The sequence below is a fragment of the Brachypodium distachyon genome, chromosome 5 (genome assembly GCF_000005505.3).
Source record: "Brachypodium distachyon strain Bd21 chromosome 5, Brachypodium_distachyon_v3.0, whole genome shotgun sequence".
NCBI classification, from domain to species: Eukaryota; Viridiplantae; Streptophyta; class Magnoliopsida; order Poales; family Poaceae; genus Brachypodium; species Brachypodium distachyon.
Genome location: NC_016135.3, coordinates 2,827,475 through 2,899,563, shown reverse-complemented (window position 1 = coordinate 2,899,563; position 72,089 = coordinate 2,827,475). Strand labels below are relative to the sequence as shown.

At 47.6% G+C, this 72,089-nt stretch overlaps 1 protein-coding gene, 1 long non-coding RNA gene and 1 pseudogene across 2 annotated transcripts in view; 2 read left to right on the top strand and 1 right to left on the bottom strand.

Moving 5' to 3' along the window:
* The window catches only part of LOC100845867, an 8,425-nt pseudogene extending 1,079 nt beyond the window's left edge, over positions 1 to 7,346 (top strand).
* A 19,148-nt stretch (positions 7,347 to 26,494) lies between these two features.
* On the bottom strand, positions 26,495 to 67,222 carry LOC112269292. The gene is made up of 8 exons (XM_024455726.1): positions 66,593 to 67,222; positions 35,936 to 36,073; positions 35,287 to 35,857; positions 33,509 to 34,425; positions 32,994 to 33,214; positions 32,534 to 32,582; positions 27,327 to 27,441; positions 26,495 to 26,982 (listed from the first exon to the last, which is right to left on the bottom strand). Exons 1-8 carry the CDS (start codon positions 67,220 to 67,222, stop codon positions 26,495 to 26,497), a joined length of 3,129 nt encoding a protein of 1,042 aa, XP_024311494.1.
* Positions 67,223 to 70,305: 3,083 nt separating this feature from the next.
* LOC100844949 overlaps positions 70,306 to 72,089 on the top strand; it is a 3,165-nt gene continuing 1,381 nt past the window's right edge. Inside the window, exons 1-2 of the long non-coding RNA XR_732869.3 lie at positions 70,306 to 70,698; positions 70,895 to 71,058. This is a non-coding gene — a long non-coding RNA (uncharacterized LOC100844949). The remainder of the gene's footprint in view (positions 70,699 to 70,894; positions 71,059 to 72,089) is intronic.

The window sequence follows — 72,089 nt, the reverse complement described above, 5'->3', positions numbered from 1 at the left end:
CTGAAGGTTGAAAGTGCACAAATGGACATTAATTTCACGGCCATGGCCACCAGGGCAGAGCTCGAGGTTTTAATCGATTCTTCCGAGCGAACGTCTATACTTAGATTCGAGTATATATATCCAAGGCATTTGTCGCGCCACACCCGCAGATGCTCGCCGTTGATGTCAGCTGATTAGAGCCTAAGCTCGTGGTCAAGCTCGCCGCAACCAGACGTGGCAACTTTGACGGAGCATTTCATCGAACAGCCCGTGCGTGTCCTGTGCGCCGCCGTGGCCAACCACCTGCCCGCGCCACAAGACCTTTCCAGATAGCTCCGCATCGTCACGCTAAACATACCAGCGGGAGGATCCAACCTGATGTACAAGGATTCCCGGCCGATTAGTGTCATGCTGTCGAACCGAAGCTCGTCGGTGGCGGCCGGAGCACGCGCACGTGGATAGAACACCACAGAGCACCAAATCGAACGAGTAAAAGTGCAGGAGAAAGAGAAGGTCACTTAGAATACAACGGTGTCGGCTATCAGCGTCTAGGAGTCGCGGTTTCCCAGGAATTTGACGACGAAGCACCGGTGACCGAAGTTGATGAATAGGACCAAGAGCTCGATGTGGTCGATCGTTCTCCAATTAATTGCGCCTGGACGACGAGGCGGACGAGGCATAGCTTCCGGCGAAGCGGGGGCCACGGTGCGTTCAGAGAGCAGGGAGAGAGGAAAGGAGAGGGTGGCGCGGGAATGCTGCGGTTGAAGCGCGGGCCAGCACGGCGCGCGGGTCCTGGCATTCCGCGGCGCGTGGGCGAGCGCCTGCGCCAGGATGCGGCAAGGGGCGCGCGCGGGAACGACCACGTGTGCGGCAGCGCAGGAGGAGTAGCGCCAGGTGAGCCAACGGCCAAAGGAGGAAGAAGACGGCAGGCCCCACGTTTCTAAATTAAACATTACGGCCTGATTACGAAGTTTAAAGGTTGCCCACCACCTTTTAGTGATGCACTTACACCCTCTGAAATTTAAAACAACTTTTAGGTCCATAAAGTTGCCGGAGGCCATTGGCAATGGAAAATACGTGGTACACAAACCACTGCATACGAACCAAGATTCCTCAAGCGACTAACCTTTCAAGGTTTGGCCGAGAAGCGATTGGCCCCTTTACTTCGTGACTTTTACCGACGACTTAAGTAGATATGGTTACATCTAATTGATGAAGCAAAAGTCTAAAACATCTGAAAAGTTCAAAGAATTTCAACATGAAGTGAAGAATCATCGTGAGGGAAAGATTAAATTTCTGCGATCAGATCGTGGAGGAGAATATCTAAGTCACAAGTTTAGTAAACATCTTAGTGGACCTAGTACTCCACAGAGAAACAGGGTAAGGTCTATGAGATCCTTAACTGAGCTGCCTTTATTTTTTTGTGGTTATGCACTTGAAACAGTAGCTTTTACACTTAATAGAGCGCCGTCAAAGTCTGTTGAGACAGCACAATATGAGATATGGCATGGGAAGAAACCCAACTCGTCGTTTCTTAAAATTTGGGGTTGTGATGCTTATGTAAAACGTTTACAGCCAAACAAACTAGACCCTAAATCAGACAAATGCTACTTTGTTGGTTATCCCAAAAACACAATTGGGTATTGATAGATCGGTATGGTCGGCTAGAGGGGGGGGGGGTGAATAGGCGACTAACAAATTTTACTTTTTTCTTTCTTTTCTTGAAAGATACAAACAATTAATCCTAGTGTTTACTAGATTCTCTAAAGGTAAAGCAACCCTAGTATGAAGTGCAATAGCCGAAGCAATAAGATAACAAGAATTGATACCACATGAGAGACGAAGATTTTTACCGGAATTCCACCGATTGGGGTAGGTGTACGTCTCTGTTTGGAGGAGTGCTCTACCACAAAGGTAGAGGCGTCACAAAGGCTCACTCTATTCTCTTCTCACCACACCACAAAAGTGATGTGAGCTCCACTAGTGGCTTCCTTGGGGGCGAAGTCCAAACCCTTACAAACTTGACCGGGGCTAGCTGCACAACTCAATTGGAGGCTCCCAATCCAAATCCCGAGCTCCTCACACCAAGGGAGGGCTCAAGGCAACCGCTTCCGTCTAGGGCTCCCAAATTCCCAAGAGAAACGAAATCCACAAACGAAACAAGGTGAATCAACTTTGCCTTGGTGAAACCCTAGATCAAGATCTTCTCCTCCAATCCTCAAAAAATCAAGAGTTGGGAGTGGCTAGGGAGAGAGATCTTGGAGATTTAAGCCTTTTGTGTTCTTGGGGTGAGAGGTGGTGTTCTTGGCTGCTTGCTTGGTCAACTGGCTCGTTGGGGATGAAGGGGTATATAAATGGGGTCCCCAAAGGTCGAGCCATTAGGCACAGATCGGGATAGGCCGAAACTTCGGGGGAACAGCCGGACCTTCCAAGTGATCACAGGAAGTTCCGCATATTCCCTCCAGGGCTAACAGAGAGCACTCGGAGGTTCGGGTAGAAGTTCACCCGGAACTTCCGCCGCCTGGGAACCTGGAATGCCAGAACTGGGAATTTGAACTTGGTTTCTCCTCTCACCTTTTTGGGTAGGCTTTTTGGTGGGTCCAAATTTGTGTAGATGTGTATGTGAAATTGATTCACCTGTTACCTTCCCTTGTGGATTTCCTCTTCATAGTACGGATGTCCTACGACTCAAATCAACGAAAAACGCTGCTAAACACCACTACGTTTCTTTCCTTCTCGAGGGTACACGAATCGTCTTGTGCCAAGTTCTTTATAAAATCTGAAGTGCTTAGCACACGATTAGATAATAAAACACGTTTTCATCACCACCAAAACCACTTAGGAGAGAAATGCCCTTTCAATTTCCCCTTTTTGGTGATTGATAACAACACAAAGATTTGCATAAAGAATAATCAATTAAGCTAGATGCAAGAAATCTAAAATATAGACGCCCCCCCAGGTCTATGCACCAAATAAATTTGCTTGAAATGCAAAGTGCATATACACAAGGATCAACACTCCCCCTAGATTTTATAAACCAATAACTCAATTGCAAAGGATTAAAGATATAACAATAAGCTCTCTAAAGAATATGTAGATTCATTCATTCAATGATTAGAGCATTAGCTCAAATTGGCATACCAAATGTGAATGAACCTACAAGGATTTATCCATAACAAAACAAAGCAATGCTTCCATGAAGCATAAGATTAGATAAATCCCAACTAGTTAATTTACCTTTTGCAATGTGACCTTGTGAGGAGCAATTCTATGAGGGCACAAATGAACACATCTCCACACAAGATTAGTAAGACAAGATATATAAGATATAAGCATTAAAACCATAGCTAGAACAAGTAGTCCAACACACATAGCTAGCTATTACATCACAAATAATTATCAACTCTTACACAAACCACAAATTTAAAGTAGCTCACACATAAAGTTCAACAAAATAGATAAGTAGCACAAGCATATTAAAACTTCATGGATAAAAACGAGCTTGTGACTAAACCATGCAAATCCCCGAGGGCTAACACTAACACTCTCCCTCACAACTACACTCTCCCCCTTTGCCATCAAGACACCAAAAAGGGAAGAATCGTCCCAAGAGAGAAACAAGCAAATCATTCGGAGGCCTCGTCTTCATCATCGTCCTCATCATCAATACAGGAGGTATCCTCATCACTACCCTCAGCAGCGGGCACTTCTTGATCTTCATCTTCAGCTTCTTCATTGCCACACCCCGGAGAAGGGATATGATAACCATTCTTTTCCCAATCTCCATGGGTGCTCCTCCAACCCTCAAAGTTCTCAACATCGGACACAGGAGAGCTAGGCGAGTTCATGGATTGGAAGAGACGCTCTTGACGATGAAGTATGTGATGATTGTCCTTGTCAATCTTGTATATCTTACTCTCATTAGATTGTTGTAACATCCCAAAAATTTGAAACTTTTGCATCCATAAGCATAATGCCACAATTGCATATTTGAATTCAAATTTGAATCTCAAAAGGCTTTGAAAAGATTTTATTTCAATTTAAACCCTACGGTTTACACCCATTTGAGCTTTGGATCTTCAAACCAATAGGGTTTATTTACAAAAGGGGTTTATATTGCATAAATAAGCAATCCCACAATTTTTGGATAATTATTTGGAGTTGAAAAACTATTTTATTTAAATAGTTATATAGCGCTAAAGGCATTTATAGGGCAAATGTATTTTTAGATATTTTATTTTGAGGGGAAATTACTCCCAAAAGTTGAATCATGATAAAACATGATTTTACAAATTTTCTGGAATTTATTTGCGCCAATTTGGAGTTCAAAATAAAAAGATATCAAAGAAATGAGAAAAAGGAAAAAAGAAAAGGTTAAAAGGAAAAAAAAGAGGGAGGAAACCGGACCGGCCCGGCCAAAAGGGCCGAACCAGCCCCGTTCCGACCGCGCCCAAACCGAGCGAGCCGGCCCACCGCGCGCCCGACCGCGCCGAGCCACGGACAGGTGTGGCCCACCTGTCGGGGTCGTCTTCTCCGCGGGGAAAGCCCCGGATCTCCGCCGCGACACGCGCACGCCTTCCTTCTTCGCCGCCGCGCGCTCACCGCCGTGATCTCGTCGTCCCGTGCCTCCCGCGCCTCGCCGACCGCGTCCCTATAAAGGCCACGGACTCCTCTTCTTTTTCCCCCCAAACCCCCACGCGCACACGCCCCCAGGCTGCCGGAATTTGCCGCCGCTGTTTTCGCGTCACGCCGACCTCGCCGGCGAGTCTCTTCGCCCGAGCCTTGAAATTTCTGGACCGCATCGCCCTCGCGCACGTTTTGACGCACGCGGATTTGTTCTTGGTGCACCCTAGCAGCCAGAGTAGCGCCGCCCGACCTCGTCGGAGTCGCGCCCACGCCGACGAGAGTCCCCGCTGTCCTAGGCATCGCCCTCGACCTCTTTTCGTCGCGCGGACTGTGTAACGGCCTTTGCCTCGTCGTGCCGCCCTCGCCGGAGCCTTCCCCCGCGCCGCCAGCTCCACCGGAGACCCCGCCGCCACCCCGCCCGTGCTGCGCCGCCGCCTGAGCCGCTCGCCGGAACCCTAAGGTTCCCGGAGGTGAGCCCGACGCTTCTCGTCCGTTGGATCTTGATCAACGGCCGAGGTTAGATCCCGTATTTTCATTTTAAATGAACCGGTACCGTCCAATAAGATCACGCCACGTGTCACTGCTTAAATAAAAAACGAGAATAAAATTTAATCCCGGAATTGATTTAAATGGCACTTTTGTAGAAAAGCCCCTGTAACTTCAAATGCTTATAACTTTTAAACCCTTTGGCCAAATTTGACAAACTTTAGATTTTTGGAAAGCTCTCAACCTGTAGAAACTTTTTGCACTTTTAAATTTAAATTTGAATATTTAAATCACAGTCGATTTACAGAATAGGGTTTAATGCCATTTAATTCATAACTAATTATTTTGAAATCCTTTTTAGTTGAAACCAGTGCCCAAAAATTTGTTTTATTATCTTATGTCCATTGGGATAGAGAAATAAATATTTGAAATTAAATTATTTGGCTGATGCCAAGAAAATTGTAATTCAGGGTTTTATTTAATTGTTTTTGCCTTTTGTTTCAAACCCTAATGCATTATTTTTAAGTACCAATGCTTAGGATCAATTGATTATCCAAATAAAAAAAAACAATCATGTCACATCCTCGCATCGCATCATAGCATACTTTCTTTTGCCATGATGTGAAATGTGTGTTTATGTATGCATTGTTTGTATTTGAATAGTTTTCTCGGAGTGTGAACCTTGTGATTATGACGAGTGTTTGAACTCCAACTGCTACCAAGGCAAGTTCACTTTGATCATATCCTATTACTGTCTGTTTTTAAAATACTTATGCATTAGAGTTGTTTGTAGAAATGCATTGATAGGACTATTACTCGTACTTATGCTAGCTATGATTGACCTACTAGCTCTAGGGTTATCTTTGCCATGAATCCTCCACCAATAGCCATCGTGATTAGTATTGCTTAGTCATGCTATGTTAGTAAACGTGGGAGGGAATCTCAATCACTGTGAAATGATGATATGGAGTGATTTTGGAACCCTAATGAACCATCCTGGGTGGACTGCTTTGAGATTTTGAGATGTTATGCGACGTCAGGTCCATTTCTATGGGTCGCTCTGAGTCGAGTCTCCGTGGATTAGGAGATGGATCGTCCATGGACGTCTCTTCTATGGATTCGGGGAGCACTTGCGTCGCAAATGTGGAATGCCACCTGGGGTATCTGAGACTGGACTAGTTTCCTGTTTAGTAGCTTCCAGTACAACCACAAGCTAATATGGGCTCTGGCTGGATGGAGTAAGAAATATGAACCCAGATCCGAGGGATTGTACTGAGGTAGTTGTGTAGGTGGGAGCGCGGGTCACTCAGGTGGTTTGGGTGAATATGTTCTGAAAATTCTTGAAGTCGATGCCGTTGCTACTCCACCCGGAGGACGGTAAGGGATTAACACGTCGATTTCTTGTGGGGAATGTGTACAACCTCTCGAGAGTGTCAAACTAAGTACTTAGCCGTGTCCCCGGTTACGGACAATCATGAGCAACTAGATATTGGGGCTGTAAGGAAAGTCTCACTCATTCCAACTTCTTAAATAAAATAAATGGTTTGAACTTGGGTTTAGGAGCATTGATGTTTCTACTCGATGTCCTTAGATTAATAGGAGCATCTGTGTTTCTACTCGGTCTCCAGTAGTTAACAATAATGTAACATTCAATTGTAGTAAGATAAACTATGTTTTGCTACCACGCCATAAAGCCTGAACCCCACTATACCTCAATTGCATATATTTGGTAGCATCAGTTATAACTTCCAGGTGAACTTGCCAATACATTCAATTTATTGACCACGTAGTGGATGCAAATCAATAATGCAGGTGAATCTGACGAAGAGTGAGGTTCGTCGATGTTCTTTGGGTCATGTGCTTACATTCCAACATGCTCTCTCCTCTGGGAGTAGTTGAGGCCCATTTGCTCCACCTTTTCCGCTGCCGTTTGTGAAACTGTTTTTATAATATTTTGGAACTCTATTTGTATTGCTGACCCAAGGAGTTATGCAAGTTTGTAAGTACTATTAAGTTCTGGATGATACGATGTAATAAAGTACTTTTGACCTTTGTATCTTGATATTACATCTTGAAACTGTGTGTGCTAGTGAGTCGATCCAGAGACTAGCACAAATAAGCACAGAGATCGAACCCAATGGCAGGAGGATAAGGCATTGCTACGGAACCACACGTATAAGGCCATGCCAGCAGCCGACGACCAGGAGGTGTCTGAGGTGGCTGCCCAGTTCGAGAGCATGGAGAAGAACACCTAGGATCTGGAGACCTGCCTTGGTGAGGAGATGACCAGGACTGACGATGCTGAGAAGCTAGTCGGTCATCTGCTGGAGGAGAAGACCCAATGGCAGGAGGATAAGGCATTGCTACAGAACACTATCCTCAACATGGGAGACGCCATTGACCAGCTGAAGTACGAGAGAGACCTGGCTCGCTACTACTGCGAGCAGTTCAAGGCCTTCATTGAGGCAGCAGCCGCAGCCGCCGCCGAGCCAGCACCAGCTGCCGCAACGGCACCAGACCAGGCCCCACCTCCACCGCAGGATCAGGAGGCGGTACCTTAGGAGATAGTGCCGACTGAGGAGGAGGAGCGCCAGGTGGTCCATGAGATGGACACCCCTGCCACCAACACCCGCTCCAAGAGGAAGAGGGTGAACGGGGCCACGACGACAGCCACACCTCCCTAGTCTCGATGCCTGCCAGTCTTAGTCAGTTATTTTAGTTATCAGTTTTGTGAGTTAGTCATTGACCGTACAACCTATGTGTATGGCAATGTAGATCGATTGCATTTTCCGTACTCTTTATGGGCAGTGTCCCATCATGAACAAGTGTGTTTGGCCATATCTTTCAAAACCTTTTTATGAATGATTGAGTGTATGAGTGAGTTATGCTTGAGTTAACATCTGGTTTTTGTGGGACTTAGACATCCTTAGCTCTATTCTGTCTATTATTCCTCATCTATGCTACCCTAAACAGATGCCTCCAAGATGCCAGAACCCCGCAAACAACGCCGAGGCTAACAACGCCGAAGCAGAGGGAAACGCTGCAACCATGCAGCAACTGTTGGCCGCCCAGACCCAATTCTTCCAGCTGATCACTCAGCAACTGGCCAACAACAATGGCAATCACCAGCAGAACCCCAACAACAACCAGCAACACCACCCTCCACAAGTGGATATGCTCACCAGGTACTTGCGTTTGTGCCCACCCACCTTCTCTAGCTCACCAGAGCCAATCGTGGCAGACGACTAGCTCCTCTCAGTTAACAAGAACTTGGTGACAATCAATTGCATCGAGGAAGAGAAGGTGAGATTTGCAGCTCACCTATTGGAAGGACCAACTGCATCCTGGTGGGACATGTTCCAAGAAGCTTTCCGCACCACCCATATCTCAGGGGGGTGCTTAATTTGAAGAAGAAAGAGTTTCTGCGGCTCAGACAGGGAAACCGTACCGTGGTCGAGTTCATCGACCAATTCAACAGCCTCACCAGCTATGCGCCGGACGAGGTGAACACGGATGCCAAGCGCCGAGAGAGGTTCTTGGATGCGCTGAACGATGAACTCTCTGTGCAACTGGCTGTTGCTTACACTCCTACCTACCAATCGCTCATTGACAAGGCGATTGTGTTGGAGAATAAGCTCCACCAGATGGAGAACCGCAAGAGGAGACTCCACCAGGGAGGCTCTCACGCGGGGCCACATCAGAAGACGCGCATCACCCAGGATGCCAGTGGCAGTTCGTCTGTGCACACGGCCGGGGGCCACAACGACAGACGCAGTGGAGGGTATGGCCATCAGAACCGCCATACTGGGAACAACAACAGCAGCAGCAGCAAGCACCAGCAGCAGCACGCACCAGCAGCACCAGCAGAATCAGCACCAGCAGCAGCGCCCGAGGATCCACAACGGAAATGGTAACCACAATGGAAGTGGAAACCAAAATGGCAATGGAAAGGGCAACACCAATAGACATGGAGCCGGACAGAACCGCAACCCTGGCAGGGACATGAGCCAGGTGGAGTGCTTCAAGTGCCACAAGATGGGGCACTACTCCAATGACTACCCAGAGAGGATGACAGGGAATGTGGTTAAACCAAACCCATTCTAGAAGGGCAACGTGAACCACATCGACGTGGAAGAGATCACCGAGGAGCAAGGTATAGTCATCGGTAATTTTAGCGTTAATTCATTTAAAGCTCTAGTACTGTTTGATACCGGTGCATCTCATTCATTCATCTCAAGAGGATTTGTGCATCAAAATGGATTACCTGTTAGCACATTAGCAAATTCCTTGAAAGTGAATTCACCAGGGGCAGAATTGATGGCCGCCTATGAGTGCCGTGGGCAAAGTTTGGAAATAGGGAAACACACCTTCCCCACGGACCTAATAATAATAGGGTCCAAGGGTTTGGATGTTATCCTAGGAATGGATTGGCTGGCCAAGTATGAGGGACTCATAGACTGTGTCAGAAGGACCATCATCCTCACCACCCTAGAGAATAAGAGAATCCATTTCAAGTCTACTTTTGAACTTAAGAGACCTAAGGTCAATTCTCTTAAGGGGTTTAGCCTGGACGAGGTTCCAGTAGTGAATGAGTATCAGGATGTTTTCCTAGAAGAGTTGCCAGGTATGCCACCAGACCGTGATGTAGAGTTTCTCATCGAGTTGATGCCTAGAAGTGGACCCATAGCCAAGAGACCTTATAAGATCGCTGTGGATGAACTGAAGGAATTGAAGAAGCAGCTAGCGGAACAGTTAGCGAAAGGTTTCATCCGCCCCAGTTCATCACCATGGGGAGCACCCGTCCTGTTTGTAGAAAAGAAGGACAAGAGCCAACGGATGTGTATCGATTATCGGTCACTAAATGAGGTGACGATAAAGCATAAATACCCCTTACCTATCATACACGATCTTTTCGACCAGTTGGAAGGAGCCTGTGTGTTCTCAAAGATTGATCTGCGATCAGGGTATTTTCAGCTGAAGATCCGAGAGATGGATATACCCAAGACGGCATTCACCACTAGGTATGGACTGTATGAGTATACCGTAATGCCATTTGGTTTGACCAATGCACCAGCATACTTCATGAACATGATGAACAAAGTGTTCATGGAATACTTGGACAAGTTTGTCGTGGTATTTATCGATGACATCTTGATTTGTTCCAAGAGCAAGGAAGAGCATGAGCAGCATCTGCGCATGATTTTGGAAAAGCTGAGAGCGCACAAATTGTACGCCAAGTTCAGCAAGTGCGACTTTTGGTTGTCAAAAGTCAATTTTCTAGGACACATCGTGTCAGGAGCAGGAGTGCTTCAAGTGCCACAAGATGGGAGTCACCCAAGAACATTGGAGATATCTGCAGTTTCCTAGGACTCGCTGGATACTATCGGAGATTCATTGAGAACTTCTCCAAGATTGCCAAACCCATGACGGAACTATTAAAGAAAGAGAAGAAGTTCGCCTGGACGAGAAATGTGAAGAGCGCTTCCAGGAGTTAAAGAAGAGATTGGTGTCCGCACCTATTCTTGTGCTACCAAACCTGCAAGAAGACTTTCAAGTTTATTGTGACGCTTCACATCAAGGTTTAGGAGGAGTGTTAATGCAGGGAGGAAGAGTTGTAGCCTATGCTTCGCGGCAGCTGAAGAGCCACGAAGGCAACTACCCCACGCATGATTTGGAGTTAGAATCAGTAGTGCACACCTTGAAGACTTGGAGACACTATCTGATGGGGAACATGGTGAGTTGTTCACAGATCATAAGAGCCTAAAGTATATATTCACCCTGAAGGAGTTGAATCTGAGACAGCGGAGATGGTTAGAACTGATAAAGGATTATGACCTGAGTTTGCAATACCATTCCGACAAGGCTAATGTCGTAGCCGATGCATTGAGTCGCAAGGGCTATATAAATGGACTGACAATAGGAGAGTTACCGCCAGAGTTGTGCAAACAGTTTAAGGACCTGAGACTGGAGATTGTGCCAGAAGGACATCTGGCAACATTGGAAGTACAACCCACATTGTTGGACAAGATTAAAGAAGCATAGAAGGGCGATTCAGAAATTAATGCGATAAAAGAAAATAAACTTATCGGGAAAGCAGAGGACTTTCGTGAGGATGACCAGGGCACCATTTGGTTCGGTAAACGCATTTGTGTACCGCAGGATCCGGAAATCAGAAAGCTGATTTTGCAAGAAGCCCACGACTCACCGTACTCAATCCACCCTAGAAACATGAAGATGTACATGGACCTCAAGGAGACATTTTGGTGGTCCGGAATGAAGCGAGACATCGCAGAATTCATTGCGTTGTGCGATGTGTGCAGCAAAGTTATAGCCGAACACCAGAAACCAGCAGGATTGCTAAGACCACTGCCAATACTAGACTGGAAGTGGGATAAAGTTGGCATGGATTTTATCACCGGTCTACCAAGGACCAGATCAGGATATGATTTCATTTGGGTAGTGGTTGACCGTTTGACCAAGGTTGCCCACTTTATACCGGTAAAGACTACCTACACCAGTGCACAATTAGCGAAGCGCTACATGTCCAGAATCGTGTCTTTACACGGGGTACCCAAGGAAATAGTTTCAGACAGAGGTACCAAATTTACCTCAAGATTTTGGGGACAACTACATGAGTCTCTGGGGACGAGACTAGAATTCAGTACAGCATTTCATCCGCAGACGGATGGATAGACTAAGGGAGTAAATCAGATCCTTGAGGATATGCTGAGAGCCTGCGCTCTAGATTATGGATCCAGTAGGGATGACAATCTACCGTATGCAGAACTCTTATACAACAACAGCTTCCAAGCCAGCATAGGAATGTCACCGTTTGAAGCTTTGTATGGAAGGAAGTGCAGAACACCATTTTTATGGGATGGTGTAGGAGACCGTAGCCTATTCGGCCCACATTTGATAAAGGATGCCGAGGAAAAGGTTAGGCTCATCTGAGACCTATTGAAGGTAGCTCAGTCAAGGCAGAAGAGCTACGCGGATTCCCTACGCGGATTCCAAACGTAGGGAGGTTACCTACGAGATTGAAGGAAGAGCGTATCGAGTTTCACCGATACGTGGAGTTAAGAGATTTGGAATCAAGGAAAGTTGGCACCCCGTTTCATTGGACCTTTCAAGATCTTGTCATGCCAAGGGGACGTAGCCTACAAACTGGACTTACCGGAAGCACTGTCCAATGTCCACAATGTCTTCCATGTGTCACAACTGAAGAAGTGTCATCCTGAGATGGCTGATACACCACTGAGGGATACAATCACACTTGAGGAAGTCTAGATACAGAGTGACCTCACCTATGAGGAGAAACCGATCAGAATCTTGGATACAACTGAGAGACAAACCCGATCCAAGACCATCAAGTTTTGCAAAGTTCAGTGGGACCATCACACTGAAGAGGAAGCTACTTGGGAGCACGAAGATGATGTTCGAGAAGACCACCCACACCTCTTTGCTAACAATGCCGAATCTCGAGGACGAGATTCATCTTAAGGGGCTTAGGTCTGTAACATCCCAAAAATTTCAAACTTTTACATGTGCATTGCATCCATAAGCATCATGCCACAATTACATATTTGAATTCAAATTTGAATCTCAAAAGGCTTTGAAAAGATTTTATTTCAATTTAAACCCTAGGGTTTACACCCATTTGAGCTTCGGATCTTCAAACCAATAGGGTTTATTTACAAAAGGGGTTTATTGCATAAATAAGCAATCCCATAATTTTTGGATAGTTATTTGGAGTTGAAAAACTATTTTATTTAAATAGTTATATAGCCCTAAAGGCATTTAGAGGGCAAATGTATTTTTAGATATTTTATTTTTAGGGGAAATTACTCCCAAAAGTTGAATCATGACAAAACATGATTTTCCAAAATCAAAAGATATCAAAGAAATGAGAAAAAGGAAAAAAGAAAAGGCTAAAAGGAAAAAAAAAGGGAAGAAACCGGACCGGCCCGGCCAAAAGGGCCGAACCGGCCCGGTTCCGACCGCGCCGAGCCACCGACAGGTGGGGCCCACCTGTCGGAGTCGTCTTCTCCGCGGGGAAAGCCTCGGATCTCTGCCGCAACGCGCGCGTGCCTACCTTCTTCGCCGCCACGCGCTCACCGCCGTGATCTCCTCGTCCCGTGCCTCCCGCGCCTCGCCGACCGCGTCCCTATAAAGGCATATCCCTATCTGATCTATATATATACATATATTTTACTCGTTATCCCTATTCATCTAAATCATTGCATTTATATCTTACATATGCATGACATGTTTATTGTTTTTATTTCTACATATACACCAAATACTATGCCTTATACCACAGATGCATGTTTCTTTTATTATACCACAGATACATATTTATTTTAATATACCACCCACCACTATAATTCACATATTATTATGCATCCAATTTTATTTTGCAATCCCACATTTATATTAAATTTTAACACTTTATACCCACTCTACTTACTTCTATTTTATTTTACATACATCCGACCATTTTGATCATGTCACTGGTAATCTCTTACCTTCCTTCTTGTTTTCTATAGATGGGAAGCGCAACACCTTTTGGCAACGTACCGCCGTTTACCCGAGTCTACTACCCCTCCACGGACGACGACCAGTTGTTCAGTGCCCTTTTGGCGGCACAATGTGCGCCTCTTGACCTGCCACCACCCAGGTTCAGAGGCCGAGTCGAGTCCGCTGTGCCAGAAGGATGGCAACCACAGTGGGAGATTGAGGCGAAGATCTGCGGGCGTGAGATCGCGCCTGCCACTCAGGATATCACCTTCATCGCCCGCTACCCCACCTTCGAGCAAGGCATTCAGTTCGCCATGCAGTGCGCCTTCGCGCAGGTGTGCCGGGACTATCGGCACGAGTTTCCCGAGGACTCCCCCTTCCTTCTCTTTGGAAGGCGGAACCACACGTGTCAGGCCATGCCAGCAGCCGACGACCAGGAGGTGTCCTAGGTGGCTGCCCAGTTCGAGAGCATGGAGAAGAACACCGAGGATCTGGAGAACTGCCTTGGTGAGGAGATGACCAGGACTGACGATACTGAGAAGCTAGTCGGTCATCTGCTGGAGGAGAAGACCCAATGGCAGGAGGATAAGGCATTGCTACAGAACACTATCCTCAACATGGGAGACGCCATTGACCAGCTGAAGTACGAGAGAGACCTGGCTCGCTACTACTGCGAGCAGTTCAAGGCCTTCATTGAGGCAGCAGCCGCAGCCGCCGCCGAGCCAGCACCAGCTGCCGCAACGGCACCAGACCAGGCCCCACCTCCACCGTAGGATCAGGAGGTGGTACCTCAGGAGGTAGTGCTGACTGAGGAGGAGGAGCCCCAGGAGGTCCACGAGATGGACACCCTTGCCACCAACACCCGCTCCAAGAGGAAGAGGGTGAACGGGGCCACGACGACAGCCACACCTCCCTAGTCTCGATGCCTGTCAGTTTTAGTCAGTTATTTTAGTTATCAGTTTTGTGAGTTAGTCATTGACCCTACAACCTATGTGTATGGCAATGTAGATCGATTGCATTTTCCGTACTCTTTATGGGCAGTGTCCCATCATGAACAAGTGTGTTTTGCCATATCTTTCAAAACCGTTTTATGAATGATTGAGTGTATGATTGAGTAATGCTTGAGTTGCATGATGTCATAGGTGGGCTTCAGAAACTTGGTCCCTCCAAGACGAACTCTTCCTTCCAAATAAAGTGGCTTCAACACTTTCTTGCTAGTAGCATCATGGTCATGAGGGCGAAAGCCTGAAGGAGTGGAGTGTCCGGCGTTCTCACAACGAAGGAGGGAAGCAGTGCAAAAGTGACTCCTCGACATCCATGAAACTCTGCGAATGTTCTGCTCTTCTAGCTCTTCTAGCTCTTCTAGGTGAACCGTGGCATAAAACTGAGCCATAAGGTATTCATTGTATGGTTGTTTCACAGTCATGATAGGGAATAAGTTGAGCTTCTCACAAATAGACAACGCTTCCCCAAAGTACTTCTTGTTGGCTTGCATAGCTTCTATGTTGATTGAGCATTGAGGGACACACTTGGTCTTGGGAGGCATATAAATCTCTTCAAAGATACGAATCTAAAAACCGGTGTGGAAGTCATGATTGTTATCCTTGAGATCTGAATCTGGGTCCTTCACATAAGGATTGGCAAACCTTTCCTCTGAAAAAGCTTGCTCAGGCCAATGCTTGATGGGAAATTTAGGCTGAGCCTTGGAAGTGGACTTCCGTCGAGAGGACTTGGACTTGGCGAGGTTCAACTGCTCACGCTCGTGCTCTTTCATAACAATCTCTGCCCTCTTCTTAGTTGAGAGCTTCTTGGGAAAAGGAGGGATGACATGATCCTTGCCCTTGTCTTGACGAGAACTAGCACCCCCTGTGAAACAGAAAGTAATACGAGGGACAATAGGTAAGTGCTCAGGATTGTAGAAACAAGGAATCGATCAATTGGAGCCAAGGCTGTACAGAAAAATTGTCCAGGGACCGGAAGTTCCGGTGAGAAGATGGAAGTTCCACCTGACCGGAAGTTCCGGTCAAAACCGGAAGTTCCGGTGTCACGCAGACATGGGACGAACCCTAACTTCCAATCCCTCAACAATCTAGCCATACAATCTCAAATCCAACTAGCCTAGTCCTTATATGCAACACAACAAAGGAATTCCACCAAGAAATTTACCCTAATTTCTCACAATCATCCAAGGATTCAAACAATACCTAGAAGGAGAGGAAAGAGGAATTGCTTGATTTCACCATGGTGGAGATCGAAGGGAATCACGTCCTGGTTGCAGATCTGAAGAAAGCAGCCGGATCTTTCCGGTTGAATCCAAGAAATTTTGGAGTATTTGGTTCCTAGGGTGTGGGGGAGAACAAGAGAGAGGGAGGGGGTCGGGCTAGAGTGAAGGGGAAAACCCCCACTCGGTCGGCCTCTTTCACTTAGCAGGATTTTCCCCGACCGGAAGTTCCGCCAGGAGGACGGAAGTTCTGGCACACCCAAAAGCATAACACAGTTTCAAAGCAACAAAAACTTTTGAGCATTTAGAGTAGAAAGTTTCTAGATAAGATGGCCTGGGTTGGATCACACAAAGTTGGGATTATATTATGGCATTATACACTCAAATTGCAAGAAGCAAATTCAAAATACCAATTATGAGTGCATTTCCATAGATAGACATACAATGTCATATTTGACTATATATAAGATTTGCAAGGAATTGAAAAGAACCAACCTCCCAAAAGTCATATCTGAGCATGTATGAGCTTGACACCACGAATATATATTCCTTGGCTCAAGACTCAAAACTCACATTGAAGCTCAATGTAAAATATTAATGTTAGCATAGTAAGAGTAGCATTTGTCCATGAATTGAGCTATGCTCCCCCTACATCCATGCGGACATCCTAACTAGACAAATGTTAACCGTGGGTACCGGTGCAAGTTTATCATACCACAACACTAGAATCTAGGATATTTAGCTCATGCCTTAACTCTCGAAATCTTGCTTCACCAAGTGGCTTCGTGAAGATATCCACTAGTTGCTTACCGGTGGCAACATAAGAGAGATCAATATCACCACGGGCCACGTGCTCTCGAATGAAGTGATGACGAATCTTAATATGCTTCGTCTTGCTATGTTGCACGGGGTTGTGGGCTATCTTGATTGCACTCTCGTTGTGACATAAAAGAGGCACACTTTCACAAGTGATTCCATAGTTCAATAATGTTTGCCTCATCCATAACAATTGTGCACAACAACTTGCGGCGGCTATATACTCGGTTTCCGTAGTGGAGAGAGACACACAATTTTGTTTCTTACAAGACCAACTCACCAAAGACCTACCAAGAAATTGGCAAGTTCCGGAAGTTGACTTCCTATCCACTTTGTCTCCCGCCCAATCTGAATCCGAATAACCCATGAGCTTGAAACTTGATCCTTTGGGGTATCATAATCCAAAGTTTGGGGTATGAACCAAATATCTAAAGATTCTTTTGACCGCCACTAAGTGCCATTCTTTTGGTGCGAATTGATATCTTGCACAAATACTCACACTCAACATAATATCTGGTCTCTATGCACAAAGATAAAGCAAAGAACCAATCATAAAACGATATACCTTTTGATCCACATCTTTACCATTGGGATCGAGAACAATAGAATTTGATGCAGGCATTGGGGTCTTGGCCTTCTTGGCATCATCCATCTTGAATCTCTTTAGCATGTCTTGGGTGTATTTGGCTTGATTAATAAAGATTCCACCTCTCAATTGCTTGATTTCAAATCCAAGGAAGAATTCCAATTTACCCATCATAGACATCTCAAAATTTTCGGTCATTAGCTTAGCAAATTGATCATTGAACACACCATTAGTATAACCAAATATGATGTCATCAACATATAGTTGGCATATAAACAAATCACCACCAACCATCTTAGTAAAAAGAGTGGGATCAATCATCCCAATTTCAAAGCCACGATCCTCTAGTAGCTCCTTTAGGTGCTCATACCAAGCTCGAGGTGCTTGTTTGAGACCATAGAGGGCTTTATCAAGTTTGTACACGTGGTTAGGAAATTGAGGGTTCTCAAAACCCGGTGGTTGTTTGACATACACCAACTCATTTAGTGGACCATTTAGAAATGCACTTTTCACATCCATTTGTTGCAAAGTAATGTTATGATGCGATGCATATGCAAGCAAGATACAAATAGATTCAAAACGAGCAACAGGAGCGAAAGTTTCACCGTAGTCAATACCCTCGATTTGGGAGAAACCTTGAGCCACCAATCTTGCCTTGTTCCTTGTCACTAGACCAAGGGCATTTTCCTTGTATCCATTTGGTCCCAATGACATTCTTGCAATTTTTTGGTCTTTCCACGAATGACCAAACATTATTGCGCTCGAAGTTATTCAATTCTTCATGCATGACATTAAGCCAATCCGGATCGTCGAGTGCATCTTGTACCTTTTGGGGCTCAACAGAAGAAACAAAAGCATGATATTCACAAAAGTTAGCTAATTGTTTACGTGTCGTTACCCCTTTCCTCACACTTCCTAGGACATTGTCCAAGGTATGATCTTACCGTTGAAGTCGTGAGGTGATCTTCATGGCACGACATTCCAAAGCTTCTTGAGATTATTCTGGAGGCTCAATGGAAGCTTGGACATCTTGAAGATCTTGATCTTGGGCATCATTTGGTGAAGGATCACCAACTTCAACAATTGCTTGATCTTGCCCTTGATCAACTTGTTCATCCACATGAGGGACTTGTTCTTGTTCTTGGTTCGCTTGTGGATCTTGTGAAGATGAAGGCTCGACTTGAGTAGAGCATTGTCCTTCTCCTTCTTCCATACGAGGTTCCTCAACGGGCATAATTTGACCTATGCCCATTCTTCGTATGGCTTGGGGAGAAATTTCATCATCTACATTCACAACATCAACTTGCCCCACATGAGAGCCATTATTCTCATCAAACTCCACATTACAAGATTCTTCAACACATCCGGTGGATTTATTGTAGACTCTAGAACCGTGGGAGTTAGATGCATAGCCAACAAATATACCCTCATAAGTCTTAGGCTCAAATTTAGACAAACGAACACCTTTCTTAAGCATGAAACACTTACAACTGAATACCCGGAAGTACTTGAGGTTGGGCTTGCGTCCTGTGAGAATTTCATAAGGTGTCTTGTCCAAAATCTTGCGGAGATAGAGGCGATAGGTAGCATGGCATGCGGTGTTGATTGCTTCGGCCCAAAAGTTGTGTGGAGACCTAAACTCCACCAATCCTTGCCGCATCCATGAGAGTTCTATTCTTCCTCTCGGCTACACCATTTTGTTGAGGGGTATAGACAGCGAAGTATTGTCTTTTAATACCCTCATCACTCAAAAACTCAATCATGGTGTAATTCTTGAACTCGGAGCCATTGTCGCTTCTTATAGCCATAATCTTTGCGTTGTATTGGCGTTGAGCTTCATTGGTAAAGTCGATGACGATTTGTTGGGTCTCACTCTTGTGCTTGAAGAGATATACCCATGTCTACCTAGAATAGTCATCAACAATCACCAAACAATATTTCTTACCACCAAGATTGTCATATGTAGGAGGACCAAAGAGATCCCAATGAAGAAACTCCAAGGGCCTCGTTGAAGTGATAATTGTCTTGTGGGGATGTGCCTTCTCATGTAATTTGCCTTCAATACAAGCACTACACACACGGTTTTTATTAAATGAAATATTGGTTAGTCCTAGCACATGTTCGCCTTTGAGGAGGCTTTGCAAAGATCTCATATTGACATGGCTAGTCGGCGATGCCATAGCCAACCCACATCAACTTTAGCCATTAGACATGTTTCTTCTCTAGTGTGTTTCTTACCAAAATCTACCACATAGATACCACCTTCCCCATATCCAACAAAGGCTACTTTAAGAGTCTTGCTCCGCAAAAGGGTCACACTTGTTGTTCCAAAGAAAGAATAAAAACCCATATGTGCAAGTTGAAGTACCGAAAGTAAACTGTATGAAAGGGACTAAACAAGTATGACATTCTCAATGGACGTATCCGGAGAAATGACAACCTTGCCTAGTCCCAATACCGTTGATTTCGAAGAATCTCCAAATGTAACAGGCTTGGACCTTGATGTGCTCATTTTGGTGTCCACAAGCAACTCTTTGATGCCGGTCATATGATTAGTGCATCCACTATCCACTATCCATGAAGATCCACCGGAAGCAACCTCCTACAAGTTTAAGCTTTGGTTTTAGGTACCCATCTTTGAATGGGTCCTTTAGCATTAGCAACAAGGGTCTTAGGAACCCAAATAGACCAATGAACATATTCATAAGGAGAACCAACAAATTTGGCATAAACATGGCCATCATTAGTACGACAAAGAACATATGAGGGATTGAAATCCCCGGCACTATTATCATAAGTGGCCTTGCCACCCTTATTGTTCTTTGGCTTCTCCTTGGCCGCCTCCCCTTCCTTTACAAAAGAAATATTAGTGTAGGGAGGAGCCGTGGCCTTCTTGTTGTTGTTGCTCTTCTCATTGGGATTATACCCAATTACTTCCAATCCAAAAGCTTTTCTATGATCATTTAAAAGATCATGGAGGTTCTTCTCCCCTTGGATACAAGTGGCTAGACCCTTCTCAAGTTGGGCCTTTAACCTAGCATTCTCCTCAATCATGAATGTATGCTTGCAACAAGGGTTAGTTGAAGCATCTTTATCATAAGAAATTAATCCCTTAACAAGAGAATATAGAAGATGATCACAAGAATCTTTGAAAGACTTGTACTCACTTGTCAAGGACTTGTGATCCTTTCCAAATTTGTCAAAGTCCTCAAGAAGTCTAGAATGGCCATCCTCTATATTACTAATTTTAGCACAATATTCATTAGCAAGAGAAGTAGCATGATCATAGGAATGTTTAACTTTAGAAAGCTCTTTGGTAAGAGATTCCTCAATTGCTTATCTATTGGCTGTTCTTCCTCAAGAGCTTCATTAAGCTCCGCAATCTCATGAGCGGCCTCGCACTCAAGTCTCACCTTTTCAACCATGAGCTCATCATGTTCGGCAATTATAGCTTGAGCTTCACCTAATCTTTCCAAGAGGTCCTCAAGCCTCATCTTGGTCTCACCTTCTAAACTTGCCATGAAAATCTCAAACCCATTCAAGTTTTGCTTAACAACACTACTCTTCTCCACATAATCAAATAGAGATAAACTCTTAGGAATGGGAGGAGGGATTACCGAAGTGGTCTTGGCCATAAGGCACTTGGGTGGGTGGTTCTTGTTCTCCTCGGGGGCGTTGAAGAGAGATGGAAGTGAAGGAGCAATGGCAATGTTTGCCCTCTTCGTAGACTTTTCCTCATGATCATCTTCCTCACCTAAAGTATATTCTTCTTGGACAAGAAGCATTCTTGGTTGCCTCTTCTTCGTTGGCTTCTTGTTGAAGGAGGATTTGATCTTCCCTTTAAGGACGAGACGACCGCCATTCTCCTCCCTCTTCTCATAGGGACAATCTGCAACAAATGGACATTGGTTCCACAATTATAACATTTACGAGATCTTTGACTTTTGGGCTTGGATCTTGAAGCTCCCTTGTTGTTGTAGGTGTTGGCGTTGTAGTTGTCGGGGTTGAAGGTGTTGGTCTTGACAAACTTCTTGTTCTTCCAAAAATCTTGAGCTGCAAGATTCATGTGATCATTAAACTCATAGTTGCAATTTTCTTCCGTGATCTCGAATTCTTCTTGTTGAGATGCTTCACTTGAAATAGAAGTGGGAGTCACGTTGGCCTTCAATGCAAAGTTGGAGTGTTGGGTAAGGTACTTGGCTCGAATAAGGTTCTCCTCGGAAGTCTTCTTAAGGATGTCCATTGCCACAAACTCTCCCATAACTTGACTTGGTGTCAAGCTATAAAAATCCGTTCTTTGCCTAATCATTGAGGCGTGGACCTCACGGTGTGGGGAGATGGCTTCAATGGATAGACGCTTGATCCATTCATCATTGATGTCACGACTTCCATGGTCCTTCATCTTGGCTCCAAGTTTGATGACTCCTTAGCCGTTTTTCTGTCGCGACAGAAAAACAGTACTGTTTTGAGTAGCTTCATTCCGGGCCTTGTATCTTGTGAACCATAGTCCCTTTTCGGCCGATTATTTATGTGTTGTGTAGAGCACACCATGATCTGCAGTTTAGACCACTTGGTGCACTTTTTCCCACAAATCCACACTAGTCCATGCCCAACCAAACTTTGTATCGGCTAACACTGTCTTATTGATTAGCAATGTTCCAAAGCCCATACATGTTGATCCATAGTTTCAAACCAGTTATTTCTTTATTTGTTGAGAAGAATAAATCCAACTCTTGATTTTGGACCACTTTGTGCACCTTTTTAAGTTCATCTAGCATAGCCCATGACTCCTAGAAAATTGTATCTGTTAACAGCCCGTAGGTTACCAAATCAATTCCGTTCCAACTCCTCTTTTGTCCCAACCTTGTTCCTACCTCTTAGATCTATGCCTAGGACAACCTAATAGTAGTTAGGTATTGTTTAATTTAAACTTTGTATATTGCTTTGGTTCTTTATTTGGAGTTATGATTTGGAGTTGGCGAATGGTTATTTATTATTGCTTTTCGTTCTTCGCGATACATCATACAGAGTGCGGTAACTGTGAGTATCAAAAAGAAGAAGAGTACAAAGACACTAATCAGGCAAGTTCACTTTGACCATCATCCTATTATTTTTATTATGCATTAGTTTTTATTAGTTGCATTGTTAGGATTATTATTGTATCTATGCTAGCTATGATCTCTCCTAGTAGTATAGGATACCCTTGCCATGTCCTCACCACCAATTGCCAACGTAGTAGTAAAATGCTATGCTATGATAATATACGAGGGTGGTATTATTACAATGTGATACTATTGAATTAGAATATGGTTTTCCTAGTGTATGTCAAAAGAAGTAATTCAATGAACCACCCTGAGTGGGCTGCTTTGAGGAATTGGAGATGTATGCGACGTCAGGTCCATTTCTATGAGTCGTCTCACCATTCCTATGGGAGCGCCTGCGTTGCAACTGAGGAATGCCACCCGGGGTAACCAGAGACTGGACTAGTTTCCTGTTTAGTAACTTCCAGTACAACCACATGGTATTATGGGCTCTGCCAGGATGGATGTAAGAAATATGAACCTGGATCCGAGGTGACATCGGTATGTAGCAGTGTAGGTTGGAACGCGTCCCTCAGGTGGTTTGGGGGAATATGTTCTGAAAATTCCTATAATCGATGCCGTTGCTACTCTACCCTTAGGACAGCAAGGGATTAACACGTCGATTTCTTGTGGGTAAAGTGTACCACCTCTCGAGAGTATCAAACTAAGTACTTAGCCGTGTCCCCGGTTACGGACAATTATGAGCAACTAGATATTGGGGTTGTAAGGAAGGTCTCACTCATTCCAATTTCATAATAAAATGAATGGATTGAACTGGGTAAGAGCATTGATGTATCTACTCCATGTGCCTAGGCTAATAGGAGCATGGGTGTTTCTACCCCCCGTGTCCAATAGAATTCAAAACTATTTGTTTAAAAATGATAGCATGAAACATTGACGCTTTTATGCAAATAGCCAAACCCCCACTTTGCCAAATACTGCATGTACTTGATAGGATCTGTTATAACCTTTTGGTGAACGTGTCAATAACTTCAATGTATTGACCTCCTAGTGGCTGCAACGTTTAAATGTTGCTGGTGAACCAGGTGAAGAGTGAGGTACGAATTGTTAGGGTTGCGAGTTTACATTCCAACCTGTTTCGACCGTGGAGTTGTTATTGAAGGGGCGCGTAGAGATAAACAAAAACTTTTCCTACGCGAACTCCCAAGATCTAGCTGAGGTAGAAGGCCACGAGGATTACCACTAGACGCACAGTTGCGGATTATCGATGCGGCGCCTTGATGCAGTGCAGTCCCTCGATCTGATCCAGCCGATCCCATCCCACGATCGTCGAAGTGCTGAACGTACAGCACCTCTGCCGGTATCCACACGTGCGAGGAGGAGCTCCGGCGGCGGACTGTTAGGTCCGGTGCGACGGTTGGACTGAATAGGGCTAGGGTTCTCAACGCATGAGAGTGGAAAAACCTTGTACCTTAGGCATCCCACGCCCCTGCTTATATACCGAGTGGAAGTGGGCTCCAGCACTTGTGGCCCATCCACTCTGCGAGTCCAACTCGCGTTGTCAGCCCAATTCCAGTTCGGGTCCAACCCGACCAAATACTTGCTCCCGCTCTTAAGTGTGTGACCCCGCAGGCTCATGGCGACTTGGACATGATTGGAGTCCGACTCTCAATCGATCAATCGGTAGCGGCTCCTAGCAGAACGTGCCGACTCCCAAGTACCATCGAGTCATGACGACGTACCTTCCAATGTGACATACATCTTAGTCCCTTTTGCCTCATGATATACCTTGTCAAACTATAGGCGATTAATCGTCATCCCTTTAATAGTTCAACTCTCTTCTCGATCTGTGATATACGATTCATCCGACTAACTCTTAGTCGATCGACCCGGTTAACAGTTAACCAAGTCGCTCATGGCCATGCTTCCCGAATCATATCACTTGAGAGGGCCCAGAGAATATCTCTCCAGTCGGAGGGGCAAAATCTCATCTTGGTTATCCACATCACACAGCTTGATTCTCAGTCAACCTGAACTATGCCTTTATAACTGCCCTGTTACGGAACAACGTTTGACAGAACCTAAGTTGGTGATCCACAACTCGGATTGTGCGATAACCTCAGGTCTAAGGATTACAATGATTGAGACATGCAAATGACGACCTACTCGTTGCATCTCAATATGGGTCAGTCCGACTCGCTAAACTCTTTAGCCGAGTCCGTGTAAGCTGGAATGACATCACCATGCCCATGACAAGTGGAACCGAGTCATCAGCCAACTTTCACATTAGTCTAGGTTATGTGTCCAGCACAACCTCAATGACTAAGGACTATTTAGTATGAACAACATGAATACATAGTTCCACAATCAAATCACATATTCAATGATACATATTAGATGTTCAAACAAGGACAACTTAATAATATTTATGAATACATTGGGAATTACATCATACATGATTGCCTCTAGGGCATATTCCCAACAGTTATGGGACTCCTGTATCTTCTGCCTTCCGCTGCAAGATTTTATTTTTCTCTTGAGCTAACCCATGAGGTTACGCAATATGTAAGGTACTATTTAATTCTGGATCAATACGATGTAATATACTTTTGACCATTGTATCTTGATATTACATCTTGAAAATGTGTGTGTTAGCGAGTCGATCCAGGGACTAGCACTGTAAGCACAGAGATCGAACCCTGTAAGGAGGGGGGGATCGCTTCACCATGCAAATAAAGCTCACTTGGGTCCACGCCCGACTACTCGTAGTCGACCCCGGGCCTGGGGGCTACTCCCACCGGGAGTGCTCGTCACGCACGCGGTAAATGTTACTCGCGTTCCTGCACTTTTCAGATTCAAGGGAGGATAAAGGATCTAAGCGTCACTCCCACCGGGAGTCTCCAAGTTCAAATTCACATTCATACTCAATTATAATTATAAAAGCTCTTTCTACAAAAATGGCCCTCGGTCAAGATACAATCTTCCAGGACATAACTTGAATCCGGTCACCACTACAAACAGTCATCACCAGACTCGGGGGCTACTCCCACCTGGAGAACTAGTCGCGCACCCGGTAGAATCTATACTACTACTATTTACTGTGGACTCGGCGGTCGACGTTGTCGAGCTATAAGGTCTTCTTCCTTCCAGTAACGCCTGCCGATGGTTCTTGCCGCCTGCTCGTAAATAGCATTGAAATGTGATTGCAGATCGATTTCATCGCCCGGGCCACCAGGAAGCTCCGAGATTCGGCTGAGATCGAGTCGAGGGTGCTGGACCCACACAAACGGCAGGGCTATCTTCGCCCCCCGGACTAGCTGACGGTACATCAGCTCCCGAAAGATGCTATCTTGCCCAAGCTTTCGGGTCAGCTTGCTCAGCTCTTGGGCACCTCCTCCAAGGGCCAGAATGACAGATGAATCGCCTTCAAAGTCCCTAAGTGAGAATCGAAGAAGCTTCTGTTTTGGTCTATGCGGTCTCCCAAAAGCATCAGGTCATGACCCCTCGCTCGGTCAGACCAGAACGATGATCAATCGACCGATCGTTTGGTGAGCATTTAGGGCACTGTTTACCCGATCTTGCTCGGCTCGCGGGTCGGTCTGCATATCTGCAAACAACTCATGTTTGTAAAGCACAAGTCAAAAAGAAGAAGATCCAAGCAAAAAGGAGGCAGCGACTCACATTGAAGCTGAGAACTCAGCCTGCGAAGCTCCTCGAAGATAAACTCTTCACGGGCGGCAGCCGCCATTAACTTGGTCTTGGCAATCTGCAACTCGCTCATGGCTCTCCGACTTTGCATTATCGAGCCTTTGGCTCGAGTTTCGGCTTCTTGGAGGCATCGATGAAGGAGCTCTAGTTCGCTTCGAGTCTTGTCCAAGGAAGTAACCTCCTTTGGAGCCGTCGACTCCACGGTTTTCGAGGGGAGCATCTCAGCTGAGACCGCAGCACTCGTGATATTCGACTCAGGTGTCAAAACTTTCTCGGTGCCTACCTCGACTGTAAGAGTCACGAGCTCGTTCTGCCGTTGCAGAAGAGAAATACTCCTTTTAGTCCCGAGAAGGATTCAAAGACATCACTCCTAACTAGAAGCAAGGAGTCCGACTCAGATGAGTGCAAAGTTACATGGATGTTTCTTTATTCATAATGCTCACATTCGAGCAAGGACGATACAAAAAAGGGAAATTACAAAGAGGACAGGAGAAAGCTTAAGAAGTCGAAGCTTCAAGCTTGGCCCACCTCCTGGCTCGGTGCAGGAGCCGACGATGGTGGAGCCGCTTCTCCCTCAGAGGTCGTGCTCCCTAGCTGAGCCGACAGCTGGGCCGCCAGTTCTTCCCCAAGCTGGAAGTAAGGCGTCAAAGCCACCTCCTCCCCACTGGGTAACAACGGAGGGCCCGAAGCCACCTTCCGCAGCACGTCCTCGCCGATGCCGTGTGCTAACGCTAACACGAACGTCGACTCTGCACCGGAGTTGGTTTGAACCCGGCTGAACTCGTCCAGGGAATCCGTGTCAGCGTTGAAAAATTCTATGAGCTTTCCTAGCGACTCCGGCACCGGCTCGTCAGGAAACATCTTCCCGAACAAACCGGTGAGCACCCTGGAAGCTCCCTGGATCCCAGTCGCCGCTCTAGAGTAGACGCTTGCCGCAACGTCGATCACCCTGTCGAGTGAATTCTCACTCGAGGGCAAGAAACCGGACAAGCAAAGCAGGCCTGCAAAAGAGCCAAAGCATTATCAATGTATGCAAACAAGTGGATTCAACTACGATATTCTTACCTGCGAGAGGACCGATGACTCATTGGAGTCAGACGGTTCTCGTCTTCTCTGTCTCGGCCTCCTTGGCGAGAAGGGTATCCGAAGCTTCTTGCGCGAGGCTTTTTTCAGCCTCCGTCTTCTCTGCCGACTCCCTGGCCAGATCAACAAGCTTATTCTTCAAACTTTTGGATTGAAGCTCGGCGGCATATTTGAGGGAGTAAGCCTGAGAAAAGAGATCTAGACGACAAACAGTAAGATACAATAGTTTTTCGACTCAAAAGGATTGGGCTGGAAGTATTACCTTGAGCAGACCTTAGCTCTTGCTGGCTTCGTTCCAAGTCTCGGCGAAGCTTATCTCGCTCAGCCGTCACCCCTTCATAGCGATCAACAAACTCCGTTATGGAGCGGATGATCGACTGCAACCGTGATTGCGTCAGCATCTGACTTATACTGCCACCAGGAGAGTAAAATTCTTTAACAAAAGAAATTTACTTCGTAAAAGAACTCGAAACATACGTGAAAAGCTGAAGTCGAGGGAGCCGTTTCGGCTCCGTGGCTCTCGAAGCGAGTCGATGAGTGGGGCAACCATTAGAGTTGACGCTCCCCACTCACTGGAGAAGGCGCCTCAGGCATCGCTACCTGAGGCTCAAACGTCTCAACAGCGATTGAGGGAACCGAAGCCTTCGGGTCCGACCCAGTGGGCTTAATAGCCTGGGTCATTGGTTGGTCACCCGAGATGTAACATCCCAAAATTTTCCCCTTTTGGAATGTTAACTAATATTAATTATTTTATCTAATTTGGTTGATGTTAACATATTTTGGTTGAGAATTTTTGAAAAAATTTAAAATTTTCAGGACTTGTTTGAATTTTTCTCAACATGTTTGAATTTTAAACAAAAGAGTGGATTAATATGAGTATCCAAATTATATCACATGGTTGATAGGTTTTCTTTGAATTTAAAAATATTTAATTCTTATCCATTTGGCGTCCTATGTTATTACATGGGATTTCAAGATACTAATAAGTCGTATTCCTTTTTGAAGGATCTGATAAATGATTTATGATATCCCAAATTTCCAATTTGGATGCCATGACCATTTGAGAGCATCGTTGGAATTATTGAATCAAGTTGGAATGTTTCCAAATATTTATTAAATGTTAAAGAGAGGGAATAATATGACTTTCCCAAGTATACAGTTGGAAAACGTATTTAATATTTCACTTATGTATTGAGCGATTCTTATGTTGGTATCCTCTTTTCATTTCCAAAGTAAATGTTCAAATAAAGAGGAGAGGGTAACATGACATCGTCGTGTGAAGATGATTTTGCAACACTTATTAAGAGTGGGAATAACGTGACTTTTCTAATCTTATAGTTGAGAAAACATTTTCAAAACTCTGCATGTTCTTGGTTTGGCGTTAAAATCAATTATATGATTTTCCAACACATGCCTATTTGTTAATGAGAAGGAATAATGTGACTTCGACAATGTCCATATTGATGGACTTGTACCAAGGAAAGATTTCGAGTGTGTGTTAGTGAACTCGTCGGCTAACAAGGACACAGGGGACACGATTTACCCAGGTTCAGGGCCCTCGATGAGGTAATACCCCTACGTCCTGCTTGTCGAATCTGTATTGATGAGTCGATTACAATGGGGTGCCGCAGAGTCTAGATGCTCAGAGTCATCGAGTGCGTCTAGGCAACTTCTATCTAAGTTGGGGTGTCCTCTTCGCTCCCCCTCCTGGTCCAAGTCGGTTACAATGAGGAGATACACTCTAATTAATCTTCCTTATCTTGAATCGCAAGACTTGGCATGTAAACTCCTGGAGTCGAAGTAGGCTTCCTTGTGGGCTCCCAGCTGGGCTGTACCGGGTATACTCGATTCGAGTACGTTGTTAGTCATGACCACGTCAATAGCCCCCAAGTGCCTGGTTGAGTCGAAGACTCGACTAGGACTTTTCCCCGTAAAGAATGAGTTTATTCTGCTATTGAGCCAGTTGCATAATGCTGCAAACTTAGGGTTTCATCGATTTGTACTACGAATGAGAAGTATTTTTGACTCGCAAAGTGTCTGAGCTGATGCTTTATTGCTTAACTGTTAAATGATAGTTTCACAATATGATCGGATAGTGGATCAAAGTGGTGAGCAGGAGTCATAGGGATATTTTCTTAATGCGCCCAGATACTCGAGAAGTCGAGTCCAGTTAATCGCTCTAGGGCGAAAACAACACTAGATTTAATCGGCATTCGAGTCCCCGGGCTCCAACCCGGTGACTCGCGAATTTCGACTTAGCCTGCTGGGGTCTTATAGAGTCAAATTCTAGTTTTGAAGTACTCGACTCATTCGTCAAGATTACTTATACTGGAAATACACAGCTGGTACGTTTCCAAGCCCTATAGAAAGCCTACTGGTCTTACGTTCATGTAATGAACATGGTTGCAGGGAGCGACCCTTTAGTGAGAATTGTTACTGGAGAGATGCAACCGATGCATATCCAGGCCTAATTTTTAGGACTTACCTTCATAAAATGAGTATGGATTTGACTGGAAATAACGTAGCTGGTACGACTCTAGGCCCGTAAGAGAACTTTCGGGTCTTATCTTCATGCAATGAGCATGGATTTACTGAAATACGCAGCTGGTACAATTTCAGACTCGATGGAATGATCCATGAGGCTTATCTTCATGCAATGAGCATGGAGTTTACTAGAGCAGCGCAGCTGGTGCGGCTCCAGGCTCTTTGGACAAAATCCAAGAGGCTTATTGTTATGTGAATGAGCATAAACATTTGAGGTGACGCAGCTGGTGCGACTCACTTGAGTCGACTATATGAAATCAACTGTCTTGAGTCAGAGTCATTACCCTGATTTTACTGTTGTAAGTAAAGAATAAACAATAGGTGACTGTATGAAGTCTCAACTGGTTAATTCGCGACTCGAATGAGAGTCTTAGTATTCATAATCGAGACTCAAAACGAGTCTCAACATTCTTATGGTAAAACTCCACCTCTCTATATGAGAGATAGCTTTAGAGTCATGATATTTGAGTCAAACTCCGTCACTGATGACGTACCTATTGAACGTGAAGAGCCATTGGGTCAACCGATGTTACCGGGTGCACAGTCTAGCCTGACAGCTAGGCGCACCGTTGGCGTGCGTCAATGGGAAAACGATCACACTTCGTGCAGTAAATAAGGCATAATGATTTCATCGATTCTTGCGCCCGAAACATGGGTGGTCGTTTCTGTTTTCACCGCTTCACTTCCTAATCGATGTGTGACACGTGGCCAAGATAAGAATCTTGCGGCCCGGATTCTTCGGCCGGATTCAGCCTATATAAGGAGGAGGGTGGAAGGGGAATGCCTTTTACCCTTATTCTTGTTGGGTTCGTTGCATAGGAAACAAAAAAATTTCCTACGAGAAGTGCGGAAGAAAACCCAAGAATATATATACTAGATGTATGTAACGAGAGGGATCATGAACACCATACCCTCGTAGACCGCTAAGCGTTACGATCACGAGATCGTTGTTGGTGTAGTGGAACTTTCAATGAGATCAATCTCAGTGCCGAACGGACAGCACCTCCTTGGTATCCACACGTTCAGCTTCACGTTGTCTCCTCCTTCCTCGATCCAGCAAGCGAGAGGGAGAGGTAGACGAGATCCCGGCAGCACGACGGCGTGGTGACTATGGTGAATATTCTCACGGGCAGGGCTACGCCGTGCGCGTGAGAAGAGGAGGAGAGGAGGGCTCAGGGGAGAGAGATCCAACTGAAAGCTTGGGGTGTCTCTCTCCCTTTCCCCCCCTTCTATTTATATAGGGGTAGAGGAGGCGTGGCCGGCCAGGACTATCCCGTGGCCAGGACTCTCATGCGGCCAGGACTCTCCCGCGGCCAGGACTCTCCTCCTGGCCGCATGGGCCCTGTGGGCTAGCCCCTCGGCCCATTAAGGCCAGGGTGCTCCCTCACAGGCCCATTTAGCCCAGGGATAGGTGGGCCTCAAGGTGGAACCCTCCGGATCCCTCCGGAACCTTCTAGAAGCTTCCCGGTCAAAACCGGAAAATATTCTAAACTTTCCAGAACCCTGAAAACAACTTTCCATATATAAATCTTTATCTCCGGAACATTCCGGAGCTCCTCGTTGCGTCTAGGATCCCATCCAAGACTCCGAATCATAATTCGATATCATCATCATTTATCTCATCTAACCCAAGCAACATGAAACGTTAAGTGTGTGACCCTACGGGTTCGAGAACATGTGGACATGATCAAATATCAATAACCAATAGCGGGACCTGGATGTCCATAATAGTTCCCACATATTCCACGAAGATCTCATCGGTTGAACCACTATGTCGAGGATTCAATTAATCCAGTATCCAATTCTCTTTGTCTCGCGATATATTACTTGCCCGAGATTTGATCGTCGGTATCGCCATACCTAGTTTAATCTCGTTACCGGCAAGTTCTCTTTACTCGTTCCGTAATATAATACCCCCCGCAACTAAACACATTAGTCGCATGCTTGCAAGCTCATTAGGATATTATATTACCGAGAGGGCCCAGAGATATCTCTCCGTCACAAGGAGTGACAAATCCCAGTCTTGATCCATACAACCCAACAAGCACCTTCTGAGATACCTGAAAAACACCTTTATGATCACCCAGTTACGAGATGACGGTTGATGCCCACAAAGTATTCTTCCGGTACTAGGGAGTGGCATGATCTCATGGTCTAAAGAAATAATACTTGACATAATAAAACATAAGCAACTTAAACTTAAGTGACACGATCAAAAGCTATGTTTAGGTTTGGGTCTGTCCATCACATCATTCTCCTAATGATATGACCTCGTTATTAAATGACAACACATGTCTATGGTTAGAAAACCTTAACCATCTTTAATCAACGAGCTAATCTAGTAGAGGTGTATTAGGGACACGGTATTTGTTTATTTATCCACACATGTATTTGAGTTTTCAATCAATACAATTATAGCATGGGTAATAAACATTTATCAAGAACAATGAAATATGATAATAACAAATTTATTATTACCTCTAGGGCATATTTCCAACAGTCTCCCACTTGCACTAGAGTCAATAATCTAGTTTACATCGTAATAAATCTAACACCCATGGAGTCTTGGTGTTGATCATGTTTTGCTCGTGGAAGAGGTTTAGTCAACGGGTCTGCGACATTCAGATCCGTATGTACTTTGGAAATCTTTATGTCACCATCCTTGACATATTCACGAATAGTGTGAAACCGGCGTTTAATATGTTTGGAATTCTTGTGAGACCTCGGCTCCTTGGCGTTGGCTATGGCACCAGTGTTGTCACAGTAGATGTCCATGGGATCCAACGCACTCGGAACCACCCCAAGTTCAGATATGAACTCCTTCATCCAAACTCCTTCCTGTGCCGCTTCTGAAGCAGCCACATATTCCGCTTCAGTTGTTGATGCTGCCACAACGCTCTGCTTGGAACTCCTCCTGCTAACTGCACCACCATTCAAAATAAATACGTATCCGGATTGAGACTCAGAGTCATCCGGATCAGTATCAAAACTAGCATCGACGTAACCCTTTACGACGAGCTGTTCGTCACCTCCATAAACGAGAAACATTTCTTTAGTCCTTTTTAGGTACTTAAGGATATTCTTAACTGCTGTCCAGTGTTCCACTCCTGGATCACTTTGGTACCTGCTAGTCAAACTAACAGCATGACACACGTCTGGTCTAGTACACAGCATGGCATACATAATAGAGCCTATGGCTGAGGCATAGGGGATACTATTCATCTTTTCTCTATCTTCTGCCGAAGCTGGACACTGAGTCTTACTCAATATCTTACCTTGCAACATGGGCAAGAACCCTTTCTTTGCTTGATCCATTTTGAACCTTTTCAAAACTTTGTCAAGGTATGTACTTTGTGTAAGTCCTATCAGGCGTCTTGATCTATCTCTATAAATCTTGATGCCTAATATGTAAGCTGCTTCACCAAGGTCTTTCATTGAAAAACTTTTATTCAAATAGCCTTTAACACTTTTAAGAAGTTCTATATCATTCCCAATCAGCAATATGTCATCCACATACAGTATTAGAAATGCTACAGAGCTCCCACTCACTTTCTTGTAAATACAAGCTTCTCCGTGAGTTTGGACAAATCCAAACCCTTTGATCACCTTATCAAAACGGAGATTCCAACTCCGAGATGCTTGCTTCAGCCCATAAATGGAACGCTGAAGTTTGCATACCTTATTAGCATCCTTAGGATCGACAAAACCTTTGGGCTGAACCATGTATAACTCTTCCTCAATGTGACCATTAAGGAACGCGGTTTTGACATCCATCTGCCAGATTTCGTAATCGAAAAATGCAGCAATTGCTAACATAATCCGAACAGACTTTAGCATCGCTACGGGTGAGAAAGTCTCATCGTAGTCAACTCCTTGAATTTGTCGAAAACTTTTTGCGACAAGTCGAGCTTTATAGACGGTAACATTTCCATCAGCATCTGTTTTCTTCTTGAAAATCCATTTGTTCTCAACGGCCTTTCGGTCATTCGGTAAGTCTACCAAAGTCCATACTTGGTTTTCATACATGGATCCCATTTCGGATTTCATGGCTTCTAACCATTTTTCGGAGTCTGGGCTCATCATCGCTTCCTCATAATTCGCAGGTTCATCGTTGTCCAACAACATGACATTCATGACACGAACATTGTACCACTCAGGAGTATTACGTGTTCTCGTCGACCTGCGAAGTTCAGTAGTTGTCTCATTCAAAACTTCATGATCATTATCATTAGCTTCCTCTCTAGCTGATGCAGGATGCACGGGAACAGTTTCTGGTGCTGCGCTACACTCAAATTCGAGAGAAGGTTCAATAACCTCATCGAGCTCTACCTTCCTCCCACTCACTTCTTTCGAGAGAAACTCCTTCTCTAGAAAGGACCCGTTCTTAGCGACAAACACTTTTCCTTCGGATCTGTGATAGAAGGTGTACCCAATTGTTTCTTTAGGGTATCCTATGAAGACGCATTTTTCCGACTTGGGTTCGAGCTTATCAGGTTGTAGCCTTTTTACATAAGCTTCGCATCCCCAAACTTTAAGAAAGGACAGCTTAGGTTTCTTGCCAAACCATAATTCATACGGTGTCGTTTCAACGGATTTAGATGGTGCCCTATTTAAAGTGAATGCGGATGTCTCTAATGCATAACCCCAAAACGACAGTGGCAAATCAGTAAGAGACATCATAGACCGTACCATATCCAATAAAGTACGATTACGACGTTCGGACACACCATTGCGTTGTGGTGTTCCAGGCGGCGTAAGTTGTGAAACAATTCCACATTGTCTTAAATGCGTGCCAAACTCGTAACTCAAATATTCACCTCCACGATCCGATCGTAGAAATTTAATTTTCTTGTTACGATGATTCTCCACTTCATTCTGAAATTCCTTGAATTTTTCAAATGTCTCAGACTTGTTTTTCATTAAGTAAATATACCCATATCTACTCAAGTCATCTGTGAAGGTTAGGAAGTAACGATATCCACCGCACGTTGTAACACTCATTGGTCCGCACACATCAGTATGTATGATCTCCAACAAGTCACTGGCCCGTTCCATTAAGCCTGAAAACGGGGTTCTAGTCATCTTACCCATGAGGCATGGTTCACATGTATCAAATGATTCAAAATCAAGTGATTCAAGTAGTCCATCAGAATGGAGTTTCTTCATGCGTTTTATACCAATATGACCTAGACGGCAGTGCCACAAATATGTTGAACTATCATTATCCACTTTGCACCTTTTGGCATTAACATTATGAATATGTGTGTCACTACTATCGAGACTTAATAGAAATAAACCATTCACAAGTGGTGCATGACCATAAAAGATATTACTCATATAAATCGAACAACCATTATTCTCTGATTTAAATGAATAACCGTCTTGCATTAAACAAGATCCTGATATAATGTTCATGCTCAACGCAGGCACCAAATAACAATTACTAAGGTTTAAAACTAATCCCGAAGATAAATGTAGAGGGAGCGTGCCGACGGAGATCACATCAACTTTTGATCCATTCCCGACGCGCATAGTCACCTCATTTCTTGCTAGTCTTCGTTTATTCTGTAGCTCCTGTTTCGAGTTACAAATGTGAGCAACTGAACCAGTATCAAATACCCAGGTGCTACTACGAGTACTAGTAAGGTACACATCAATAACATGTATATCAAATATACCTTTGACATTGCCAGCCTTCTTATCTGCCAAGTACTTGGGGCAGTCACGCTTCCAGTGGCCAGTCCCCTTGCAGTAGAAGCACTCAGTATCCGGCTTAGGTCCAGATTTGGGCTTCTTCGCGGGAGTGGCAACAGTTTTGCCACCCTTCTTGAAATTTCCCTTCTTACCCTTTGCCTTCTTGAAACTGGTGGTCTTATTGACCATCAACACTTGATGCTCCTTTTTGATTTCCACCTCCGCAGTTTTTAACATCGCGAGGAGCTGAGGAAGTGTCCTATCCATCCCTTGCATATTGTAGTTCACCACAAAACTTTTATAGCTAGGTGGTAGTGACTGAAGAACCCGGTCAATGCCTAATTCATTAGGAATCTCAATTCCCAGTTGTCTCAGGCGGTCGGCGTACCCAGACATTCTGAGCACGTGCTCGCTAACGGAGCTGTTCTCCTCCATCTTGCAGTTAAAGAACCTTTCGGAGGCATCATACCTCTCCGCACGGGCTTGGGTCTGAAATAAAGTATTCAGTTCCCCAATCATAGCATATGCCGAGTGGTGCTCAAAACGCTTTTGGAGCTCAGGTTCCATACCAAGCAAGAGGCCGCACCTAACTACATTGTGGTCCTCAGATTGAGTCAGCCAAACGTTCCTAACGTCAGCAGACTCAGTTGTTGCGGGTTCTGCACCAAGTGCTGCATCAAAAACATAAGCCTTTTTGGTAGCTTCGAGGATAATCCTCACATTCCGGAACCAGTCCGTAAAGTTGCTTCCATTGGACTTCAGTTTATCTTTCTCTAGGAGAGTATTCATATTGAACGTAGTACGAGCCATTGATCTACAGCATATTTGCAAAGGCAATTAGACTAAGTTCATGATAATAAGTTCAAGCTAATCAAAATTACTAATGAACTCCCACTAAAATCAACATCCCTCGGGTTGTTTAGTGACACATGATCCAAATCCACTACACCAAGTCCGATCATCACGTGAGATGGAGTAGCTTCAATGGTAAACATCAGCATGTTGATCACATCATTCATATGACTCATGTTTAACCTTTCGGTTCATTGTGTTCCGAGGCCATGTCTGTACATGCTAGGCTCGTCAAGTTAACCAAAGTATTCCTGCATGTGTAAAACTGGCTTACACACGTTGTATGCGAACGTAGAGTTTATAACACCCGATCATCACGTGGTGCTTCAAAACGATGAACTTTTGCAACGGTGCATACTAAGGGAGAACACATTATTATCTTGATATTAACAATGAGGGATCATCTTATAATGCTACCGTCAACTAAGCAAAATAAGATGCATAAAAGGGATAAACATCACATGCATAAATAATGTGACATGATATGGCCTTCTCTTCGTGTGCCTTTGATCTCCATCTCCAAAGCACGGGCATGATCTCCATCATCACCAGCATGGCGCCTAGGTCCTCGGGCGTCATGTATAGTTGCCTCCACCAACTATTGCTACTACGACTATTGCTACTACTAGCGATAAAGTAAAGCAATTACATGGCGATTAAATCATTGACACGAAGGTCATACAATAATTAATGAGACAACCATACGGCTCCTGCCGGTTGCCAAACTCATCGACATGCAAGTCGTGAAATATTACAAAACATGATCATCTCATACATCAAATATATTATATCATATCTTGGCCATACCACATCACATGCCCCTGCAAAAACAAGTTAGACGCTTCTACTTTGTTGTTGCATGTTTTACGTGGCTTTAGGGGCTGCACTAAAAGAACCGTTCTTACTTACGCAAAAGCCACAACGGTGATATACAAATTGCTTATTAACCATATAGGCCTCCCATTGCAAATCAGATTTCAACTATAGTGGGAGAGACAGACACCCGCGAGCCGCCTTATGCAATACAAGTTGCATGTTAATTGCGGAACCGGTCTCTTGTGCGAAGACAAGTAAGGTTGGTCCGAGCCGCTTCATCCCACTATCCCGCAAAATCCGATAGTGCACAAAGGAGGTAGCAATATGAACATCAACGCCCACAACTAAATTGTGTTCTACTCGTACAAAACATCTACGCATAGATCTAGCTCTGATACCACTGTTGGGTTCGTTGCATAGGAAACAAAAAAATTTCCTACGAGAAGTGCGGAAGAAAACCCAAGAATATATATACTAGATGTATGTAACGAGAGGGATCATGAACACCATACCCTCGTAGACCGCTAAGCGTTACGATCACGAGATCGTTGTTGGTGTAGTGGAACTTTCAATGAGATCAATCTCAGTGCCGAACGGACGGCACCTCCTTGGTATCCACACGTTCAGCTTCACGTTGTCTCCTCCTTCCTCGATCCAGCAAGCGAGAGGGAGAGGTAGACGAGATCCCGGCAGCACGACGGCGTGGTGACTATGGTGAATATTCTCACGGGCAGGGCTACGCCGTGCGCGTGAGAAGAGGAGGAGAGGAGGGCTCAGGGGAGAGAGATTCAACTGAAAGCTTGGGGTGTCTCTCTCCCTTGCCCCCCCTTCTATTTATATAGGGGGAGAGGAGGCGTGGCCGGCCAGGACTATCCCGTGGCCAGGACTCTCCGGCGGCCAGGACTCTCATGCGGCCAGGACTCTCCTCCTGGCCGCATGGGCCCTGTGGGCTAGCCCCTCGGCCCATTAAGGCCAGGGTGCTCCCTCACAGGCCCATTTAGCCCAGGGATAGGTGGGCCTCAAGGTGGAACCCTCCGGATCCCTCCGGAACCTTCTAGAAGCTTCCCGGTCAAAACCGGGAAATATTCTAAACTTTCCAGAACCCTGAAAACAACTTTCCATATATAAATCTTTATCTCCGGAACATTCCGGAGCTCCTCGTTGCGTCTAGGATCCCATCCAAGACTCCGAATCATAATTCGATATCATCATCATTTATCTCATCTAACCCAAGCAACATGAAACGTTAAGTGTGTGACCCTATGGGTTCGAGAACATGTGGACATGATCAAATATCAATAACCAATAGCGGGACCTGGATGTCCATAATAGTTCCCACATATTCCACGAAGATCTCATCGGTTGAACCACTATGTCGAGGATTCAATTAATCCAGTATCCAATTCTCTTTGTCTCGCGATATATTACTTGCCCGAGATTTGATCGTCGGTATCGCCATACCTAGTTTAATCTCGTTACCGGCAAGTTCTCTTTACTCGTTCCGTAATATAATACCCCCCGCAACTAAACACATTAGTCGCATGCTTGCAAGCTCATTAGGATATTATATTACCGAGAGGGCCCAGAGATATCTCTCCGTCACAAGGAGTGACAAATCCCAGTCTTGATCCATACAACCCAACAAGCACCTTCTGAGATACCTGAAAAACACCTTTATGATCACCCAGTTACGAGATGACGGTTGATGCCCACAAAGTATTCTTCCGGTACTAGGAAGTGGCATGATCTCATGGTCTAAAGAAATAATACTTGACATAATAAAACATAAGCAACTTAAACTTAAGTGACACGATCAAAAGCTATGTTTAGGTTTGGGTCTGTCCATCACATCATTCTCCTAATGATATGACCTCGTTATTAAATGACAACACATGTCTATGGTTAGAAAACCTTAACCATCTTTAATCAACGAGCTAATCTAGTAGAGGTGTATTAGGGACACGGTATTTGTTTATTTATCCACACATGTATTTGAGTTTTCAATCAATACAATTATAGCATGGGTAATAAACATTTATCAAGAACAATGAAATATGATAATAACAAATTTATTATTACCTCTAGGGCATATTTCCAACAATTCTTCCCTGCGAATCCAGTTTAAGCGCTAGAGTTCCTTCAGCGACCAAAAACCCCACACCATTCGGAGATGGGCAAGACCAAAGCCGCGGGTTCAAAGACCGATGTCGGCAAAGGAGATGCTGGCAAGGGAGTCGTCCCTTGGCCCGTCGTGGCCGACCACCGCATCAAGATCCTACAACTCCAGGATGAGGGATTGCTGCCGGGAGGGCCCTGACGGGGTTCGCTTCCCGGCAAAGGAGGAGTACCCGCAACGGTTGCTAGGTGAGCGGGTTGTCTTCCTCGATTATGTGCTGCGATTGCACTCTTTTCCCCTTCATGCTTTTTTCGTGCTATGCTGCTAGCCTATGGGCTGCAGCTTCACGATCCGCCCCCCAATTCTTATTTGCACTGCTTCATCATGTTGTGCGAATGCTTCTTGGGGGTGAGCCCACATTGGGGGCTCTAGAAGCGGATCTTTATGATCAAAGGCCAGAAGGCGGACGGCGTTGGGTGCATCAACTTCCAGGTGAGGCCCGACGCCAAATACTTCTCCCTCCAGCAGCGCGAACCTGTGCAAGGCTGGAGGTCGAAGCGGTTCTATGTCCGAGCTGATGCCACGGGTGCCGATCCGAGTCTTCCTGCCTTCTCAATCAAGAAGAAGACAAAAAAGACGGCGGCATGGAGCCACGAACTGACGCGTGCAGAGGAGTCGAAGGCGACTTCCCTGATGGCTAGGATGCACTCCCTTATGGGACACGTGCTGACAGGTGTTCACCTGATAGCTCTGTTCCTCACGATGACGATCCAGCCGCTGCTGGCTCGCGTTCACCCGATGTGGTCCTTCGAAGGACCCGGGGATCCCACTCGGGTTAACGCGGAAGAACTATCTTTGAACAAATTGGAGTCGCTGACCGACGCAACCCCGGGCAAGATCGACTCGCTAGTAGTCCCTTATGGCCCTGACAGGCCAAGGGAAGAGGTAATTTATATTTCGTCCGTTTTGAGCTTGTATTTGTAAGCTACTGATCCGCTTGCTGGTTGTAGGGACTCGAAGATCCCTTGAGTCAACCTCCTCCTGCAGAGTAGGAGGAGCTGGCGGACGAGTCCTCGGAGTCGCCGGAGCAGGCTCGCGACTCCGAGACTGAAGTGGTTGCCTTGGAGACGGAGAGGAAGTGCAGCAGGGAGTCAAACCCCAAGTCTGATGATCAGTCGATGTGTGTCGAGGGTCCACCCGGTGCGACCTCGTCTCCTCCTCCTGTAGCAGAAAAGAGCAAGACAGGCGGGCCAGCGCCTGTTCTCCAATTTGGCCTTCTTGGCCGAGTCACCCAGACCAGGTAGGTGATTCTTCATGCAACAGCTCTTCAAGTAATGCAATCAGAATACTGAACTAGAAGTTTTCCTTTGCCAGCTCTGTGGTCTCGGGTGACCAACCAACAATCCAGGCTATTGAGCCCACTGGGTCGGACCCGAAGGCTTCAGGTCCCTCTATCGTCGTTGAGACGTTTGAGCCTCAGGTAGCGATGCTTGAGGCGCCTTCTCCAGTGAGTGGGGAGCGTCAACCCCAAGGGTTGCCCCACTCGTCGACTCACTTGGAGAGCCACGGAGCCGAAACGGCTCCCTCGGCTTCAATTATCACGTAAGTTTTGAGTTCTTTTGTCAAGTAAACTTCTTTTGTTAAGGAATTTTACTCTCCCGGTGGGAGTATGAGTCAGATGCTGACGTAATCACTATTGCAGCCGATGATCCGCTCCATAACGGAGTTGGTTGATCGCTATGACGGGGTGATGGCTGAGCGAGATCAGCTTCGCCGAGACTTGGAACGAAGCCAGCAAGAGCTGAGGTCTGTTCAAGGTAATACTTCCTGCTCAATCTTTTCTTGAGTTGAAAAACTATTGTATCCTACTGTTTGTCATCTAGATCTCCTTTCTCAGGCTAACTCCCTCAAAGATGCCGTCGAGCTTCAATCCAAAAGTTTGGAGAAGAAGCTTGATGATCTGGCCAGGGAGTCGGCAGAGAAGCTGGAGGCTGAAAAACGCCTCGCCCAAGGAGCTGCAGGCGTGTTACATCCAAGAATTTTCCCATTTTGAAATGTTAAATAAAATAATTATTTTAAATAAAAATATATCCTTTGGAAATATTTTGGTTGTGAATTTCTGAAGGATTTGATATTTTTAGGATTTATTCCACACCATGTTTGAATATTCAACAAAAGAGTGGATTAATATGACTATCCTAATTATACAACATGGTTGGGAGATTTATATAAGTTCAAAGTATTTTATTTGGAACCATTTGCATATTATGTTTTTGTCCGGACTATTATTCACGTCTTAATAAATCCTATTTTCTTTTTGAATGATTTATTAGCACACAAAGATTCCAATTTGGATGCTGTCGTCGCACGGTGCTCCGACACCGGGGGCGTGCGGCCACGGCCCCCTTTTTGGTTCGGTAGGGGTGTCGGGGTTCGCCCCGGCGATCGCCGACGCGGCCGAAGGGCCCCTGCAGGACCGGTGAGATGATGTGCTAGAGGTGCGTGTTAGACCAAGAACAAGGATACGCACGTTTTTACCCAGGTTCGGGCCACCCAGAGGTGTAAAACCCTACGTCCTGCTTGTCTGAGCTAGTATTAATTAAGAATCGGGTGTTTACAGGTTGCCGGACAAGTTCCCGGGCTTTCTCTCACTGGCTAGGTACTCCTTCTACTCTTTGCTGATGCTGGGAGTTAACTGTGAGCTGGTCAAACTCAACCCCACTGTCTACTGGAGCCAACTACGCTTTTTTTTTTGCCGAGCCCAACCCTTTGGCCGTTGGCGAGGGTCCTCCTTTTATACTCAGCTGGACGACGAGGCGGGCCAGGGGGCTGCGTATCCGGAGATGGTTGCCGTACACGACGACGACGAAAGCAGCGACAGCGCGCCCTGGATTGTGAGGAGATCGAGGGCGTTTGCAGCGGCCGCAGCCCTCTCCTCTACGGCTCCGTCCGCCCTGGCGGCGGCCACCGACCTTGCGGCGGCGGCTGCTTCAGGGGTTCCCGTTGGCACCTCGACGGCATCCGTGGCAACTGGAGCCGCGGGTGTCTCGATGGCGGCTTCCGCCTCAGCGATAGCCGCCAGCACTGTGGCGGCAACCGGTCCCGGGGCGCCCGCCGGTACCCCGGCAACGGCCTTCGCCCCGGTAGCGGGGGCCTCCGCGAGTTCGGCTTCCGGCGCCGCGACGGCCTCGCCGTCAACACCCGAAGCTCTCCGGGTCACGACGACTCCGCGGGTGCCCACGGCGCCCCCTGCCCGGGGGGTCTTCCGGGGCTTCGCGCTCCAGCGCAACCCCCAAAGTCCTCCTCGCCAGCGGGTGCCAGCAAGATGGCGAGGAGCGGTTCCCCGCCCAGCACACCAAGCAAGAAGGCGCGCGCCGATGCCAGCGACGCCGCCGATCCTACCGCCGCAGGGTTCGGCAGCAACACGGGCGTGCCCCTTGGCGACCCGGCCCCGACGGAGGCAGGGCCGGCAGTCGGTATGTCTTCGTCACCCCTCTGCAATTGCAATTTTTGTTAGCTAAACTCATGAGCGTACCTTTCCTTTTCATTTTGCAGCGAGCGGCAGCTCGCCCGCGGCAAGCCCCTTGGACGCTCCCGCCGGCACAGGCGAGGCAGGGGAGGCTTCCTCGGCAAGCCAAGCGGCCGCACAAGGTAACCTTGCTGGTCACCCTTGCGCGTCTTCAATAGCGCCACCCTTCGCCGATCTTCATGCCTTTCGTTGTTGCAGGCACAAGTGCGCCCCTACCAGGAACGAGCACGACCGTGGTTGATCTTGACCCGGCCATCGAGGCTGTGGGGGCGGAGGTGGAGCCAGAACCGGCTCTCACGTCCAGCCCTGCTGCGGCGGACAAAGCGGCAGCAGTGGGCACCGCCGCCGCCGTGACTACGCCCGGCGTCGCGCCCGTAACTGCGTGCGCGGCCGGCACGGGCTCACCCGTCGCCCAGCAGAGGGCAACCCCCGCTGGAAGCAGGGAGACTTCTCCTGGCCCGGGGTCCCCGGGCGTAGGCGCAAGGGAAGTTGCCGGGGGAGGACAGCAGGACCCCTAGGAGCAAGTTGGCGACCCCGCGCCCAACCCCACTTCGGCAGCAGGGGCTTCATCGTCCTCGGCGGCTCTCCTCGATATCGACCTCGGCACCCTCGCCGAGGTTGCTTGGAACCCCCTTACTTGGGATCCGAGCATCTTCGAGCGGGGGCATCGGTTCCTGGACGCCGTCAGGGACCAGCAATTGGCCTTCGTCACCTCCTTCAACGAGGTGAGGGAGCATCACACCGCCGCCAAGAATCATCTTGGCGAGGTGCGGGAGGCCGTGGAGAGAGAACGGCGTGAACTGTCCCAGCTGCGCGAGGAGACGCGCCTTGCTGAAGAAGAGGCGCGGCTGGCCCGGCAAGCCTTGGAGGACGCCCAGGAGCCGGTGGTCCCGGAGGCTGAGCTCCATCGGCAATTGGAGGCCCGGCGCGTGCAGCTTCAAGGGGAGCTTGACTCGATGTCGGCCACCCTTGAAGCGACCAGGACGGAGCACGCCGAGGTGGTCGCGGCGGCCCAAGCCCGGCTAGACGAAAAAAGCGTCCTGATCGCCAACTACCGCGGCGAAATCCATGGCCTCCGCGTCATGCTGGAGGTGCAGGGTCAAGGCCACCGAGGACGCGGCGGGAGCGGCGGCCCGGCACAAGACCGAGCTCAACTCTGCCAAGGACAAGGCGGCCAGGCTCGAGACTGAGCTGGCCGCCGTCCGGGAGGAGATTGCCAAGGCCGGCAACGAGATCGCGGCGAAGACCGCAGAGCTCGCGGCGATGGAAGGCAACGTCTGCAAGGCCAAGAAGGCCGCGCACGACGCTCGACTCCATCACGGCACGTTGATTGGGCAGCGGGGGATCGAGATGAAGAAGCTGACGAAGATCGCCCAGTCACTGCGCGCCCTGCTGCCTAGGTTCGACCTGCAGGCAGCGGAAGTGGATGGGACAGACGTCACGACGCTGATCCCCTTCTTCTCCGACCTGGTGGGGAAGCTTGGGGCGCTCGACGTCTGGATCGCTCGGTACGGCGCCAACGAGGTCGCCAACTGCGCGCGGGAGGTTGCCGGGATGATCCTCCCGCGGATTCATCTCCGGGACCCGGAGTTTCCCTTCGAGTCCCTACTGGACGCTTGGTCCGACAACGAGGAGGAACCCCCACACACCCAAGCGGTGCGCGAGTTTGTCGACGAGGTCGTCGAGCGGATGCAGATGAAGCCGGAGCCTGATCTCCCCGCCGACCCCCCGGCCGAAGGCGGCGACAACTAGTTGCCGCAGCCCCCAGTCGAGCTCGCTGCTCGCACTGCAGCTTCTCTAGTTTGTTTTCCCTGCAAGTATGGCGCTTAGTGCCATTTGAACAATCATATTTTGGATTGGCCCATGTAATCGTTCAACTTTTAGTTAATTAAACTTTTTCGTCATGTTCATTGTTCCCAGTGCTGTCTAGCGGGGTGGCCCTTTTAGCCTTTGTGTGTTTTGCCTTGTGTTGCGGGGGACTCGCGTGCCTCACCATTGACCAGACCAGGGACCCGAGACGGACCCGCGGTGCCGACCTGGGGCCAAGCGGTAGCGGGGAGCCACTCCACTTGTGGGGTAACTACTCCAAGCCGTGCCCTTCCGGGACGGACCCGCAAAGCCACACGGGGAGCGCACTCCCCCGCCAGCGTCCTTTTAACACTCCGGCTACGCGCAGGATCTGGGGCCACACCCAATGGGACAGTGCTCAATTTCGCTCAGTCCTTAGTGAATTCAGCGTTCATGTTCAGACACTTAGCTTTTCCGTTCAGTCCAGTGCCTCGTGACGCTCGGCGGTAAGGTGCAGCCGGGGCACTGCCTTGGTAGGAACCCACCTCGGGTACCTGTTCAAGGGAAGCGGTTTCTGAGGGATGCGGCAGGAGCGCGGAGGCAGGATCGCCGCCCCCGGCATCCGCCGCCGACGATGCTACCACCACGCTCATGCCGCAATCCTCGCCTTCAGGAAGGAACCCTGGCTTAGGAGGACTCCGCCCCGGGAGCAGCCGCAACACGGCTATAACGTCCTCGCCGCCGGTCGCGCCCCACGCCAAGCGGCGGGCATGGGTGGCGAGGAAGTTATAGCCTCCTGGTGACGGCCCCCGCAACTGGGGAGACCTGGTTTTTCCGGGGAGCTCGTCCCGAGGGGCGTAACAGCCCTTCTTCCCCGGGAGCAAAACTACTCGAGGGCCCTGGCAGGGACGCGGTGATGGGCCGGAGTGGGCGGCAGGCGCAAGCACCGGCGCCATCACAGCGTTCTCGCAACGACCCTCGCCCGGAAAAAGGCTCTCTTAAAGGGAACGCAGCCGGGTCTCTATGATAGTGCACCCGTCGGCGCAGGACGCTGATGGCATGCACTACCACCGTGCCTCTGCGACGCCCCTCGGGGCAGGCTCGATGGGGTGATGCGGCAGGGGCGTGATGGCGGCGCACTCGTCGGCGCTAAGCGCTGATGGGATGCACCACCATCGCGCCTCCGCGGCACCACCCGCCTTAACAGCCCCGGACCCGGCTTCGCTCTGAGCCGTTCCATGGTTGGGGCGCGCCTTTTATAGGCGCGGAAGGTGGGTCTGCCACTGTGCGCGTCGGGCTCGCGCAGCACCCGTGGCACCCCTTCCTCGAAATGCGATACAATCTCCGCCGTTGTGTTTACCAGGCAACTGTGGCACACGTGGCGGCGTCCTCCCGAGTCAGAAGCCTCGGAGTGCGGTGAGCCCCTTGTATTGCGGTCATCCCGCACCGCAAGGCACCGGTGCATAGTGCGACCCGTGGGCAGCCCACGGGCATCACAATGCACAAAATTCCACCCTTTCCTGGAGGTTAGATTCTTACCAGGCCCGAGGTGCTGCAAAAAATTTCGAGATTTACGAAAATACATAAAGCAACACAGGGTAAAACCCCTCCTGCCTCCCAGCCCCCGAGCACAAAGGGGTCGATGCCAGACTTGGATGTGAGCATTTCCTTTCCCAAGCGCAGCGACTGCGCGGCGCGCGTTGCGGGGTGCCCAGCAACTGCACTTCCGGCGATGCACGTTGCGGGAAGCCCGGCAACTGCATGCCCCGTGCCGGAACGGCCCGGCAACGGGTTAACGTTTTCGTGGCTCCAACAGCCCCGCTGCTCAGAACCAAGAATGGAAAGACACCTTTGTGCACTTAAAGCAGGAGACAGAATAGGGAAGAACACTTGAATAAATAGTGCAAACTCAAAGCTTAGGTGAGAAACACTTATCTTTATTCACAATAACTAGTGGTTTACACGCGGGGGCTGCCCGGCTACACTAGTTCGAGAGGTATGCATCGGCGGCATCACGTGAGTGTCGGGCTCCGCCGCTTCACGGGTAGAACTTGCGCAAGTGCTCAATATTCCAACTATTGGGCACCGGCAAGCCGTCTTCGGTTTCCAACCGGACAGCCCCCGGCCTGGTCACCTGCACTACCCGGAAGGGGCCCTCCCATTTCGGAGTCAACTTGTTCCCGGCCTTCGTTCCTTGTATCCGGCACAGGACAAGGTCTCCGTTCTCGAGCCCCCGAGGTCGGACCCGCCTGTCGTGATAACGATGGAGTCCCTGCTGGTAGCGCGCAGCTCGCACAGCAGCCCAGCATCGAAGCTCTTCGATGAAGTTTAGATCGTTGACCCTTTGCTCGTGTTGGCTGGTGTGGCCGTACGCACGTACTCGGGGAGATCCGTGCTTGAGCTCGAGGGGCAGCACCGCTTCTGCCCCGTAGACAAGGGCGAAAGGAGTTTCGCCCGTTGCCCGACTAGGTGTGGTCCGGATGGACCCCAGCACGGGTTGGAGTTCTTCGACCCAGTGTTTCCCGTGGCCTTTGAGCTTGTCAAAGGGTCTCGTCTTGAGCCCCCGCAGCACCTCTGCGTTGGCTCGCTCCGCCTACCCGTTACTCCTCGGGTGAGCAACGGACGCAAAGCGCAGCTTCGTGCCCATGCCTTCGCAATAGGCTTGAAACGCCGCGGTCGTGAACTGCGTGCCGTTGTCAGTGATGATGCTGTTAGGCACACAAACCGGCACACAATGCCTCTAAAGAACTTAATGGCCGCCTAGGCGGTCACCTTCCGCACTGGTTCCACCTCCACCCACTTGGAGAACTTGTCGATGGCCACGAACAAATATTCGTAACTGCCAACCGCCCTCGGTAGCTTGCCGACGATGTTGAGCCCCCAGACCGAGAATGGCCATGAGGACGGGATGACATGTAGGGCTGCGCTGGCTGGTTGCTCTTTTTCGAATGGAACTGGCACGCTTCGCACGTCCTCACCAACTGCTCCGCATCAGCCAGGGCCATGGGCCAGTAGAAGCCATGCCGGAATGCCTTGCTGGCTAAAGCCCGGGAAGCCACATGGTGCGAACATGTGCCCCGGTGTATGTCCTCCAACAATGCGCGCCCTTCATCCTGTGGGACGCAGATAAGCTTGATACCGTTCACACGCCTGCGGTAGAGGTTCCCATCCACCACAGTGTACATCTTGGCTTGCCGTGCTACCCGCTCCGCGGCGACGTCGTCTTCCGGGAGAGCTTCCTCTTTCAAGTAGCGGGTGATTTCTCTCGCCCAGGGGGGAATCTCCTTGCCAAGGCATGCCGCTACTTGAGCGGCATGGACCCCTGCTACCGCAGGGGTTCTTTCGGTTGCCGGAGGGGCGTCCTCGGCAGTCGGCTGGGGGGCGACTGAAGGCGCCACTTGCTTCTGGCAGAATACCCCCGCCAGAGGCTTCGGGCGCTCTGCCGCCATCTTGGCCAACTCGTCAGCAGCGAAGTTATCCTTCCGCTTGAGATGCTCGAAGCGCAAACCTTTGAACTTCCGTTTTAGCTTGCGGACCTCCTCCATGTACGGCGCCATTTGAGTACAGTCGTAGTCCTTGTTCACCTGGTTGATCACGAGCTGGGAATCGCCGCGAACAAGGAGGCGCTTAATGTCGAGGGCAACCGCCGCACGCAACCCGGCGAGCAGGCCCTCATACTCCGCCGTGTTGTTGGTGGAGTTAGCGAAGTCGAGTTGGACAGCGAACCTCAACTGGTCCCCTGTCGGTGACTCGATGACGACTCCAGCGCCTGCTCCTTGAAGGCTGAACACACCGTCAAAGTAGAGGACCCAGTGGTCCTCGTCCAGCTTGCCGGGCAGGCTGGTCTCCGACTCACTTTCTTCTACGCCCGTGGACGTCCATTCCACTACGAAGTCCGCCAGGGCCATGCTCTTAATGCTTTTAGAGTTGGCGTAGTGGAGGTCGAACTCCGACAACTCCATCCTCCATTCGGCCACTCTCCCAGTGGCTTCACGGTTGGTGGGGGCTCGCTCAAGGCAAAACCCTGACACCACCATGACGCGGTGCGCCTGAAAGTAGTGGTGCAGCTTGCGGGATGCAAGGAGAATCCCCAGAAGAAGCTTCTGCACTTGCGGGTACCTTGTCCGCGCGTCGCGCAGCACCGTACTAACGAAGTATACCGGGTGCTGCACCAACCGCTTCCGCGGCGCCAAACTCGCCGGCTCGGGGGTTGTTCCCGGGTCCGGGGCGGTTGCCGGGGGCTGCTCAGCCCCCTGCCCTACAGCCCCAGCCCCCGGGACGTCCTCCTCCCTTTCGGCGACGAGCACCGAGCTGACCACCTGGTCAGTTGCCGCTAGGTAGAGTAGCAGCGGCTCGCCCGGCTTGGGGGCGACGAGGACGGGCGGCGACCTCAAGTACTGCTTGAGTTCCTGGAACGCCGCCTCGGCCTCAGGAGTCCAATCGACTGGACCCTTCTTCTTCATTACCCTGAAGAAAGGCAGGGCACGTTCGCCCAGCCTGGAGATGAAACACCCCAGCATGGCGACACAGCCGTTGAGGCGCTGGACGTCCTTCACCTTGCGGGGGGCCACCATCTTCTCGATGACTTCTATCTTGGTCGGGTTAGCCTGTATACCCCTGTGTGAAACCAAGAAGCCCAGAAGCTGTCCGAAGTTAACACCAAAGGTGCACTTGCCGGGGTTCAGCTTGAGCTTGATCCTGCGGAGGTTATCGAACGTCTCCCGCAGGTCATCAATCAGCGAGTCCCCTCGCTTCGATTTGATGACGATGTCGTCCATGTAGGCCTCCGCATTGCGGCCTAGCTGGGGCCCCAAACATTCGCGCAGGGCGCGCTGAAATGTGGATCCCGCGTTTTTCAACCCGAAAGGCATGCATGTGTAACAATAGCAGCCAACCGGGGTGATAAACGCTGTCTTTTCCTCATCCTCGACCGCCATCTTGATTTGATGGTAGCCGGAAAAAGCATCCAGAAAACTCAGCAAGTCAGAACCAGCGGTAGAATCAACTATTTGATCGATACGGGGTATAGGGAAGGGATCCTTGGGGCATGCGCGATTAAGATCAGTGAAATCTACACACATGCGAAGCTTATTCCCTGCTTTAGGCACTACTACAGGGTTAGCCAGCCAAGTGGGGAATAGAACTTCCCTGATTGCCCCGGCAACCTTGAGCTTGTCCACCTCTTGCTTCATGAAATCTTTACGCTCTTGTGCTTGCCGCCGGACCTTTTGCTTGACGGGGTGCGCATCCGGGCGCACCGCAAGCCGATGCTCAATCACCTCCCTGGGGACTCCGGGAAGGTCCGACGGTTCCCAAGCGAACACATCGGCATTTTGCCAGAGGAAGGTGATGAGGGCGCCTTCCTATTCGGCAGTAAGGTTCGCACCGACGGTAACGGTGCGCTCCTTGTCGCCGGCTTGGAGGGGCAGCTTCTTCACCTTGGCGGCCTCCTCCCGGAGCCCCTGCCCCTTGTCGGGGCGCGAGCTCGAGCCTGCGCATCCCCCGGCAAGCTCTCACGGGCAGAACGGGCCTTCTTCGTTGCCGGGGATCGCCCGGCAAGCTGTCGTCCCCGACTGCATCCTCATCGCCGGCGTCCGCGGCGGCAGCGGCCCGGACGACCTCGCCCACGCACCAGGCCACGTCCTTGAGGTCACACCGGATGGAGAGGACTCCATAGACGGACGGTATCTTCATCACGCCATAGGCGCAATGCGTGGCCGCCATAAACTTGATCAGCGCTGGCCAACCAAGGATCCCGTTGTAGGGCAACGGGGTATGCGCCACGTCAAACACTATGTGCTCGGTCCTGAACGCTTCCCGGGACCCGAAGGTAACCGGCAGCGTGATGCGTCCCAGCGGGCGCACGATCCCGGGGTTCACCCCCCGAAACGGATCGGTGGGCTTCATCTGCTCCATCGGCAGCTGGAGCTTTTCCACCAGCCTGGCGGACAGGAGGTTAAACCCCGCTCCATTGTCCACCAACACCTTGGTCACCGTCATATTGCTAATGATCAGCGAGACGACGAAGGGTATTATCCCTGATCCCTGCTGGGTGATCGTCGGTGCTGAAGGTGATCGGCACGTGCGACCACCTCAGCGGCTGTTGCGGCTCCGCATCCAGCAACAGCGCGCACATGTCGCGGGTGAGGTGCTTCAGAGCGGCATGGGATGGGAGAACGTAAGCTCCCCCATGGATGTAAACTGCCCTGTCGCGTCCCCGGAGGGGGGGGGGCGTTCCCGACCAGCGCGGGGCTAACCGAGCCCTCCTTGGGGTTCATCCCGGCCCGCACCGCCGCCGGCCGGCCTCGGCCCCGCTCTGGGGTCGTTCGGGCAGTCTCGGGAGAGATGTCCGATGTCGCCGCAGTTGAAGCAGGCGCCGGCGGCGCGGCACTCCTCATGGCGCTGCTCCCGCCGCTGCTTGATCCCCTGCAGAACGCGGCAGTTCTGCGCGTCGTGGGTGGAGTTCCTGTGGATGGGGCAGCGGGGCGTGTCGCCCTGCGTCCCGCCAGACCGACCGCCCGACGAGGCCTTCTTCGCGGGCCTCGCAGCAGGAGCCCCCGAGTCCGCAGCGAGGACTTGCTTCCCATTGTGCTTGCGGGAACCCTTCTTCTGCGAGCCCTCGCCAGGGCTCGCGGCAGCCTTGGCTGCCAGCTCGGGCGCTAGGCGCCCTTCCTCAGCCATGGCGCATTTGTGCTCAGCTTCTTGCGCATCTTGGGATCACGGACGTTGATGGCGAAGGTGTTAATGATGGCGGCCGCCTCCGCCTCTGGGATGGAATAGGAGAGGTTAGAGAAGCGGTTGACGAAGGCCCGCAATGTCTCTCCCGGTTTCTGCACAATAGTGTGCAGCTCCGCCATGGTTCTCGGGCGCTTATAGCCGCCCTGGAATGCACTCACGAACTGCTCGCGCAGGTCCGCCCAAGTGGCGATGGACCCGGCGGGCAGGTTGAGCAACCAGGTTCGCGCTGATCCTTTCAGGACCATCGGGAACCAGTTTGCCCTGACCTTGTCGTCGGCGCCAATGGCATGCATGCCCAACGTGTAGGTCAGGAGGAAATCCTTGGGTTGGCGGTCCCGTCGTACGTACCGAGCGCGGGCGCTCGAAACTTGTGGGGCCACGTCACCCGCCGCAGCTCGCGTGTAAACGTGGTGCAGCCGTCCTCGGGGCCCATGGGAGCATCTTCCTGCTCCTGCGGCCATTGACGCTCTACCTCGCGCCTGCGCCAGCGCTCCAAGCGCTGACGCAAATCTTCCTGCTGGCGGGCATTCAAGATGCCACGCGCGTCACCCCCTGGAACGGTGGGTGATGAATTTGAGGACCCCTCCGGGCCCCCGTCCCCTTGGCCTCCCTGCGGAGGGGGAGGGTTCTCCCCCTGTCGTGAGGCGGGTGGCGCGTCTCCGCGCTCCGGGTTCTGCCCGTGGCCGGAGCCTACCAGGACGCCCTCGCCTTGCGGCTGCTGGGCGGCCAGGGTGAGAAGCGCTTCCAACTCCTCGCCCCACGTCTCATGCGCTGGCGTGCCCTGCTGCGGCTCGTACTGCACCATGACGCGCGCGGCGATGATGGCTTCCGCCGGGGTTCGTATGGGGGGCAGCTGGCCCCGAACGGCTGCTTCCCGCTCTGGCCCCAGATGCCTCCGAGTGCGCAGGGGGCGAACCCCCAGGGGTTGTGTGCTCCTGGTGCCATTGCCGCGAGGCATCCTCGGCCCTCGACTCAACTCGCTGGCCGGCGCGGGCGGCACCATGCCCGCGCGCGCGACTGGCCCCAGCACTGGGGGCAGCCGGTCCCCTCGGCCGATTATCTGCAGACGGCCGAGGAGGCGGGGGAGGCAGCTGTGGTTGCTGCACTCTCGAGGGCTCGGAATTCTCCTGAGCCCCCGACTCGGGCCGCAGGTCGTGCGACCGCGTGTGTGCCGCCGGGGCTTCACGCGCATCTATCCGTGGGTCCCCAGCCCGCTTGGGGGGCATGGCGACCAGTCCCGTCGGCGGGGAAAGCGAGGCCGACGTCGATGCTGCCGCCGTCGCTGGCGGTTACCAAGGGGCTCTACTCCCGCGCCCCCTACAAGCGCACCGGATGTCGTCGCAAGGTGCTCCGACACCGGGGGCGTGCGGCCACGGCCCCCTTTTTGGTTCGGTAGGAGCGTCGGGGTTCGCCCCGGCGATCGCCGACGCGGCCGAAGGGCCCCTGCAGGACCGGTGAGATGATGTGCTAGAGGTGCGTGTTAGACCAAGAACAAGGACACGCACGTTTTTACCCAGGTTGGGCCACCCGGAGGTGTAAAACCCTACGTCCTGCTTGTCTGAGCTAGTATTAATTAAGAATCGGGTGTTTACAGGTTGCCGGACAAGTTCCCGGGCTTTCTCTCACTGGCTAGGTACTCCTTCTACTCTTTGCTGATGCTGGGAGTTAACTGTGAGCATCGTCGAACTCAACCCCACTGTCTACTGGAGCCAACTACTCTTTTTTTTTTGCCGAGCCCAACACTTTGGCCGTTGGCGAGGGTCCTCCTTTTATGCTCATGGGGATGCCACAGGTGCCACGATGCATGGGCTGCAAGTGTCGGGCGGGGAGGCATACAACTCCCCCCGGTGAGCTGGTGGCACGCATGGATGCCACCTCGGCCGCTAGGGGTCTAAACCTCTAGTATAGGGTTGGACAGCCACTGTTCCTTTGATCGAACGGGTAACAACCTGTCGGTCGGCTCATTTACTGAGCCGTGCGGCTTACTCCTTGCCCTGGTGGGACCGCGCATCCCGCGCCCGCAACGCGTCCTCGCGGCGCTGTTGATCTGGTTGCTGGGCCCCGCGCCTGAGGCGGGGGCATGCGCCCGGGAACCCCCTGCCCCGGCAAGTCGACCCCGGGAAGCGCCCGGGCCCGGCGCCCCCGAGAACCCCCCCCCCCCCCCCCGGGAAGCAACTTCCCGGGAGGTGCCCAGGCGGGATTATTCCCCGAAGCCCCGCTAGACCCTGGGCTGGGAGCTTGCCGGGCTGCTCATAGACGCTCCCCGGGATGGGACCTTCCCGGGGACTCGGGAACGGGGCCCACGCGTCGCGCAGCGGTGGTACCCCGGGTGCCACTGGTGCGACAGTTGCCATGACCATTTGAGAGCATCGTTGGAATATTTGAATCAAGTAGAAATAATTTCCGACATTTATTTAAATGTTAAAGAAAGGACATAATATGACTTTCCCAAGTATATGGTTGGAAAACATATCTAATGATTCACCTATGTTTCTCTCGATATTTGCTTTGTCGTGTTCATCTTGTTTTCGAGAGGAAACTATCAAATATTCGAGAAGAGGATAACGTGAGATCCTCATGTGCAAATATTATTCCAACATTTATTCCGTCTTTGAGAGTGGGATAACGTGACTTCCCAAATATATATATATATGTTTGGAAACATCTGCGATGGTTTACATGATTTTTGATTTGGTGTTATAAAGTTATTTGGGAATTTAGTGAACCATGTAATTAATATGAGATTTTATTTGGAGTTCAACCCAATGGGGTATTTATCCAAGAAAGGGTTTTAGTGCAAAGTATGCCAATCCAATATTTTGTTGGAGTTTAAACTAATTTATGTAATAAAGGTTTCATAATAGATTTCAAAACCTATTTTATGTATTACTTATAAAGCCCTAATGACATTTATACAAGCAAAAGTATTTTTACTTATTTTATTTTGAAATGATTCAAGTCCCAAAAGTTCACACTTTGGAGGATTTGAATTTAAAAATTTTCTGAAATTTATTTGGACTTATTTGGAGTTAGGAATCAAAATTTATTAATAAAAACATAAATAAAAAAACAAAAAAAAAACAGAATGAACCGACCCAACTGGGCCGGCCCATCTCCACCGAGCGCCCCAACCAGCGAGCACGAGCTCGTGATCTTCTTCCTCCTCTGCACGTAAGGAAACCCCTCCTTCCATATTTTCTTTCTTCGATTTCTTTCCATCCCGCGCGTCTCTCTCCGAAAGGAAACCACCCCATCAATCCTCACCATCCCAAATACATACATTTATATATATATGTGTTTGGAAACATTTGTGATGGTTTACATGATTTTTGATTTGGTGTTATAAAGTTATTTGGGAATTTAGTGAACCATGTAATTAATATGAGATTTCATTTGGAGTTCAACCCAATGGGGTATTTATCCAAGAGAGGGTTTTAGTGCAAAGTATGCCAACCCAATATTTTGTTGGAGTTTAAACTAATTTATGTAACAAAGGTTTCATAATAGATTTCAAAACCTATTTTATGTATTATTTATAAAGCCCTAATGACATTTATACAAGCAAAAGTATTTTTACTTATTTTATTTTAAAAGAATTCAAGTCCCAAAAGTTCACACTTTGGAGGATTTGAATTTACAAATTTTCTGAAATTTATTTGGACTTATTTGGAGTTAGGAATCAAAATTTATTAATAAAAACATAAATAAAAAAATCAAAAAAAAGAGAATGAACCGACCCAACTGGGCCGGCCCATCTCCACCGAGCGCCCCAGCCAGCGAGCACGAGCTCGTGCTCTTCTTCCTCCTCTGCACGTAAGGAAACCCCTCCTTCCATATTTTCTTTCTTCAATTTCTTTCCTTTCCGCGCGTCTCTCTCCGAAAGGAAACCACCCCATCAATCTTCACCATCCCAAATATATATATAGATATGTGTATATATATATATGTATATGTATATATATATATATATGTATATGTATATATATATATATATATATAGAAACATCTGCGATGGTTTACATGATTTTTGATTTGGTCTTATAAAGTTATTTGGGAATTTAGTGAACCATGTAATTAATATGAGATTTTATTTCGAGTTCAACCCAATGGGGTATTTATCCAAGAAAGGGTTTTAGTGCAAAGTATGCCAACCCAATATTTTGTTGGAGTTTAAACTAATTTATGTAACAAAGGTTTCATAATAGATTTCAAAACTTATTTTATGTATTACTTATAGAGCCCTAATGACATTTACACAAGCAAAAGTATTTTTACTTATTTTATTTTGGAAGGATTCAAGTCCCAAAAGTTCACACTTTGGAGGATTTGAATTTACAAATTTTCTAAAGTTTATTTGGACTTATTTGGAGTTAAGAATCAAAATTTATTAATAAAAACATAAACAAAAAAACGAAAAGAAAAAAAAGAGAATGAACCGACCCAACTGGGCCAGCCCTTCTCCACCGAGCGCCCCAGCCAGCGAGCACGAGCTCGTGCTCTTCTTCCTCGTCTGCACGTAAGGAAACCCCTCCTTCCATATTTTCTTTCTTTGATTTCTTTCCTTCCCGCGCGTCTTTCTCCGAAAAGAAACCACCCCATCAATCTTCACCATCCCGGGAACCCATCGAGGCAACCAATTTGAAGTTTCCTCTCATTATCGCAGTTTCCAAAAGAGGCACTCCGAATGTTGGCCGTCGACATCCCGCGTCCGATCTCCCTCCTCGGCCACTATAAAAGGATTCCACGCGCGTCACTTTGAGCCTTTGTCTCTTCTCTCCCATTCCCATCTAGAAAGTTTGGCCTCAAAACCTCTGTACAGCCAGCTACGTCGACGTCTTCCTCCGCCGGTCACCGCCACCATTGTTGCCGGTGAGATCACCCTAAACATCCGTTCTTTGATTCTTTTCACCGGTAGACTCATGTGACCCTTACCTACCTTTTTGACAAGGTTTCGTGACCTCTTGACGCCGTTGGCCGTGCCGTCCTCGACCCCATGACAAAGCCGTGCCCGGAGCTCCACCCGCCGCCGTCCGGAGACGCCCTCGACCCCGAAAGCTGCGTCACGATGTCCGCCTTGACGTCTTCCACGGCCCCATCGAACCCTACGTCGACATCATTGCCGTCCTCCTTCAACTCCGGCGAACTCCGTGTCTTTTCCGGTAAGCAACTTTTCAGCCGCAGCAGTTTTGATTAGCCATGTTTAGAAGCCCATATCTTTTGATCTGTGTATCATTTTTGCCCGAATCTTTCTGTAGTAGTTAGAGAAAGTCCTCCACTATAGGTCATATCAGTTTGTATACCGTATCCAAGAGCTTCTGTGGTGCATCTTCGTTTGAAATTGTTATCCACAGCACATTGTTTCTGGATTAGCCACCTTTCGAAATTCATGTAGGTTGTTCCATTGATCCGTTTGGTTCCAAACCTTCTGTAGATCATCAATCAGATCATGTTCTACACATTAGGTTAATTCTTTCACAACTTAGGATTCATCTACAGAGGTGCATCTTCAATCAAAAGTCGTATCTGTTAACACTGTCACATCAGTTAGCTGTCTTCCGGAGCCTATATCTTTTGAGCCATTACTTCAAATTAGATGATTCTTTCTGTCATGTCAAGCTCAAATCCAAATCTAAATCCTAGACCTATTTTAGAACATTTCCAAGTTCATCCACACTAGTGCATCATCATTGCAGAACAGTACCTTCAGCAGTGTCCCACACTTTAGTTACGGAAACTTTGTTATGGATTAGCCTTTTTTGGAAGCCTGTATATCTTGACTCACAACTCCTATTTAGGTTAAACCAGTGGCTTTTGAAAGCATGTTAGATCTAGTTTAATTCATCCCATTGGCCCTCTGTCTTTTGAAGCCATTTCCACCAGTAACTTTTCAATTGGAATTAGTACCTTTAGTCTGCCAGTTTCTGACTAGCCATCTTTGCAAGCCAGTAGCTAATTCTTTGTAGATCCTTTTGGGATGGGACTTGTTGGGTTAGCTATTACAATCTTAATAGAATACAGTAGTATACTTTTCATCCCATGTTCTTCCATTTAGCACCATTTTCCAAACAGGCAAAATATGTAAGTTATAACAGTTCCTATAGATTTAAATTCCAGACTTGGCCACACTAGTCCATGCCCATACATGTTGATCTGTTAACACTGTCTTATTGATTAGCAATGTTCCAAAGCCCATACATGTTGATCCATATTTTCAAACCAGTTCATTCTTTCTGTTGTGACTAGAGTACAGTAAACTCTAATTTCTGGACCACTTTGTACACCTTCCAAAGTTATTCTACAGTAGCCCATGACCCCTAGAAAATTGTATCCTTTAACAGCCAATGACTTCACCGTTTCAACTCCGATAGAACCCAAACCTTGTTCCTACCTCTTAGATCTATGCCTAGGACAGCCTAACAGTAGTTAGATACTGTTTAATTTAAACTTCGTATATTGCTTTGGTTCTTTATTTGGAGTTATGATTTGGAGTTCTCGAATAGTTATTTATTATTGCTTTTCGTTCTTCGCGATAGATTATACGGAGTGCGGTAACTGTGAGTATCAAAAAGAAGAAGAATACAAAGACACTAATCAGGCAAATTCACTTTGACCATCAACCCATTATTTTATTATGCATTAGATTTTATTAATTGCATTGTTAGGATTATTATTGTATCTATGCTAGCTATGATCTGTACTAGTAGTATAGGATAGCTTTGCCATGTCCTCACCACCAATCGCCATCGTGGTAGAAAAATGCTATGCTATGATAATATACGAGGGTGGTATTATTACAATGTGATATTATTGAATTACAATATGGTTTTCCTAGTGTATGGCAAAACAAGTAATTCAATGAACCGTCCTGGGTGGGCTGCTTTGAGGAATTGGAGATGTATGCGACGTCAGGTCCATTCCTATGAGTCGTCTCGCCATTTCTATGGGAGCGCCTGCGTTGCAACTGAGGAATGCCACCCGGGGTAACCAGAGACTGGACTAGTTTCCTGTTTAGTAGCTTCCAGTACAACCACATGGTATTATAGGCTCTGCCAGGATGGATGTAAGAAATATGAACCTGGATCCAAGGTGACATTGGTATGTAGCAGTGTAGTTTGGAACGCGTCCCTCAGGTGGTTTGGGGGATTATGTTCTGAAAATTCATGTAATCGATGCCGTTGCTACTCTACCCTGAGGACAGCAAGGGATTAACACGTCGATTTCTTGTGGGTAAAGTGTACCACCTCTCGAGAGTGTCAAACTAAGTAATTAGTCGTGTCCCCGATTATGGACAATTATGAGCAACTAGATATTGGGGCTGTAAGGAAGGTCTCACTCATTCCAATTTCTTAATAAAATGAATGGATTGAACTGGGTAGGAGCATTGATGTATCTACTCAATGTGCCTAGGTTAATAGGAGCATGGGTGTTTCTACTCCTTGTCCAATAGAATCAACACTATTTTATTAAAAATGATATGATTGAACAATGATGCTTTTGTGCAAATAGCCAAACCCCACCTAGCCAATACTGCATGTACTTGATAGGATCTGTTATAATCAACACTATTTTATTAAAAATGATATGATTGAACAATGATGCATTTGTGCAAATAGCCAAACCCCACCTAGCCAATACTGCATGTACTTGATAAGATCTGCCAATACTGCATGTTCTTCCCCAAGGTGGCTTCGCGCGTCCCTTGTCACCCAGCGAGGAGGAGGTGGCTTTGACGCCTTACTTCCAACTTGGGGAAGAACTGGCGGCCCAGCTGTCAGCTCAGCTGGGGAGCATGGCATCTGAGGGAGGAGCGGCTCCACCATTGCCGACTCCTGCGCCGAGCTAGGAGGTGGGCCCCGCATGAGGCTTAGACTTCTTTAGGTTTTCGCCTGTCCTCTTTGTATTTTCCCATTTTTTTGTATCGTTCTTGCTCGAATGCGAGCAATATTAATAAAGAAACATCCTTGTTTCTCTGCGCTGATATGAGTCGGACTCCTTGCTTTTAGTTAAGACTCGTGTCTTTGAATCCTTTCCGGGACTGAAAAAGGGAGTACTTCTCTTTTGCAGCGGCAGAAAGAGCCCACAACTTCGACAATCGAGGTAGACACGGAGAGGGTTGTGACACCTGAGCCGAATATCGCGAGAGCCGCGATCTCGGCTGAGATGCTCCCTCCGGAAACCACGGAGTCGACGGCTCCAAAGGAGGTTCCTTCCCTGGACAAGACTCGAAGCGAACTCAACTCGAGTTCTGAAGCGATCCACCCCCCCTCCTTATAGGGTTCAATCTCTGTGCTTACAGTGCTAGTCCCTAGATCGACTCGCTAGCACACACAGTTTCAAGATTTAATATCAAGATACAAAGGTCAAAAGTATATTACATCGCATTGATCCACAATTTAATAGTAACTTACATATTGCATAACCTCATGATTTACCTCAAGAGAAAATAAAATCTTGCAGCGGAAGGCAGAAGATACAGGAGTCCCATAACAACTCCACAGTCGAAACATGTTGGAATGTAAACTCGCAACCCTAACAATTCGTACCCACTCTTCACCTGGTTCACCTGCAACATTTAAACGTTGCAGCCACTAGGGGGTCAATACATTGAATGTATTGGCAAGTTCACCAAAGGGTTATAGCAGACCTAACAAGTATATGCAGTATTTGGCAAGGAGGGGTTTGGCTATTTGCATAAAAGCATCATAGTTCAATCCTATCATTTTTAAACAAATAGTTTTAAATTCTATTGGACACGGGGTAGAAACACGCATGCTCCTATTAGCCTAGGCACATTGAGTAGATACATTAATGCTCCTACCCAGTTCAATCCATTCATTTTAGTAAGAAATTGGAATGAGTGAGACCTTCCTTACAGCCCCAATATCTAGTTGCTCATATTGTCCGTAACCGGAGACACGGCTAAGTACTTAGTTTGACACTCTCGAGAGGTTGTACACATTCCCCACAAAAATCGACGTGTTAATCCCTTGCTGTCCTCAAGGTAGAGTAGCAACGGCATCGATCACATGAATTTTCAGACCATAATCACCCAAACTACCTGAGGGACGCGCCCCCACCTACACTGCTATATACCGATGTCACCTCGGATCCAGGTTCATATTTCTTACATCCATCCTGGCAGAGCCCATAATACCATGTGGTTGTACTGGAAGCTACTAAACAAGAAACTAGTCCAGTCTCTGGTTACCCCGGGTGGCATTCCTCAGTTGCAACGCAGGCGCTCCCATAGAAATGGCGAGACGAATCATAGAAATGGACCCATAGAAATGGACCTGACGTCGCATACATCTCCAATTCCTCAAAGCAGCCCACCCAGGACGGTTCATTGAATTACTTGTTTTGCCATACACTAGGAAAACCATATTGTAATTCAATAGTATCACTTTGTAATAATACCACCCTCGTATATTATCATAGCATAGCATTTTAATACTACGATGGCAATTGGTGATGAGGACTGGGCAAGGGTATCCTATACTACTATGAGAAATCATAGCTAGCATAGATACAATAATAATCCTAACAATGTAATTAATAAAATCTAGTGCATAATAAAATAAAAGGATGATGGTCAAACTGAACTTGCCTTGATAGCAGTTGGTATTCAAGCACTCTTCACAATCACACAGTTCGCTTACCGAGAAAACTAGTCAAATACAAACATTGCATACATAAACACACCACACAATCAAAAGTAAAAATTTATATGCCATGATGTAATGCATAACATGTGACAAGATTTGGTTTATTTTATTTGGATGATCGACTGATCCTCAGCATTGGTAATTAAAATTAATGCATTAGGTTTAAAAACAAAAAGCAAAAGCTAGGGTTTAAACCCTAAAATAAGGTTTTATTGGCATCAGCCATTTAATTTAATTCAAAATATTTATTTCGCTGTCCCAATGGACAGAGGATAACAAAACAAATTTTTGGGCACTGGTTTCAATTAAAAAGGACTTCTAAATAATTAGTTATGAATTAAATGGCATTAAACCCTATTCTGTAAATTGACTGTTATTCAAATATTGAAATTTAAATTTAAACAGTGCCAAAAGATTCTACAGGTTGAGAGCTTTCCAAAAAGGTAAGATTTGTCAAATTTGGCCATACGGTTTAAAAGTTATGATCATTTGAAGTTACAGGGGCTTTTCTGCAAAACTGCCATTTAATTAAACCGGAATTTATGTTTTTCATTTTATTAGAGGACAGGTGGCGCTTCCTGATTGGACGGTACCAGTTCGCGATTAAAATAAAAGAGAACCATCGGATCTAACTTAAATAGATCGGACGGCCCAGATCGCGTACCGGTTCGGAATTAAAACGATCTAATCCTGACCGAGGGATTGCAAAGTGAACAATAATTGTATGATAATATGAGTGTAGTATGACAGCATTATTTAGAGGTGGATGACAAAATAAACAAGGAAGAATAATATGCATTAGTGGATTGATGTCATGATATTTTGTGTAAAAGAATAAAATAATAAATACGACATGTAGGAGTAAGAAGTAAAAGTAATAAATAAGACAGGCAGGGATAAGAAGTAAAAATAATAAATAAGACAGGTAGGGATAAGAAGTAAAAATAATAAATAAGACAGGTAGGGATAAGAAGTAAGAATGCTTAACACTAAGGTCTGGTCTTATCCTAATACATGCTAGGGTCACGTTCCTACAGGCAACACAATGCTCTGATACCATCTGAAGCGATGATCCTTGTTGGGCAATGCGGTATGCTACGCTAGCACAAAATAAAAATTTCTACTGCTTCCGTCCGGATCAATGCTGTAGATAATGGATCACGAGATTACCACTAGACGCGCAGACCCGTAGCGGAAGTAGAGTTGATGTAGCGCGTCGATGCCGAGTAGTCGAACAGCCTGCTCCTCCTCGCCGATCCCACGAACAGTTCGTCCAAGCGCCGCAGGTGCAGCGCCTCCGAGGTATCCACACGTACAGGGAGGACCTCCATGCGACAGACTGCTAGATCCGATCGCAAGGCTTTGGGCGTGGAGGCGTGACGGCCGAGTCTAACTCGCGTCTGGACTGGTGTAACCCTAATCGGGTACGCCTCCTCCACTTATATAGACCTCCCTGGTGGGCTTCAACACTTGAGGCCCGTTAGGAGTCTAAGCCCGATACGAGTTGGATCCGATCCAATTCGGTCCTATCCCCTTAAGCGTGCGACCCTACAGGTTCATGGTCAGACGGACACGACTACGAGTTCGGACTGCGGGTCCGAGTAACACCTTACTCGTCCACTGGCACCGACTCAAGTCGATAGTTGGTAGCGGCGCCTAGCAGCACGTGCCAACTCCCGAGTAACCACAAGGTATATTGACGAACCATACAATGTGTCATATGCAACATTCCTTTTGCCTCACGATGTGTGTGTCGAGCTCAAGGCGAGTGCTTGTCATCCTTGTGGATAGCTCGACTCTCTTCTCGTTCCTGTCATACAGATTCCGGAACGGGTTAACACTTAACCCAAGTCGCATGGCCATGCTTTCCGAATCTGATCACTCGAGAGGGCCCAGAGATATCTCTCCGAACAGGAGGGGCAAATCCCATCTTGATTAACCATGGCTCGCAGCATGCTTCTCAGCAAACCCGAAAACTACCTTTATAACCACCTAGTTTGCGGAGTAGCGTTTGGCAACCCCTAAGTAGGCCGATTCACATCCCAAGCTCATGCGATGACCTCAGGTCTAGGACTGGCATATACATCGTACTTGAGACTAACAAATGACAATCATGTCATTGTGTCTCAGTGCGGGTCTGTCCGACTCAACAATCTCATTGTCGAGTCCATGCTATCAGTCGGCAACAACTTGCCCTATGACTTGTGAAACGTAGTCATCATACTGATTCACATTGTTAGTCTAGGTTATGTGTCTGCATAACCTCAATGACCAGGGACCATTAGAACAACATCATAGAATACATAGTCTCACAGACAAATCACGTATTTATTGATACATATTAGTGATGATGTTCAAGGACAATAACAATAACTCATGAATACATAGGAAATAACATCATCACATGATTGCCTCTAGGGCATATCTCCAACAGTCTCCCACTTGCACTACAGTCAATCATCCAAGTATCGCATACCCATGGCTCGTGTGTGCGCCTCATGCTTTGGCTGCGGGAGAGGCTTTGTCAACGGATCAGCAATATTGAGATCCGTGTGTACCTTGCATATCTTAGCGTCACCTCTCTCCACGAATTCCACTATGAGATGGTAACGCCTGAGTATGTGTTTGGATTTTTGGTGATGTCGTGGTTCTTTGGCTTGTGCGATAGCACCACTGTTGTCACAGTAGAGGTCCATGGGATTGGACGCGCCCTGAACCACTCCAAGCTCAAAAACAAACTTTCTGATCCAAACGCCTTCTTTCGCGGCTTCTGAAGCCGCGATATACTCAGCTTCTGTTGTAGAGTCGGCCACCGTTTCTTGCTTAGAGCTCTTCCAGCTCACCGCACCTCCGTTCAAGACAAACACGTATCCAGATTGTGATCGATAATCGTCCTTGTCGGTTTGGAAACTAGCATCGGTGTAACCCTTTACAACGAGCTCATCCTCACCACCGTAAACCAAAAACATATCCTTAGTCCTTCTCAAGTACTTAAGGATATTCTTCAGCGCTGTCCAGTGACTCTCACCGGGGTCAGCCTGATACCTGCTCGTAACACTTAGAGCATAGGAAACGTCCGGTCGAGTACATAACATGGCGTACATGATGGATCCGACCGCCGAAGCATACGGAATCGCAGTCATCCGACTTCGCTCATCAGAAGTCGAAGGTCTCTGAGTCTTGCTTAGACTTATACCATGCGACATGGGCAAGAACCCTTTCTTTGCCTCATTCATGTTGAACCTCTTCAACACTTTGTCAACATATGTACTCTGGCTTAAACCAATAAGCCTCCTTGATCTATCTCTATAGATCCTGATTCCCAAAATATAAGCCGCTTCTCCCAAGTCCTTCATTGAAAAACTTTTCTTCAATGAGTCCTTGGCGGCTTCTAGCATCGGAATGTCATTTCCAATCAATAATATGTCTCACATGTAAGATTAGAAATACGACTGAGTTTGCACTAAACTTCTTGTATACACAAGGTTCTTCTTCATTTATTATGAAGCCAAACCCTTTGACTACTTCATCAAAACGAATGTTCTAGCTCCGAGATGCTTGCTTCAATCCATAGATGGATTTCTGAAGTTTGCATATTTTTCCAGCATTCTTTGGATCGACAAAACCCTCGGGCTGTATCATATACACGTCCTCGGTTAAATTTCCGTTAAGGAAAGCCGTTTTGACATCCATTTGCCATATCTTGTAATCGAAATATGCAGCAATAGCTAGAATGATCCGAACTGATTTAAGCATCGCTACCGGCAAGAAAGTCTCGTCGTAGTCAACTCCTTGAACTTGTCGAAAACCCTTTGCGACAAGTCAAGCTTTATGGATTTGAACATTTCCATCCATATTAGTTTTCCTTTTAAATATCCATTTGCACTCGATGGTTTTTACACCCTCTGGCGGATCTACCAAGTTCCAAACTTGGTTTTCATCCATGGACTTTAATTCGGATCTCATGGCCTCAAGCCATAACTCGGACTCTGGACCCACCATCGCTTTTGCATAATTAGTCGGCTCGTCATTGTCTAACAACAACACATTGCGTACATTACGCAGTCTTTCCGACCTTCGTGGATATGGTGCTGTAGTGGCCGTGGGTACGACGACTGGCTCAGTCACTCGGACAGCACCTCTCGAGTTATCCCCTAGTGGCTCATCTCGAACTTCTTCGAGTTGCACTGACCTCCCACTTGCCTCCCGACTGAGAAACTCTTTCTCAAGGAAGACACCGTTTCGAGCGACAAACACTTTGCCCTCTGCCCGGTTGTAGAAGTAATATCCTAAGGTTTCCCTTGGATATCCCACGAATATGCACTTGTCTGATTTGGGAGTGAGCTTGTCTGACTGAAGTCGTTTGACAAATACATCACAACCCCAAATCTTTAGAAAAGACAAACTGGGACGCTTTCCAGTCCATATCTCATATGGTGTCTTATCTACGGACTTTGATGGTACTCTGTTTAGTGTGAACGCTGCGGTTTCTAGAGCATAACCCCAAAATGACAAGGGAAGATCTGACTGACTCATCATTGACCGAACCATGTCCAACAAGGTCCGGTTCCGCCTTTCCGACACACCGTTTCTCTGTGGTGTACCCGGCGGTGTGAGCTGTGGAACAATTCCACAACTCTTCAGATGATCGTCGAACTCGTGACTCAAGTACTCGCCTCCACGATCAGATCGTAGAAGCTTTATTTTCTTGCCACGTTGGTTCTCTACTTCATTCTGGAACTCCTTAAACTTTTCAAAGGTTTCCGACTTATGTTTCATTAAGTAGACATATCCATATCTACTCAAATCATCAGTGAATGTTATGAAGTATTGATAACCTCCTCTAGCTGTCGTGCTCATTGGCCCACACACATCAGTATGTATGAGTTCCAACAAGTCGGTCACCCTCGCAACTCTTTGCAAAAGGCGACTTGGTCATCTTGCCTAGTAGACAAGACCCGCATGTCTCGAATGATTCATAGTCAAACGAAGTTAAAAGTCCATCTCCATGGAGCTTCTTCATGCGTTTGTCACTTATGTGACCCAAACGACAATGCCAAAAATAGGTTTGATTCAGATCGTTAGGCTTGCGCCTCTTGACATTAATGTTATAGACAGATTCTCCTCCAAGATTAAGGATGAATAACCCGTTCATAACAGGTGCAAAGCCGTAAAACATATCCTTCAAATAAAAAGAACAACCATTGCCCTTAATATTGAATTCATAACCATGACTCAACAACTTTGAGACAGATATAACCATGACTCAACAACTTTGAGACAAATATAATGTTTCGACTTAAAGTAGGAACATAATTACAATTATTTAATTCCATAACAAATCCAAAAGGTCAATGAAGTTGCATAGTCCCGGTGGCCAACGCTGCAACTCTTGCTTTATTGCCAACCCTTATGTCAACCTCTCCACTTGCAACGCTCCTAGTCCTTGCCAGCCCCTGCATCGAGGTTCAAATGTGAACAACCGATCCCGTATCCAATACCCAAGAGCTGTTAGGTGCATCAGCAAGATAAATGTCTATAACACATACAACAACCGTACCTGAAGTAGAAGTCACACTTCCACCCTTCTTTGCCACGTGGGCCTGGTACTTGCTGCAGTTCCTCTTCCAATGACCGGTGCCTTTGCAGAAAAAGCACACGGTCTCTGAGTCTGGTCCAGCCTTAGGCGCAGCAGGGGCAGGGGTCGGGATCACATCCTTAGCCTTTCCCTTCTTTGCCTTCTTCTTAGCCCAAGAATTCTTCTTGAACTTTGGCTTTCCCTGTACCAACAACACTTGCTTGGTATTTTTCTTGATACCCTCCTCTGCTGTTTTAAGCATCCCATGCAATTCAGTGACTTTCTTTTCCATGCCATGCATATGGTAGTTCTGAACGAACTGCGCATAGCTCGGCGGAAGAGATGCCAGAATTGTATCCGTGGCCAACTCTTGGCTCAGCGGAAAGCCCAGCTTCTCCAAGCTTTGCGTGTAACCAACCAACTTGATTACATGCAGGCTCAAGGGTTCGCCTTCTTTCAGCTTAGTCTCCAGGAAGGACCTCCAGACATTAAATCTTCCGGTCCTAGCCTGAGTCTGAAACATGCCTTTGAGAGTCTCGATCATATCGAAAGCCTCAACATTCTCAAACTGCTGCTGCAGTTCGGGCTCCATATAGGCAAGCATCAGACAGCTGATCTCAATCGACTCATCACATGAGCGTTGATAGGCGTTTCTAACAGCAGCAGTGGCATTATCAGCCAGCTCCTCTGGAAGTGGGTTCTCTATGACATGTCCTTTCTTATCGTGCCTGAGAACGATTCTCAGGTTCCGATACCAGTTGGTGAAGTTAGTTTCATTTAGTTTATCTTTCTCAAGAACAGATCTCAAAGCAAAACTGGATAATTGAGGTGGTGCCATTGATCTACAACAGAAAATGCAAAAACACTAAGACAAGTATTCATGAAGAGTAATTCATATTAAACACTTTAATAGAAATATACTCCCACCAAAATCAACATCCCTCCATTGATCATTAGTGATTCAAGATCCAAGATCAACCAATCGTCTAGTGAGCTTTAGCATCACTGCTAGCCGATTGAATCACTCGGTAGGCAACTCTTGCCAATCGTATCTCTATACGACTCTTGTTAGTCGGTAGACAACACTTGCCCCGGCTCCGACTCATTTCACCCCGAGGCCCAAAACCGTTTTGGTAGCCCCGTCAAGTTAACCAAAGTTTCGCATGTAAGTGTCTGACACGAACATCACCAACGACAAGGAAAAATGGTGATACCCCAATTTCATGAGCCGATCACCAAATGTACTTGTCTTGTGGTGTTGCAGCTATTGGGGAGGTAAATAAACTTGACATTCTTTGAGGGATCATTCTACTCTAACACAATAACATGCATAGGAGTAAACAAAGCAATAACCATCACAGATAATCAAATTAACATGTGAAATAGTATGGCTCTGTTCTTCATGGTGATCTCCATCTCCATGAACCTGTGCATCAAGCCGCCATGGTGCTCACGTCCTCCAATTCATACTAAATGACTACATCTAGTATCTAGCAAAGAATTTACATGGAGAATGACATCAAATGTCGACACGCAGGTCGTTATACAATTATAAAGACAACACCTTGGCTCTAGCCTGGCTGACAAACTCATGACACGCAGGTCATGCAAATATTACACACATGCATCACATACATATGAGCCATACTATTTACATCAATCCTGCAAAAACAAGTTAAGCGTAGAAACCTATTCTACCGAATTGATGTGAACTCGCAACGACAACTAAGGCGCTACGAAAAGATAGCACGGCGGTCCCTCGCGGGTGCGGGCAGCGCCCGTTAGAAATTTTTCAGATCCAATCCGAAATTTCCTTCATGGAATTCTTTTCCGATTTGATCAATCGCATTGATCTCGTGAATCGTATCCGGATTTATGTTTCACTGTCTGCTCCGATGGCTGAAATCCGACCGGTAGGAGTATGTTGTGTCACGACCGTCTACATCACGATTATAAGAATCGAATATCCATGATCCCCGAGTACAATCGATCCAACCGATTGAGTACAAAACCGATCTAACACTTAGATCGACCACCAAGATAGCAATAGATCACATCTACTCCTAACCGCATAACACGTATGCACGTAATCCGAATCCAAAACAGACAGCATCTGCTCTGATACCACTGTTGCGGAACGCGGTATGCTACGCTAGCACAAAATAAAAATTTCTACCGCTTCCACCCGGATCAATGCTATAGATAATGGATCACGAGATTACCACTAGACGCGTAGACCCGTAGCGGAAGTAGAGTCGATGTAGCGCGTCGATGCCGAGTAGTCGAACAGCCTGCTCCTCCTCGCCGATCCCACGAACAGTTCATCCAAGCGCCGCAGGTGCAGCGCCTCCGAGGTATCCACACGTACAGGGAGGAACTCCGTGCGGCGGACTGCTAGATTCGATCGTAAGGCTTTGGGCGTGGAGGCATGACGGCCGAGTCTAACTCGCATTTGGACTGGTGTAACCCTAACCGGGTACGCCTCCTCCACTTATATAGACCTCCCTGGTGGGCTTCAACACTTGAGGCCCGTTAGGAGTCTAAGCCCGATACGAGTTCAATCCGATCCAATTCGGTCCCATCCCCTTAAGCGTGCGACCCTACAGGTTCACGGTCAGACGGACACGACTACGAGCTCGGACTGTGGGTCCGAGTAACACCTTACTCGTCCACTGGCACCGACTCAAGTCGATAGTTGGTAACGGCGCCTTGCAGCACGTGCCAACTCTCGAGTAATCACAAGGTATATTGACGAACCATACAATGTGTCATATGCAACATTCATTTTGCCTCACGATATGTGTGTCGAGCTCAAGGCGAGTGCTTGTCATCCTTGTGGATAGCTCGACTCTCTTCTCGTTCCTGTGATACAGATTCCGGAACGGGTTAACACTTAACCCAAGTCGCATGGCCATGCTTTCCGAATCTGATCACTCGAGAGGGCGCAGAAATATCTCTCCGAACAGGAGGGGCAAATCCCATCTTGATTAACCATGACTCGCAGCATGCTTCTCAGCAAATCCGAAAGCTACCTTTATAACCACCCAGTTACGGAGTAGCGTTTGGCAACCCCTAAGTAGGCCGATTCACATCTCAAGCTCATGCGATGACCTCAGGTCTAGGACTGGCATATACATCGTACTTGAGACTAACAAATGACAATCATGTCATTGTGTCTCAGTGCGGGTCTGTCCGACTCAACAATCTCATTGTCGAGTCCATGCTATCAGTCGGCAACAACTTGCCCTATGACTTGTGAAACATAGTCATCATACTGATTCACATTGCTAGTGTAGGTTATGTGTCCGCATAACCTCAATGACCAGGGACCATTAGAACAACATCATAGAATACATAGTCTCACAAACAAATCACGTATTTATTGATACATATTATTGATGATGTTCAAGGACAATAACAATAACTCATGAATACATAGGAAATAACATCATCACATGATTGCCTCTAGAGCATATCTTCAACAGTCTCCCACTTGCACTAGAGTCAATCATCCAAGTATCGCATACCCATGGCTCGTGTGTGCGCCTCATGCTTTGGCTGCGGGAGAGATTTTGTCAACGGATCAGCAATATTGAGATCCGTGTGTACCTTGCATATCTTAACGTCACCTCTCTCCACGAATTCTCTATGAGACGGTAACGGATCAACAACATTTATTCCGTCGTGAGAGTGGGATAACGTGACTTTCCAAATATATATATATATATATATATATATATATATATATTTAAATTCTATTCTACATCTGGGTGTAGAATAAATTATTCTGCACCTGGTCCGTCGACCGAGCCGAACCAGACCCCTGACTCCACCGCAATTGAACCTAAACCTGACGTAATTCTCTGGACCACGACGTAACTTTCCTTTTACAACGACGGTTTTCTCCTCAAACTAAGCCCACCGTCCCCGTCCCACGAAAAAAAGCCCCAAATCGTGCGTGCGTGCTCCAACTGATTTGCGGCCTGCAGCGACTGGCGAGCGGCTGCAGCTGGCATTGCGGCGAGGCTTGGCAGCGTCGGCGCCGGCGCCTGGGGAAGGAGTAATCGGCGGCGGCTAAGAAGGGTGGTGCGAGAGAGCAGACGCTCCGCGGCTGGCTGCGCGGGTCGTGGCTGCGGCGGGCGACGCGGCGGGCCGGCTTGAGCCTAGGCGGCAGCGGCGGCTGGGGCCTGAGCGACCAGCAGCTCGAAGGGGACGCCTACCGCGAGCTCGCAGAGTGCAAGGCCTCCTCCTCCACCGTGGCTGCACAGCGCTCCGACCTCCCGTCATAATTCGTTCCGCCGATCGTAATTCCAGGTTGCCTTCGCCCTCGCGCTCCCTCGTTTCGTCCTTACCTCGTTATCCCCACCTCGTTCTCACATGTCACGAGACCAATCTCCGTCGTCGTCTTAGACGCAGCAATCGCCAGATCTGCTTCTCTTTCTCTTGCTTCCACGCTGTGAGCTTTCCCCACCTACTGATCGATTTCTAACGTAGATCTGGTATGCTGCAGCTTTGGGATCCATCAATCGATTGAGTGTTGGCTGGCTGGCTAAACGATCCATCTGCTGGGAGCCTGGGAGTGACAGACTGATTGGAGAGGGAGTACCATATATACGTGCCTGGTGGAATGATCAACGGCGCCGTCGCCTATGCCTCCTCCTCTTCCTCGGCCAGGTTAATCAAATTCAGTTTCTATACTATTCTTTTATAATCTACTTCCTGTGATGATCATGCTCTAGGCATACTGCAGGTCTGCAGATATATACTTGTTGATTTCCTGTGATGGACTACTTCTATAATAATAGGAGTCTTGATTTTTGGTCTTAACCTGCACATGCTAGGTTCTAAGCATTTGATTTCGTGGGATAGGATGGATGCATAAATTTGTCCTGAATTCCTCTCACTTTTGGTATATACGTAGTAGCTTGCCACAAGTATATATAGTACTACCACTACTAGCTTAGTTGCGTGATATGCATATGTCAATATGTGTTCATAAGGGGTATTGAATTTACTTTTTCAAAGACAGACAAGAGTGCATTTAAGTAGCTCGATTCAAATGTTAGGATGGGGTTAAATACCAAAAGGGGATTCATCATTCATAGAGATTTATAACCTGTTGTTTTCATATCCGACATGAGAAGAAATGAAAGCATACATATCATACATATGGTTGGTGCCTGCATTTGGATGTATGGATAGAGGGCATTGCTACAAGTGATTGAAGAATATGAATTATATGCTCGTTTGCTTCAGAAGTATGTGGGTTGTTTATATTAATTGGTCAATATAGCTGAAAGAATTTTACTGTATGTTTATCAGAATCTAATTTCTGATGCTATTATGTTAAAGCAAGTTGCAGCTTGTTGCTACAAGTGGCAAGAAGAATACGAATTAGATGCTTGTTTGCTTTAGAAGTATGTTACAACTTTATTGTCGTCCCTTTTCTTGGTTCAGGACCATTTGAAGTGTTAACCTGATATATAAGCAAGTTGCAGCTTGTTAGTGGAAGTGGCAATGTAGTCCTTAATTAGTCCCTAGATTAAATACCTATTCAATGTGATAAATTTATTCATGACATTCAGTGTGCTAATTCTTTGTGCTGATATGATAAAGTTGGCACGTTTTTTTCATTTGATAAATGATTAAAAAGTGTATAATAGCTAATCTGCTGTTGGTGGTGCTTAAGTGTTTGCCCCGTATTC

Excerpts from the sequence above, each read along its gene's own strand:
- LOC112269292 (XM_024455726.1), bottom strand. The coding sequence starts at position 67,222 with ATGGCACCACCTCAATTATCCAGTTTTGCTTTGAGATCTGTTCTTGAG. Across the intron at positions 35,858-35,935 it reads CAACAACTGAGTCTGCTGAC|CTCCAAAAGCGTTTTGAGCA; the intron begins GTTAGGAACGTT and ends ATGGAACCTGAG. Across the intron at positions 27,442-32,533 it reads TATTTATTTTGAATGGTGGT|TCGATCATCCGCTCCATAAC; the intron begins GCAGTTAGCAGG and ends TCACGGTTGCAG.